A 62,521-nucleotide genomic window follows, 5' to 3' on the forward strand; every position below is an offset into this window, starting at 1 on the left:
CCTCCCAAGCAAGCCACAGGAGCCTGGAGAGCAGAGTAGGGGCCTCAGCTCTCCCAGGTGATGTGAGAGAGGGCATAGGGCCGCATCCTTACCTCCTTCTCATGCATTTTAATCAACCAGAACTCAAACAATCTTATTGAGGACTGGGGTAATTTTCATTTCCTGTGTTGGAGGGTGGAGGCCTGCCTGTATTTTCCCGTTCGTTAGGAGGTGTGAAGACAGCAGATACAACACAAGAGATCCCAAATGGATCATGCTGTAAAAAGAAAGGTAAGTTGTCTTACCTTAAGACTGCACCTTAGAAACATAGCAAACTCATAATCCAAAAAGGTGTTTTTGGGCAAAATTCTTCTATGTAAGCAATAAACCTGTTTCATTCATAAATCAAATATTTGCCCAGGCTGCATGTTTGTGCAAACTGAGCTTATACACCAGTCACTAAAATTAGTCTCCAGTTCTTTTGCATCTCAGGAGACCTTGTTTCTATTCTGCATAAATGGAAGCACTAAAAATTATGCCTGCAATGTGGATGTACACTTACATTTGTTAGTCTAAGCTGAGATTTAGATATAAGAATACCTAGCTGGTGCCAGACAGTACCTAATCTTCTACTAAGTCCTCCAAGGTACCATAGGCATGGAGTGTTAATTCTCAGGCTATGAAAGATGAAATTAATTTCCTTTTCTTGTATTAATCAGAGGAGACCAGGTCAAGCAGTTAATTCTCCACACCACTCTTGGCCCACAAGAGGCTGACTGTGCATCAACAATGAGCAAGTCCAGCTCATTTTGGAGCTCAGGAGAGACAGCAGTTTGCTTCCCACTGATGGGATGATGAATGCAATGGAAAATCCTGCTTGTTTCAGCCAGAGCTCCTGGAGGCAAAGGGACCTTGCTGCAGGAGGACCTCCATGAGGATTTCTTGGTTTTGGCCATGGCCCATCCTACCCCTCCTCTTTTCAGAAGGTAAGTTTGGCACGAGCCAGTTTTCCGGTGTGCCAGGCCTCCCTCAGGATATGCTGGCTGGCAGGGTTGTGAGAGGAGGGGAAAGGCACAGCGGCTCTCTGTTGAGGCAGCACCACTTGAATGAAGCATGCCTGAAAAATTCCTGACTACAGACCTTTTATTAGCTGCAGCAAGATAAAAGACGTGTTTTGTGAAAGTAATACATTCCAGTGTTTCGTGTGCGAGTCAGGAGATGGACAACATGCATATGAGCACGTGATCTGTTTGTCTGAGTCCATCTTTAAGTCTATAGGATCAAATGTTTGTTATTTACACAATGCTTAATAAGAGACCTTGAGACCATCCTACCTGGCTATGAGCCACGAAGTGGGGGTGCGATATGCTTGGTTATTTTGCTGTGGTCTTCTCTTTTGTTGAAAGACATTTTTTGGAGCGTGCTGTTTTCCGAGGTGAGATGCAAGATGCAGGACTAAAACTGTGGTAGCTGGGATGATTTAAGGATAAAAGAGAAACAAGGTTTGTTAAAAGACTAACAGTCTTTTGTCAGGTCAAGTAATGAGGCTGGAAAGATAGACAAGATTTCCACCTCAATATCTCTTTATCATGTCTCTTTTTTTCCCCACCTAAGCTTTCCCAGCTGGTCCCATACAAGGTGCAACTTCTCCCATAGCAAGGCAGGACTGCTTGCTAATCCAGGGATAGGGTTAAACTGTCAGCTTCATAGACCATGATACTTTAAGGATGGTCTTTCCCTCTTGAAGCTCTTAACCACCCTTGTCATACAGTCATTTGAAGTAAAATTGGGATTGCCTATCTTTCCAAGAGTTATACTGTAACTCAGCCACATAATATAGGTTTGATTCAAGATTAGATTTACAAGGGGAGATTACATAGTTTGTCCTGTGCCAGGGATTAATTATATTATTGAACCAGTTACTTCTGGCTTTAAAATGTTCATCTCTGTGAAAAGAAGCAATCTGTTTTCAGCTATGGCTGTATGCAGGGTAGGGCATCACTTAATAAATTATCTCTGTTAGCTCTCTTTCAGCCTCTTTCATGCTGTCGTACCCATCTGTTTATTGTGTTTGCTGCTTTTCTGCAAGGTGGTGGTTTGCTGATCTCCTGACAGTGTCTGAGGGCTTTCACAGTTAAGAAGAAGGCGTGGAAAAAAAAAAATATCCTTTACCTGAAGCAAACTGAGATTCCTGCAGTTGCAGGGCTGGCAGTCCACTGCTCTCTTTTGCTGGAGGCACGAGCTGCATGTTTGCAAGCTGTGGAAGCTGTGGGATCCTGGGTCTCTGTAAACTTGCTGCGTTTCATGCAGCAGTCAAGTCTGCTTTAAGGTCTGTGCCCACCCATTGCTTCTGAATCTCCAAGTTGCATTCCAAGGTTTTGTGTTGCTTGCTTAACTGTGCTAAGGCTCAAGCTGTACCACAGTTCTAACGAAGTAAATCCTTAGTATAGGGTCAAGCTGCCCTCTGCTAAAAATATATTACATTCATAGAAAACGTGTAGATTGCAAGCAGAAATATGCTGTGTTGCTCCTTTCTGCAAGAAGGGTCCTCTTCTTGCGGGTATTAAAGAGAGAGAGAATGTCAAAAGGTCTGGGGAGGTACAGTCTGTAACTCATGCATGGAAATTTTTTCTTGAATCCTTTAAAAAAAGGACAAAATTTGTTCTTTTAACAGAAACCATCTTTATTTAAAACTTGTAGGAAAAATCAAAATCGTATTTTCTCAAGCCATTACTTCTTGTCATGGATTATCCTGAGTGCATCTATTGCTGAAGTCACCCTTCCTTCATACCCCGATGCCCCTCACAATCCCGCTCTCCAGGTTTTCCTGTCTCTCTGCACTGAGTTGGGAGCCTCTTGCTTTAACAAGCAATGCCCTTCCTGACCCTCTGTCTCTGTATCTCCTCATGCATTCCTTCCTTATCTTGCTCTCACGCTGCTCCAGATTCCCTCCTGACCATAGACCATACCATGTGTGTTTAACAGAGCCCAGCTTGGTGCCTTCTAACAAAACTGGCTTTCATCCTGACACTGCGTCATATGACCTTCCTCTCTTTTCTCCAAAACCTTCTGTATATTTGTGAACCCTTTAAACATCGGCATCTGAAATGTTTCTCCATCCATCTCCATATTTGTAAGTCTGTTTATATGATCAATGTTTACATTAGGTAGCTGTTATGCTCTTCTGAATCTGTTCTACCTCTGTTTTGCCTAGACTGTGGTGAACTTTGGGCAAAGGCTCTTCTGTGCACGTTTATAAATCATTAAATATACTGTTAATTCTAAATATTTCAATATATTATATTATTTCAATATACTAAAATACATTTCAATATATTATATTCAATATATGTTCAAATAAGAACATGATTCATCTTTGAGAGGACTTAGAAATTAATTTTATATATGGAAGCAGCTTAAGAAAAATCTGTGGGGTGAGAGTTTAGTCAATAAAGTCAATGGGAATTCTGCCACGGGCTGTTTTTGAGTACAGTCTCACAATTATTGTTGTCCCATTGCAGGTTTAGGTTATTAGTTTGCTTTGTCTTTATTTCTATATAAATAAATATTGTCTGTATAAAGTTCCCTTGCTTTCTTAAGTGTTGCACATTCAAATGTCTCCTGGGTTTGTAAATTTGTAAATATGACTACATTTTGCTTGTTAAAATGATGTGACCTCACTGAAGCCTAATTTTTTCCCAAATGGATCAGATGGGGCGTCACCACCTCTTTCAGGGTGATACTCAGCTCCAAGGACAGAAGACTCTGAAATACACTGAATGTGTGTTGCTTTAATGCCTCTGCCTAAATAAGTGGTGCTGTTGCAAATTTCAGCCCTGTAGAAACCCTATTGTTTATCAACGTGAGAGGCTCCACCCCAAACAGTAATTAGAGCAAAGCTCATGTCATAAATCTGCTGGCATCCCAAGTGAAGACGGTGTTCTCTGGATATGAAGGTTATCTCTTCCTTTTGCTGCTGGTCCTTTGAACTTCTTGTGGTCAGGGAATCCTTCTGGTTTCAGCTAGAATAACAATTATGAAACTATGCCTGCTCTCCTGGCCGGAGTTCATGTCTAATTAACTTTAACAGGAGTCATAATTTTAAGAGTGATTTCTCAAAAGCGTTATAACTCAAGACAATTAAGGCTTGAGAGAGAGCGCGCGAGACAGGGAGGGGAGGAAAACAGAGGCACTCCTTGGGGCAGGGCACTTCATGCGTATTAAACAGATGTGACTCATTCCTGCCTCTAGTCCCAGCAGAAGTAATACCTTTTGAATAAGTTCTGCGTGCTAGATAAAAATTTGTTTGCTGGTGCAAAAATTGTATCACGCATGTTAGAACAAGCACCCTGATGGGCTACTCCCATCAAAACCAAGGGCACACAGCAGTGGATTTTTCAGTACGTTGGTGTAAATTTGACACAGGATTTTTAGCTACGGAAACTTGTCAAAATCTGCAGGAAAAGGGGATAAAGGGGAAGGAAATGCAGACCAACGAACAAATGAATGAATTAATTCAGTTGCCCTTCTGGAGCAGGATGTTTTTATTCTTACTGTTCATGAAATATGTAGTAGTGTATATAGAATACACCCATCAGCCAATTTGATAGGCAAAACCTGATCTTCTGGAGGACATGTGAAACTAGAAAGGAGATTATAGCAATGCAGAACAGGAAAATGCTTGGGACCTCTAGGTCTGACTTTTTGTGTGTTTATTTAAAAGTAGCTCTGCGTGCATTAATGTATATATGACAGGTATTATCTTAAGCCAGGACATCCCACAGACCTCTCACAGACATGATGCTAAGGAGGGCAGCATCTCTATGTATGAAGGATCCAGCCTTCAGTGAACATACAGAAAAACAGAAATCAGGTTTTATGACAGAAATCTGAAATGTTTGTTGTTTGTTTGAAAACTGAAATGGTTGTAGGGAAATCTCCTGCTGCTACTACAGGGGTGGTCCCTTTCTTTCCTAGTGGTTTGAGGATTCCAGAGGAAACAGTGGTTTTTTTACCACAAAATCAGAGCAAGGTTAGTTGAAGGGGCAGTTAAAACAGAGGCAGCCGGCGCACACAAAATCCTAACTGGTGTTCCTGTGGAGGTACTGTTGCTAAAACAACAGCGGACCATTTCAGTTAAGGACTATATCCACAGAGGGGATGCAAGATCCTTAGGGAGGGTGAGGAGGCGGTGACAGGAGGGACAGCTGATGTCATGCATCACTGCACTGATTATCATCTGCCACTCAGTGCATGTCCACACAACAGCTGAAGGTGCAGCATGGGTGGACTCTGCTGGGCTTTGTTTAGTGGCGCCAGCTCAGGTGGTAATGGCAGTGTCAAGACAACAATACAATATCAGCATGTAGCTGACTGAGACCTTGGAGGCACTTTCTGGTCATCAGCCACGCTAAATCCCTGCTGCTGGAGTGACATGGCTGCTGGCATCTGGTTGAAACTACTCCCCAGGCTTCTTGCCTGCTTTTGGGCAACCCCATAGGTGGATAGTGAGCCCAAAGGGTGAGTTGCAGGCTGCCTCTGGTACAGTGCAATCACATGTGGGCCCTGCATGCAGTATTCCTCTAGCCAGGAAACAGAAAGACATTCTCCCTTAAAAATACTCAGCAGTCACAGTACAACCGCAGGTTTCTTCCATCAACTCTTTGTGGTAATATTTTCCTTCCTTCCTGAGAAATCTTTGATTTTAGCCATTCAGTGCTGCACCTCCTTCAGCTGTTCCCACAGCTTCCCCTGGAGCAACCTTCCAGTAGCCCTGCATAAAACTGCTCATCTGCTCCAGATGAAGCAACACAGCAAAACGAATATCTCAGTATGACAAGAGACTACAAGTGAGCCTACACAGTCCGTGGTCTGTTTGGGAATAAAAGTCTGACCTACCAAGCAGTGGAGCACCTTGTGTTCTCGGAGCTGGGACTTGGGAATTTTGTGCCCTCTGGGAGGGAGCGAGTTGATTTTCTCAATGTAGGAGCCTGGGGACAAACCAGCATGTAAGTGGTATGGACAATCAGGGGCCCAGGAGTGAAACAGGGAGCAAACCACAATGATAGTGTAGATGTGTCCTAAGGATGATGCTTGATGGTTTTTAAACATATTGTTGTGAGCAATGAACATTAATCTTAAGCCGTAAATCAGATTGTTTGCTATTTACTCATAAGATTTTTGCATTGTTTTCTGCTTGTTACATTTCTGATGTTAGCATATCCATTATGTTGTCTCATCTCATTTGTTTGGCTCATTTGGGATCTCTCAGGGATGCCAAAATACAGGGGAGATTTTTGGAAAGAATTTCATCACTATTGTTACTGGGAAAATTATGACCAACTTGTGTTTTGGCATGCTTGAATGTGAATATCACCAACACTTAGACACATCTGTATCTCTTATTCTTTCATTATAAAAACAACGCTGACAGCTCTACCTTCTCTTAATAGTTATCATCCAGCAACAAGAATTAAATTTTAAAAAATCCCTTAGGGAAAGTCTTGTCTTTTTCCACCCAAAAGGCAGAAGCATCAGGGTCTCTATGAGTCTGCTACAATTTGTTTGTAATCCTATGAATAATGACGCAGGCAATTTACGCCCTTTGCAATAAGGAAATTCCAGGGCAGGTATGGTGTGTTCATGCAGTTACCAAACCTTTCTGAGGGATTGTGGTGAACATGAACGCTTTGTTACATGAATGAGAAGAAGGTGATTGGGAGTAGTCGACATGGATTTACCAAAGTTAAATCATCACATGACAAAGGCTTTGCAGGATCTCTAGAGGTCTCTCATCCCAGGTCCAGGTAGAGCAGGTTGCTCAGGGCCTTGCCCAGCTGGGTTTTGAGTATCTCCACGGTGGAGACTCCACAGCCCTTCTGGGCACGTGCTTCAGTGTTTACCCTCATGGGAAACTTATTTTCCCTAATATTGACAGGGAATTTCCCCTGCTTGACCAAACTGATTGCTTTGTGCGATAAGGGAAGAGCAGTGGTTGTGATCCGCTTTATCTGCTTTGACTTTAACTTAATGTTGGGCATGATCTCCTACAGCACCTTTGTATCCAAGCTGGAACATTCTGGTCTGGACAGATGGATTAGTAGATGGGTGAAAAATTGCCTTCTTTGTTGAGCTTAAAGAGTTCATATTCTACCTGGAGGCCTTTACAAGCAGAGTTCTTGAGGGATCTATTCTGGCAATTTATCATCTTTGTCAGTGATGTGAAAGTGAAGACAGTATGCACTCTCATCATCATTTGGCTGACACTAAACTGAGGAGAACAATTGAAACACACCAGGGCAGAACTTCCACTCAGAGAGACCTGGACAGCTGGAGGAAGGGACCAACAGGAACCTCATGAAATTTGACAAGATGGTAAGGGAGACTTTATTGCTTAAGTCATTCAGTACCTAGAATCCCTGGTGCTGTCCTAGTGATATCAGGAACTTTCCAGTTCTAGTCAGTGCTCACACACAGAAGGCCTGATGAGATGATGCAGGCAAAACTTCACAGCAAAATATATCTGATATACATAAGAATCCCTTCTTCCCCCAGCACTGCTGCACAGGAGCTCTCCTTGAGTGCAGTGTCTCATGCCACTCCCAATGTGCCCTTTGCCCAGCTCAGAGGCAGGTGAAGCAAGCCCTGGGTGCTCCTGCCTCTTCCAGAAGAGCCAGCTTGTGGTTCCTCTTCTTCTTGTCTGCATCAACAAAGTGCACTAGCTATAAAGGCACAAGAAAGTGCAGTGCTGTAAACAGTAGTCCAGTTCATAATTATTATTTTATTGCTTTCTTGCAGACAAAACTTTTTTTCAAGGATGTGGCTAGAGTCTGTCCTGGAGGTGAGGCCATACCTGTCATGCAACTGGCATGACTGGACTTATTCTTAATTTAAACTCATAGTACATTTAACAGAGTAGCAAGAACAAGTGAAATTTCTGCTTATATTGAAGGAAATCACATATACAGTGTGTTATGTACTGTTCCACATTGAGCGGTCTTACAATATCTGTTCACAGGTGTTTTAAACTCTACTTGAGCACATTCAGTTCACTGAGACCTATGCACAAGGAGGCATTTGTACAGGGAGTTGATCTGGTTTCTTAGAGTGCCATTTGGAGGTGATTTCCCAGGAATCCACTCAGGAAAAAAATAAGGAGAACTATCACAGAAAAAAATAGGGAGAGCTGTCAATCCCTCAGTGCCAGCATAAGAGCTCAGAGCTATGCCAAAAAGGTTAACATGAAGTAATCCTTTTTCTTCCTTGTTTCCCATTAGAGTAATTTTTTTTGTAGTGGATTGACTCTGGCTAGATGCCAGCCACCCACCTTAAGCTGCTCCATCACTCCCCTCCACAAGTGGACAGGGGAGAGAAAATATATCACAGTGTTCATAAACGGAGATGAAGACCAGGAGAGATCACCCACCAAATACTGTCATGGGCCAATCAGACTGAAATTGGGGATATTAATTGAATTTATTATCACAGCAGGATAATGAGAAGTAAAATAAATCTTAAAAACACCTTCCTCCCACCCTGTTCTCCTTCACAGGCTCTACCTCCTCGTCCCCCGCAGTGCAGGGATAGGGGCAATGGAGGTTAAGGTCAGTTCATGGCACGTTGTTTCTGCCACTGCTCAGGGAGAAGAGTCCTTCCCCTGCTCCAGCATGGGGTCCCTCACATGGGAGACAGTCCTCCATGGACTTCTGTAACATGACTCCATCCCACAGGCAACAGTTCTGCGCAAACTGCTCCAGCATGGGTCACCTTTTCAAGGGGTGCAGTCCTTCTGGCACAGCCTTCTCCAGAATGGGTCTCCCGAGGGATCACAAGTCCTACCAGGAAACCTGCTCCACCGTGGGCTCCTCCCTCCTGGAAGTGTGGGCTTCCTGCCTGCTCCAGGGTGGGCTTCCCACAGGTGCCTTTGTTTCAGGCATCCACCTGCTTTGGCGTGGGGGTCTTCTCCACGGGCTGCAGGTGGATCTCTGCACTTCCATTGACCTGCATGGGCTGCAGGGGAACAACCTGCTCCACCATGGTCTTCATCATGGGCTGTAGGGGAACTTCATCTCCAGTGCCTGTAGCAACAACTCCCCCTCCTTCTCCACTGACCTTGGTGTTGTCAGAGTTGTTCCTCTCACATATTCTAACTCCACTCTTCTCTGGCTGCAATTGCTCCTGCACAATAACTTCTTCCCTTCTTAAATATTTTATCCCAGAGATGTTACTATCACTCCTGATTGGCTTGGCCTTGGCCAGCAGCAAGTCTGTCCTGGAGCTGGCTGGTACTGGCTCTGCCGGACATGGGGGAAGCTTCCAGCAATTTCTCACAGAAGCCACCCCTGCAGCCTCCCAAGCTCCAAAAAACCTGGCCATGCAAACCCACTACAGATGTTAGCCTTGCTAGTTCTTATGCTGCTAGTCAGGCAAAAGGTGAGCATTTTTATGGAAACAGTTGGCTGTGTCCTAAAGGGAGCTAAATCACTCTAACAGAAAAGTGGATCTGAACAGAAAAAGAGGAAATAAAACAGTAATTTTATTTCCTACGTCTTTCTCAGAACTACTTACATAGGGAAGATATCATAGATAACCACAAACACATCCAAATCAGATGGAGAGCTGGGAAGAAAACATTAATGCAAAGTAGCTACTTTAGCATCTCATCATATTAGGGGTCTAATTCTTTGGTCTCTTTATCAGACTTTTATAATTACATGGAGCAGGGAATGAGAAGGCAGAAAACTAAATGCAATTGATTCTGCTATTTGAATTACAAGGTTCCTGTACGTGTTTGAGGAAAGGGAGCAAAGCACACCAGATCCTGAATGCTGAGCAGCAACACTGTAGCAATAATTGTGGGCCAAGGAGGAGGAGCATACTCTGTTGGAGTCTGAGTGAAACTTAGGCAGCACTGGAATTTGGTCTAGACTGGAGCACAGTTCCACATTTACATTGTCACATCTTGAAAGCTGCGGTAATCACAGATGTTTCACTGGGGATGTTTCACATGATCCCCAGTGGCTGCCTTGTAGTATTCCGGTCCCTCTGATGACAACTACTTGAGATTTAAATGAGTTATAGCAATGGTTGTGCTTTTATAATGGATGAGAATATAGCTGGAATAAGAGAGCTCCCATTTCTGATCAACATGACTCAGGTGGAGGGAGGAGAGAATCTAACTTCATCTTCTCACTTCTGAATTTGTCTTTAGAGAGTTAAGGGATGTGCGTATGATGAAGGCTACCTCCTTTTTTTTCTCACTCGTACTACAAACTTTATACTAACATAATACCCTGTTAAATGAATAAAAAGGGAATAAAAAGGACTCTTAGGAAACTTTCTTAAGTCAAGTTTTATACATTTGAAAAGCTTTTTTCAGCACAAATCAATTCTTAATGCTGCCTTTACCAAGTAGTGCAAGGTCCCTTTGGTGTGGTGAGCTCTTGCTGACTGGGTGTACAAGCAAGCACAGCTGGAGCAATTAACGATGTGATAACATCTGGAATTTGTACATCGGGTATCCTGGTGAGGAGGTTTCCAATTCTACCAGAAGATAAATTGCCCTCCATAGCCTCGGGGTTTTGGAGAACAAAATATTCCTATAAGGATGACACCTCCACTCCTCAGCTGTGAGAAGCAGAGCTTCTGGCACAGTAGAGAACTGAATCTTTATTTTCCCTGGTTGTTATCAAAGTAGTTGTGGTATGACCCAGAAACTGAACATAAAATGACAAGTCTGCTTGCAAAACTTAATGCAAAGCGAGTTATTTGGCATTCTTTTTTATATATTAGATCTAATTCTCCATTTTCCTCCACAGCCTATTAAACATCATAAAAGTTCAGCACAGGGGAGATGTGCATGAAAATCTGTTTTTAAAGTCCCACCCTTCTCCATTAAGTTGGTAAAGATACTTGGAACCTTTATAACTGCTCTGATCTGGTATTCCCTCTTACAAGTTACAAGGTATTTTTAATTATGGTGGCAACATTTTAATAAGGCTATCAGTGCCCCAGGCCAGTGCCATAACCCAGTTATTTGACATGTTGGGATGACAAACATCTGTTACGGTGTACAACCTTGCTGATGGAATATTCACTCTAATGAGAGGGGGGACCCTGGGTGTCTACAGGGCTACTGTAGCAGTTCCCATTTGACCCTTCACTCCCATTTCCAAGAAGGAGTCAATGAAATCATGGTGGTCCTTATCCCCTTGGGTTTGAAGACACCTGGGTGTAAATTAGAGCAGCCCCAGCGTGAAGCAAATGTCAAGATCCCTTGAGTGCTTTCACTATCCCACTTCTCACCTTGCACTGCGTGTGGCTGAGCAGCTCTGTGGTATCTAACATGAATTATCGTGTTTTATTAAAATAATTCATCCTCACAAATGAATGCATTTTGCATACATTTCATGTGGCTGAAAAGATTTTTGTCCCACTACTAAAGAATTGCCCTGTATTGCTCTCAGCACTATAAAGTATCTTGCTATATGTTAACTTGGCAAGCTCCAGCAAGTGTCACCATGTGTTGATGAAACAGAATGGTGAAGGAAGCCTTTGAAGGAACCAAAATAATGTGACATTAAATATTTAGATCTTGTACTGTCACTGTTGGGGGTGCTCTACTTGCAGCCATATGAAATCAAGAGCTGTGTAGAAATACTGTGTGCATGCTCTGTGGGCCATGGTGGGACCATGCTGGGAAAAGAATGTCACGTGCTGGTCTCCTCCACCTGAAGCACAACAGTGAGGCATCCTGAAACTTTTTGTCTGAGTAGTCAGTCAGGTTTGACAAGGCTGACACATCCCTTACCACACCCTCTACTTTTGCATGGTGTAGAAGGAATTGTGCAGTCTTAAGATGCATTCCCTCCTGATGAATTCAAAGCCTTCTTTTTTTTAACCTTACCAGAGACTGAGATCATAATATTCCAGGGATTGTCTGAAATGAGCACAGTAAGTGTCCGGGGACCTGGAAACGGCAGTTCTTGGCAGGCAATTCTGGGCTTGACTAGGACTTGACAGAGGCTCAGAGTGAGCACCTTGTCATTCCCTACCCTCTCCAAACGCTCCCTGTGGCATATCTACATTTTAAAGTGGGCTTTGCTGCAGGACACTCTAAATCTGCCCATAATTAGGCCCCATTTGAGATATATCTTTCCCGTGTCAGAGATGTAGCCGAATAAGATGTCTGAGCCCTCTCAGTTTGTTATTAATGACATTTCAGACCATGTCTGCAGTCGCTATAGAGGTGATCCCACTGGCACCAGCCTCTCCTCACATGCATGGAAGAGCTCAGACTGTGGATTCAGGGGTGTTAACTGTCAGTTTTCTGTGGAGAGTTCCATCTGAGTGAAGTGAGGAAGTGGAAATTCCCAGGACTGGCATTCACATCTTCACAAACATGGACTTTGTGAACACTGCCACTCAGCCTACGCTGTTGCTTCCAGGCAGCCCTTGCACAGGAGCGCTGGTGCATAGCAAGCACCTTGCAAAGATGCACAGCCAGATTAGTGACTTGCACGTGCAAACTTGTCCTTACTGCCCAAAAGTGTAGGAGTTAGGAACACAGGACTCACATGCTGGTTTACCTGGATGATTCGATCTGTTTGGAAGGCCAGACCTGTTTTTTTCACAAGCTACAATAATGGAAATCAATTATCAAGTCATACTCAGATTTGTACTTTGAATGCCAGATGTCACTGATTATCAATATGTTTCAGCTATTTCAAATTTATTTGGTTCCTATCCAGGAAAGGAGGGCATTAAATAGAAGATGCCATTAAATAAGCTCAGAAGAGGGCATGTGAAATAGGAGGGGCTGGCAACTACTGTCAAAAGCTATGAATTAACAATCCGTTGAGGGGAATTTCAGTGTGCCCTTGGGAATTCAATTCTTAAGATAAAATATAGATGTTTCCCTAATATAGGCAGGGACCAACACAGGTTGTTAAGTTCAGCTCCAGTAGTGTCCTGAATAGTTAAAGACCCACTATCCAGCACCCTAAGCCTAAAATAGAGCTTCTGGGTACTCTGTGGTTGGAAAGGAGCCTTTTACGAAAACTAAAGAGCTGTGCCAAGTATTAGTATTAGGTATAAAGAAGCTTATCTCTGTTTACTAAAGCAGTCGTCAGGTGCAGACACTTTACCTCTTTGGAACTGCTTTCTCCTAATATCTTCATGGTCTCTGCAATTCTAAGGGAGGCAAGTTAAGGGATACAGCACAGACCTTGACTTTAGCTTGGGTTAAGGCTCCTGGAGGGCATATTACATGTCCTCTAGACTAACTTGTTGAAAGAGAGTCTCCTAAGACCCACACAATTTTAATAGACCCTTACCTTAGGAGACAGAATTCTGCTAAGGGAGATGAACTATAAACTCAAAATTACTACATATCATTCTCTCCTTCTTTGGGAGGAAAATCGTACAACCATGGTCTGGTTTGGGTCGGAAGGGACCTTAAAGATCCGCTAGTTCCAATCCCATTACCATGGGGAGGGATATGTTATGCTAAGAAACTGCAGCTTGTAGTTTCCTGGACATTTGCACTCAAAAGCTCTTTGATGTCAAAGAGATCTTCCAGTTGTGACACTGGTATTTTCATGCATTTGGATGAATTTTAAACAATATCTATGTGACTTGACCCTGCTTCAAGATAACTGAGTCCACCTAGGGTAAGTACCAAGGAAATAGCGACTCTTTCAGCATTTAATTGTTTACATTTATTTCTTTAATTTCTGTATCTATGAAAACACTTAAGATAGGAGCACTGTGCTGGTTTCAGTTTCAGTTCATTCTTATCTTCTCCTCTACATTTCAGTGGGGCTAATTGTGAAAGTAGGACCACCAGAATCCACTTAGTATTTAAGTACACTTTTCTGTGTCCAGGTAACAGTGACTCATCCAGGCCTCTGGGTGTATCACACACATGCTGTCTCTATCACAGATAATGGCATGTCTCACTGAGCTGGCACACCAGTCCAAGCTGAAAGGTGGGGCTGACTGGAGGTGGTGCCAAAACTCAGCAAGAACCTCAGATCAGTGTAGTATCTTTGGATTTCCAAATACACATAAATATAAATGCGCAGCTTTCTAAGGGACTTGCTGAAAAAAACCCCAACAAAACAACAAATAACTTTGTGTTTATATGTCTAACTGTAAATGCCCTATATAAATATAAATACCACTGGTGGTACTAATTCAGAGATTCGTATTTACGTTTCAAAAATGTAAGTGGAGTGGAGTACCAAGGCATAGAGTTCAAGTTTCCTTCATTCTGAATTTCTTTCCTATTCCACATCTGTTTTCTACCTTTCTTCTTCCCTCTTTATAGCATTAAGCCTCTGTATTTGTTTTTCTTACTCATCCTGACTGTTTCTGTATTCTGCTCCCTGATGACTTTGAAATGTAATGTCAAATCATCAAATTGTGCAGATGTAATCTGTATTCAAAACAGCATCCCAAATCCACATATATACACAATATATATGCATGCATGTGTGTATATATATATATATGCACTCATATATAATGATTCACGTTATATATAATACTGCACATATATTACAATATAGAAGTCACTGCATGACTTCACATGTAATAACCAACTTGCATTCTGCCTCTCTGTAGCACTCCATACAGCTCCGGGCGGTGCCATCAGGATGCCTTTCAGGGCCAAGCAATCCCACGTTTGCCTGGAGTAGCTCTTATGCCTCCACTCCGCTACACTTTGCCCATCACCTCGAGGAGCAGGTCAGGTTCTCACGTAACCTGTACGGTGGTGCTCCCACAGAGTCCCAGCAGTTTCAGTGGCACTGGGGAGAACTGCTCTCATTCAGTTTTTCTCTTGAACAATTTAGAAAGTCTTGTCCTTTGATATGTTTATGTAGTTGTTACCTACTGTCTCGTGGCCTATCACTTGGATTTAAAATACCAGGAAAATAATCAGTGCAGAAAAGACAGAAACGGGCCCAAGAATTTATGCATGGTGTGGGCTGCTGGTGATCTCACACAAGTTTAAAAAACTTGCAGCACACATGTTGTCGGAGAGCATCAGGTGACTGATATGGCTGGCTCCTGTACTGCACATTGGGATGAAAGCCTCAGGATTATTTCAGAGAAGCTTGACAGGGTTATTCATGAGTGACTGCTACTTCCTAAAACCTGTCCATCTTTGTTTTCTAACACCATGGACAAGTGGCCAGACCAGCTCAGGCAGTGCCACTAAGAGTAGTTAAGAAATAGTTCCCAGTCAATCCTTGAGAGTAATCCAGTGGTCAACGGCTGGTAACAAAGGCACTGCTGGGCATCCTACAGCAAACTGCCTTTGCCAACACCCTGTACACGCACAAATGTGTTAAAATGACTTTGTCTCCTAGGATCTGCCTTATTTTATACTTTTTAAAGAGTAAACCGTAACTTTCAGAGCACCAGAAGACGGGAATAATGGAAAACGGAGGAGAAAAGTCAGTTTGAATGCCCGTTTCTGAATATCCTCTTTCTCATGCACAAACGCAATCAGCACATGCAATCAGCACTACTCCAACATTTCATGCGCTGGTGCACAAGTTTCAGTGCCATTTCAGAAATGCACTGGGCTTGGAGTGCCCAAAACCCTTGTGAATGTGGGACCCTGTGTATTTGGGAATTGATGAAACATGCACGTTGTTTTCCCGACGAGCATCAACACCCTGTGATGCGATGGGGAGAGGGCAGCTGCCAGACCCCTCCTGGACGTAATGGTGCCGATTTAACCTGCACTGCCTTGTCCAGGTGCCGGTTGCTTTCCGGGGTGGCACAAGGATGTTTGGTGCCGAGGGCATCCCGGCCCCGTCCATCCGCCCCGCTGCGCCCACGGTCCTCGTGTGAGCCGCCCCACGCCCCGGGGCCTCGGCCACAGCCACAGGGCAAGGGCAACCCAGTAGGTACGCGACAGGTCGGGACGGAGTTCCCAATGGGCTCCAGCCTCCACTGGCAACTCACGAGGGCAGCAGGCGCACCGAGGAAGGTGGACACACCGGTGCGATGGTGAGAGAGGACTTGCGGTGCCCGGGCGGCCACCGGGGAGCGACACCACCGCCGGGCGCGGCGGGGCGGGGGCCGAGGCCGCGGAGAATCCCGTGGCAGCCGCCGAGGAGGCGCGGAGGACGCAGGCGAGGCGGCGGCCCCACGCCCAGGGGCGCCGCTTAAAACCTCCACGAAAGGTGTGGCCTCGCCTTTCCTCTGCCGGCGGGGAGGGGACGAGACGGGACCTCCGCTCTTGCCGCCGCCGCCAGCAGCGTCCGCCGCCCGCCCGTCCGCCCGGCACCCACAGCGCTTCGCGACGCCCCTGCCCAGCTCTCACCTGCGGGCTGCCCCGACCCTCGGCCCTTCTCGGCCCTTCCCCGGCCCTCGGTGGACTGCGAGGGAGCGGCGGCACCGCGGCGGGCGCTCCCGGCGGTGAATGCCTTTCCCCCCGTCGGGTCTGGGTCAGTCTGTCCGCGGCTTTGCCCCTCGCCCCCTCTCGCCCCCGGCGGCTCCCCCGCTGCCATGAGCATCAACGGCGGGTCCCACCCGCGCATCAACACCCTGGGCCGGATGGCGCGGGCAGAGTCGGGCACCGACCTGCGCTACGAGATGAGCTCCCATGTGGTGGGGGGCGGCGGTGGCGGCGGCGGCGGCACCCATACCCACAAGACCTACTACTACCAGAAGACCTACGGGGGGGACTACGCCTCCGACGGATACGGGTAGGTGCGGGTCCAGCCGCCCCCTCAGCCCCGCCGGCTCGGGGCCGCCTTCGGAGAGATGCCGTGAGCCTGCTCGCGGTTTGATTTCCTAGGTGTGCAAGCTTGCAAGTCTCTTTTTTTTCTCCTCTTCCTCCCTGAGGAGTGTTTTTATTTTACTTCTAAAAGGCATTTAAACGCAAGCGAAGAACTTATTAAAAACACAAACAGAACACTTTTGGTGGTGACTCTCCTTGAAGAGAGTAACAGGATTAAAAAGCAATGTGTCTTCCCTTTCCACTCAGAGCTGTAAGCGGGTCCGTGCTGGCTGTAGTGACCGAACAGTTCTCTGCTGATAAACCTCGTCTTTGCTCGGTGACGTAAAACAAAGCTGTACTGAGGTGAATTGCTTTATACCCCATACACCCAGGCTCTGTGTTAATTGTCCTCCCCAGTAGTTGCAATAACTAGGACTACAAAACCATTTTAACTAGTGGGAGTTGTTCTCTTGTTAATTTTTGAGTTTGTTTCTAGCTTGTTTAAGGCTTGGGAGTTTTAAGTCATTATATTTTACAGGGTGATCACATACATTTAGTGCCAGCGAGATCTGCTTTCCTCCCCTCCACCTTTGTAACTTGCTACTTGCCCTGTTGCTGGAGACACAGTCAAGCTCTTGTAGGTAGGGTGCCGGCTGTGAGAATGCCTACACTTGTGTATGCAGCTGTACCAGCAATCTGTGCACGTCACGTCTGGCAAGGACTTTTTGGAGCAGAGTGGTCCTGTGAATGTATGAAAAATAAGTGCAGTGGTCATGAAGACTTCTCCTTTGATCTCCTCAGCTGGGGGTTCACAGGACTGAAAAGCAGGCAGTAGTTACAGTCACCAAAGGAAAGAGCAGTTGTTTGATTCAGTACCTGCACAAAACACTGCTCGTAATTACAGGTTTTTATGCATGGAATGGCTGTATTAAACCTGTTGGTCTAATTACTGATGCCACTGATTTAGGAATTGATGCAGAAGCACTGACTTGGTTTTTGTGTTAGAATTTAAGCCCTGATTTTATGAATAGTACATAATGAGATTGCAGAAGGACCAGAATTAAATATGCGTAGTAAATAATAAACAGCAGATGAGAACAAGCAGGCTTTTTTATATGCAGTAAAATCTATAAGTGGCTGTAGAGAATTAGGATTATCCTAGAGAGCACAGAGTGCTCCTCTTAGCTATGTCAGACCTGTTGCTAGAGGACCACAGAATGAATGACAAAACTTGTATTCTACGTATTTTTTATTTATTACTTTGCTTGGTTCTTAGTTTTTGTCTGACTTTCGGTTTGGTGTATGTTCAGGTAAGTTAGTTACAATGAATTGCAGCTAGAGCACATCTAGTTACCAGTACAGTAGTATGAGAATACCTATTTATTTCTAAATAATTAGAACAATTCAACACTTTATCATTAGAGAATACATACACTAGGACTCCAAAACGCTGTTGCTGCCATGCCTTTGTGAGGATTTGTTTTGCTAGTGGTGCTTTACTGTTTACAAGACACATGCAAGGCATGAAAAATGAATGGCAGTGCATGTTACTTGCTGATTGTTCTCTTTTTGCACACTTTAGTCCTCTAATCTATCTAGAGGAGGAATACCTTCCTTTAATTTATTATTCTTTGGGGTTTGTTACATATTTTTAACCATCTGTAGTTTTTTAGGCTTTTCTTTCTGTAGTGTTCAATGGTGGTGTAGCAAGAGTGGAAAGGATAGACCTGATCAAAAGGTTAACAACCTTATATCAATATCCTTTCGTTTACTCTTTATAACATAATATTTATATCTCCTTTTTGCGAAGGCATTTCTGGCAAGGAGGTTGCATAGGTTTGTTTTTAGTTAGTGTTGATTTGAGTTAAAATGTGTCCCAAAATACAAAATGAGGGGTTGTTGCCGGTTAATGAAAAAAGGCAGTTGTGCCTGATTTTGCACACATGTTGTGTGCTGAAAATCCACTAAATCCTGTATATGTTGTGCTATCAGCATCAGGGACATCATCTGTGGAATTGGTTTTAATGATTGCGTTTAGCCTGACATCCACAGTGCCAAAGTTTAGTGGTATCTACTGAACTCAGAAAACTGAGGCTTCTTTTTCCAACAGGGCAGACCACTCTACCCTAATGTTTAAATGCAGAAGGATTCAAGTTAGGGTCTAGTCTTGTAAGTTTTGGGGCGTATTCTGCCAAACAAGTCTGTGCTGAGTATTACATTACTCACAGAGCAATATGAGACTCTCCCTACCCTTAGGGCTCAGCAAGGTGCTTTTACAACATTCCCGGTTTCTTCTGGCTTGGGAACTCAGGATGAGCTTGGCCCTTAGTACAGCTAGTCAGCTTGACAGTGAGTCACATGCTGCTAAATTGCCAATTCATCAGTCAAATATTTATCAGTGTCTTTGCTATGGAGATAGAAAATCTGATAAACTATGAGAGAAAGGAAAAAAAAATGCAAAGTTGTGCAGTTTTATTTGTCATTGCTAAGGTTATGGAAAAAAATAGCCTAGGATTCATGGTCACTGAATGATATGAACATAATTTAATTTACACAGTTCTGCTTCAGGATTAAGGTAACTTCTGTGCTTCAGGTTAAAAAAGGAGTTGGAAATTCACATCCCGTGCCCTGACATTACTTTCAGGAACTGAGAGACAAAGTAAACTTGGAGGAAACGGACTCAAAGCCACATTTTTGGCATTCTCATCAATCTCACAGGGATCTGAAGAGTCCTGACCAAGCTGAGTGGTGGTAGAGCTGGCAGGGTAACTTCCCCTTTGAGCTCCTCAGACAGAGAGGGAGGAATGTGTCTGAATTGCTGCCGAATACCTGCCATGCTGGCAGAGCCTGCAGCTGTGCTCTGGCTGGCAGAGAAATGGGTTTCTGTGACAGCTGGTGACAGTGCCACGCCATGAGGAGAAAGTCAGGTTGTACCTTTCCCAACTCACAGTTCTGTAGGTACATGTGTGAGATTTGAAGCTCGGTACCTTTGCAGGTGTGAAAACCTCTGTCTCTCAAGGGGGATTTGCTGCGTTTTGAGCGTCTGCTCTCCAGCAGAGGTGTATTTCCGTGGTCAAAGCTAGACCCAGCATTTGGCACCTTTCTCTCCCAGAGCCGGAGGTGGGAGAGGCAGCACGTCTGCAGCCTGCTGCACTGGGCAGGTGTGGCCTGTAGAACGGTTCTGTTGCTGCTGGTGATTCATACCAGTGGGAAAAAGCGTGAGGATTTTCTGTGAATAGGTGTGGCAGGATCCCTTGTGAAACCCTGCGTGCCATGAAGGCACCAAGCCTCAGGGATCTTAATAATTCAGTAATTCACTAGTGATTCTTAAACTTTTGCACGTTTCTAATGGTATTTAGAGCCTGACTGCCAGATGCAGATGTCTTTTAAGGTTTCCTGCCATCATGACTTAGTCTATGTGCATGCTTGGCAGATGGGACTGGTTTGGTGAGGCCACGGTGTGCCAAAACTGGTCCTAGTTAGACCAGAAGCATGTGGGGAGAACCAAGTTAGGAAATTCTTGATGATTTGACACTTGCATTCAACTTCTACTAGGTGGGAGGGGGTAAGATGGGTTGTAATATTTTAATTTTGGTTTGTATTCTTATGGATATTGTGATTCACCACCTTTAGCCAGCATATGCCAGTGTGCTTTCTGGGGCACCCACACCCAAGTGGCAGGTGGTGGCGCGTGGGTGGTGGTTTAGTCCAGTGGTATGTTCAGGCTGTGTGCTGGGAATGGAGATTCCAGGTCAGGTTTTTCTTCTGACTTGCCTACCCTGGCCATACCAGGTAATCCCTTGATGAATCTATTGCTTGTTCAAACAAGTTTGTGTGGAGGGGGGGAAGTGTGAAGAAAAAGAAGTGCTGGTTTTTTACTTTCATTCAGTTTATGGGAATCACTCCATGCTCCGATTCTGCTTAAAGACTTTCTTTTTAAAGCTTCCTTTACTTTTTGAATGAATTAAAAAAAACACAAACTTTGAATTTTCAAAAGGCTAAAGGTTTTGTGGAGGATTTGGAAAATGAAACAAGGATTATTCTAATTTGTTTCAAGTAGTATCTTCAAGAGTATCTTTGAGCATTCTCTTTGTTGTTTCCAAAGCTTTAAGGAATTGTGAAACTGCTGGAAGGCCCCTCGGAACAGCTGGTTATGCTTCTGTGTCTCCTCCACCCTGCTTCTCTAGATACTAATTGTACCCCCCTGCCCTCCCCGGATAACCCAGTGGCCTCTTCATGTGTACTTACAAAGGCAGAAACCAGAGCAGCCTCCACATTTTATGCTGGGGGTGTGCAGGTAGGTCTTCAGCAGCAGGAGAAACCAAATGAGAAAGCAGAAGGTAGCCGACTTTCTTCCTTGTCCCTCGGGTTCTGCAGTGGTGACATCAGCTCCTGTACTGGGCCTGTGAGGGTGCAAGCTGAGTGTTTAGAGAAGATATGTGATTTATTCAAAATATATCACTAAGGAATTTTTTTCACTGCTTGCATAAGTCAGTGGCAGCAGGACTCAGCTCTGCTGTGTTCCGGCGATGTGGGCACCACTGGATTCGCTGTGTCTGTCTCAACTCTCATAACTCATCATATGGCCTTGAGCATGTTTCTCAGTCTCATTTATGAGAAGCAGGAAGAGTTGTTTCTTGTTTCAGTACAGCTTGGCGTCTTGAGAGGATCACTGGTACTGCTGAACAGTTAAACACAATCCGAGCTCAGAAATAGAGGATTCAATTAAATTCAAGAAAAGTTACGGCTGAGTTTACATCCAATGGGGTATATTCCATCAATGAGGTGTTGCTGAGCTACTATCCTGCCCAAATCCCGGTGTCAGCAGAGGTTGGGCTCTGCTCTCATTTCCCTGTGAGAGCAAGACTCTAGTATAACAAGCGAGCAACATGTTCTGCCTTGACATGCTCGGAACAAGGTTGCTCCTGTACAGAATGACAACATGAAGATACTATGCCTTTCCTAGGGTAGAGAGAGACAGGGCTACATTTTAAGATCCCAAATAAAAGCAATAATCTGTGTTTTGAAGTGTTTTCATAATTTTAAAACAAAGAAGCTATCCTGTTTTGTTTTCCTTTGTTCCTTTAATAGTTAGTGACTATTAAGACTAAGTTATTTTCATGAAGAACTCTGCTTAATAGTATCTTTTTGAAATTCATGAGTTACCTTCCAAATAAGTGTCGTAGTCTAAAATGTTGAGTTGAAGGGAAAAAAAGGTAGCTGAGGTGGGAAGCAGTCAGGGCTGTTTCACTCAGCACTGTTCTGTAGCGTTTACAGAACCAAAAGAGCACAGCAAATAGATTATTGCAAATGTATATATTTATTAGTGGAGAGACATTGCACTCTTTTTTAATGAATCCTGCTAAAAGACCAACCTCCAATTCTTTCTCATTCTGCTGGAATGGTTGATAATGCTGTATTTACTGGGGTGCAGTAAACCAAATGAAAAACCTATCCATATTTTCACTGCATGGTGTGCCTACAGTGTCTGACACAGCAGGATCCTATTCATAGGTTCAAGCTTTAAGTGCTGCCAGAGTTGGATCAAATTGCTATAGCAGCAATAGTATGTCATAGCATAGTTGTTGCAATGACCAAACATTCCTTTAAACTCATTCACTTTCATGTAAACAGAATCAGACAAAGCAAGAAAGACACTGACAAAATACTGTGTAAAGTAATTCACTTAACTGTGTTCTGTGAGGATTGTTGGGATCCTCCTGAGGGACATAAATATATTTTTATATAGCATATAGGTTACGTGGTTCCACTTTAAAAATCCAGCTTTGTACTTTGTACCATGTTATGATGCCATCCAGCATGTTCAGGGTTTACCTCAGCTTCTTTGGTCCAGTATTTTTTGTGTTGGATATGGTTTCCCTTTGGCTGTCTGTTTACTACTGCCTAAAGATTGGATGTCGTATTGCTCTGCATTGGTGTTTCTGCTTTGATCTACTCATCCACCTTAGAGGCCTGTTGGCTTCATTAAGAGGTATATTATATTGAAAGGCCTTTGAAACTAATCATGAAATACTTTCTTGTTGCAGGGTGATAGGTACTGAATATGAGTCTATATGAGGTTGTGCTGGTGCCATTTGATCTGTCAACCTGTATATGTTCGGGTATTGTCTTGCTAAGTATTTTTGAAATTCAGATATTGATTTATGCCCCTGAGTATAGTTGAACAGCTAAATCTTCTTCAGATTTGTAGTCTTTGAGTCCTGTTGACTTGGTGGAGCTATGCTTTCAAACATCATCTCCTATAGTGGCATCTGGTGTCTCTGGGTGTGCCCAGTAAAGCCATTTAGCTCCATTTGGTCCTTTGACAGATTTGAAAGCCGGTGCCCCCAAGAGGCCACTATCTTTTTGTTCATTGTCATAGGGTTGATTTCTGTATTTTAACTAGCAAAAGCTAGTTAGTTTTTTAACAACAGAACTAACATCCAGGGTATTGAAAGCAGCACTGATAAAATAGTGTACTCTTTCCTGGTTTCAATTTGTATAACTCCAACTTTTGCCATTATTTATTTATTTGTCTACTGGTTTGGAAAACCTTAAATACTTGCTGCTTTCTTCTTGTGAAGGTCTCTGTGAACTGTAAACAAGCAACTTGTAGATCTTTTTTTGAAGCTCTAATTGGGGTGTGCTTAAGCCTCCCACTTCAAGGCATCTTGATTAAACCATCTTCAGTTTTCCAACATTTTATTATTTGGACAATAATTCTGCATGTGGTCTTCAAGGATCACTGGGATGAACACAAAATACTTATAATTCTACTCTTTCTATATTTTAATTTGTTTTACTAGTTTATTTGAAAATAGCTTTTCTTCACATTTTTTTTCCATGTTAACTATGATAGTCATTGTTTAGACCTCCTCTCAATGTAAAGCAAAGTAATGCCTTTGAGATTAGTGAAGATAACCAAAACGAGTGGAGATATACTGATTTATTAGAGTGTAAGTCTGGTCATCATCTATAGTTCTTTTGGCTTTAATGGATACCTGGCATTTGTAGATGCCAGGACAAGATTGAAAAATGTATTAAGAAAAAATACTCTTCTGATACTCTAAAAAGAGAAAATTGCTTAGAAGGTTCCTCTCTCTTATTATGTTTCATTCATGAGAATAATTGAGGGTGTAATTAAATGCAAATTTCAGATGCAGTCACATACTTCTAGATCTAAACACAACAGTGATGCCTAAGGAGAAGGAATGATTTAGAAAAGGAAGCTGATGGAAAACCTGGCACAAAAGCAGACCCATATGTTGTTTTTCATAATTGTTTTCTTTAAGCTGTTTCCAAGGTACACAGTGGTGCATAGCACAGTGGGGCGCAGCGTTTATGTGGCCAAAGGGTCTCAGTACAGGCTGGGGGCTGCATGTGTACGGCTTGTTTTATGTCTTTCAGTGATTCTCCAGTCTTGTCTCTACATTTTTGAGGGTCTCTTTACTGGTATTGGGGGAAGCTGCTGAAAAGTGGGGCAAATCTTTTCCATTTGTTCAAGACGAGCTGATAGAACAGCAGGCTGCTGATGGACCAGCTGCACATGCTGCAGAAGAGCTCTTAAAATTACACTGTTGAATGTTTCTCACCACTGCAGTGACTTTCCCAAGGAAAGTTCTGCTGAGTTTTTTAAATTGTCACAATTCCTTTTGACAAGGATGGTCAGAGTCTGTTGAAGTCAGTGGAAAGATCTCTATTGGATCCAGATTTCTTGGTGGCTCTGAATTGGACAGGTTCCCACCGATGGTCTTTTTGACATTAGTGTTGTATGGAATGTTGGGCTCTTCAGTGATTTGTAATGGAAAAGGTTATCTAATGTGAGCACATGAGCTGGAAAACTAGGCAGGGCTTGGAAGCACCTTAGTTCCTTACCGTCTGTTAGTAGTGGGTTTGGGTTTGGGAGCCGCCTGGGCTTGCTTGAGAGGTCTGATCCCATCAGCAAGGAATGGTTCCTCACTTGAAGCACCTCACCCCTGTTCAGCTAGCAGTGGCTCATTTTGGTGGCTGAATCCCAGCAACCTTCTGGCAGTACGTAGGCAGTAGATTATGTGCAAGACAACAATAATGACCCCATTACCTGCCTTGGCTTTTTCCCTCATTAGTGTTTTCAGTGCTGGAGTTTTACTTGGAACCTCCAAACTCACACTTTATTTTTCTATAAGAAGGCATTTACTCTGACTCCAGGCCCCTTGGCTATTTTTGTAACAGCTTGAGCATCTTGCAATTCCTTCTTCCCACACTACACTAGCTTTGTGCATTTCTGCTGGTAAAGAGGTCCTTCATATGCTTGAATGGACTTGCTTGTGCAGCCAAGGATCCTGCTTTCCTTTTATGCCCTGAATTTGATGGCTGGTGTGATAACATTTACAATTACATCACACAGCTCTATGCTCTAGGTATTGACTTTAACAGAGATTGTGAATAATCCATTCTCACTGTAATGCTGCCAAAGTTTTGTCTATCAAAGCTACAAATACCTGTGCTGGAAGAAAACTTTCTCCTTTCTGGCATGCCAGTTTCCATGTTCGACTCTATCCTGTAGCAAAGTCAGTCCATGCCAGCTGTTGCAGAATTATAAAGTGGCTCTGCCATCGTGGAATTGTCATTCAAACTTCACAGTGCAATTAGGCAGGAGGGCTAGATAATGTATGTGTGTCTCTGTGAACCTAAATGAGGTGGAGCACGTGTAACTTCCCTTAACTGTTCCAAATTTGCGTTTCTTGTATTTCTTCAAAATATATGATTCCTCTGTATTTACTTAATCTTCTTCTTGTCCCCCACAACAGTCAGAATGGGACCTGTACAGTGTCCAGACGCCAGAACACCATCCAGGAGCTTTTGCAAAACTGTTCGGATTGCCTGATGCGAGCTGAGCTCATAGTACAACCCGTGAGTGCTTCTTGTTGTTCTTATCAAACGTCATCATGAATATTACAGGGAGTGAATGCTGTGTTGTTACCTGGACTCACAGGCTCTGCTTCTTCATCTCCTTTTTCCCCTTTCAGCTGTTTGTGTGAGGCAACTAGGAGTGTAATGGCATACCTCTTTCTTCCCTCTGTACTCTGTTCGGTAAAACTGATTGAAATGCACCTGATTAAGAAAAGAGGGACTTCTCGATTTTTTTAAAAAACAAACCCCTCCTCAAACAGATTGTACTGCATCTTGTTTTTCAGTTTTAAGTTAGGACCGCTGTCAGTGTAAACAGCTCTTGCTAATATTATGACTACATATGCTCTTTCAGTGTGTCCTGTAAAATATTGTCACCATTTTCTGGGCCATAATGAACCTTAATCACCATAGGAAATACCTTCATTATCTTTATTTTACTTTTCCAGATGATTCCTAAAGAAGTGTGTGAAACTAGATTATAATCTTCTTGACTGTTTTAACTCAAATGCATACAGGTGATCTTTGCAGTACAGCACCCTGGTACAAACTCATAGTACCTGGGGGTGGGTTACTCACTGATGTTGGGTTCAGTCCTGGCAAACATGGGATGTCCTCTATTCCTGCTGAAGTCAGAGGAGGTGCAGGGTGGTGAGTGCACCCTGCTGCTCAGGCCACTGAGATGTGAAAACCCTTCACAGTTCTGGCAGTAAATGAGATTTAATGCACACTTTTGGACCCTCTTCGGACAGAAAATTCTTTCAGGAATGAACTCTGTGGTTAGCAGTTCATTTCCTTTTCAGAGATACAGGACGTGAGACCACGTTTATATAAAAATCAATGCCAGAGTAAATACTGCCTTTTGTTAAGGATTAATATTATTCCAGTGCAGTTAAAAGAAAGACATGTTTAGTTCCAGCTTGGTGCCACAACATGCATTGCTTACTTTGTTTCTTTCTCTTCTTGCTAAGGACAAAGTAATGAGGTCCAAAACATTTTGTTTGCAAAATCAGGTCAAAGCTGGATTATGTTTTGTTTAGCATGTCAGCTGTGTCAGCGTGGGGTGAGGTCAAAAAACAGTGTCTTCCTGCTTGAAACACGACAACCATGCTGGTCCACTGGACTGAGAGGGTGCATGGAGAATTTGCCTAGATTTTGGGGGATAAGGTGGGATGCAAATCTGATGAGGCATGGAGCTGAAGACGGTAGACAGGGTGCAACCTGCTTTTTTGTAGGAGGGGGAAGTTTTAGAACCTCAGGGAAACTTGTGAAAGATCAGGAGCAATATGCCAACTCCCACAAAGACAGTGTTTGCTTCTCATATTCTAAACACAAGAGCATATTTTCTTAAAAACTTACCACAGTGTGTGAAGCCTTGGCTCCGTTGAAATAAATATCAGACAAGATGTGCTGTTCTTTATGGAATGTTTTGGTTGATACTACATCTTACTAACTTTAGTATTTTATTTTAATAAAGACTTTCCAGCAACTGCGGCTCCTTTGTTAGTTGGCCTTCTGTCAGTCAAAATTGGCAGAGACCTGGCAGTTGAAACTTATCGTGCTTCAAAAATCATCAGTCCTCATCTCATCTTTTTTAAGACAACCAAGATGAATATTTAATTTAATATCCTTTTTTGTTTGTTTTATTTGTTTGCTTGTTTGTTTTTGTTTTAGGAATTGAAATATGGGGATGGCGTCCAGATTAGAGGGAACAGAGATCTGGAAGAGTGTTTTGCACAGGCAAATGACCAAATGGATATCCTGGATGGGCTGATCAGAGAGATGAGGCAGATGGGCCAGCCGTGTGACATGTATCAGAAGAGGTATTGTCAGGGAAAGGTTGGGGGCGGGAATGTGACTGATAGAAGTTTGTGATATCTCAAGTGCTCATGTTGCAGGATGTGATAGAAGTCAATAAAGTGGAACTATATCTGTTTGGGGCATGCTAACATGAAAAAGGGCCTTGCAGTATTGTATTTCTGATGGAAGTTCATACCTCAGTTGTCTTCACGAAATTTTAGTTAGTACGTTTTTTCTCCAGCTTTTGCTTTCAGCACTTTGTTTTGAATACCTGGTGGTCCAGTAAGAAAGATAAATTACTTTGTTTCTATGCTTTCCTCACAGACACTAAGTGGTTCCTTCCCTTTCAGGCTGCTTCAGCTTCAAGAGCAAATGCGTGCCCTGTACAAAGCCATCAGCGTTCCCCGTGCCAGGAGGGCCAGCTCCAAAGGCGGTGGTTGTTTCTCCTCTCAGAGTGGCTCAGGCTGGGATGAATACACAAAACGTGTCACAAGTGAATGTCTAAACTGGATGAGGCAGCAGAAGGTAAATCTGTGCAAAACCCAGAGACGGCTAAAACTTGGTGCTGTTAATGAATGTCACCTCACATGTAGTAATGTTTTGGTTGCCAGTAGAAAAGTAAATACTCATGAATGCCTGCATATTATTCCAAGTTCATCTTTCCGCCCCGCTACCCATCTCCCCAGTATTTTATGTATAGTGAATTTCCACTGAAATACAAACATGAATTTGGGGGCTTCTTTTGCAGAGGAAAAAGTGTGGAAGTTAGATTTGAAAGCTAAATGAGACACAGCTGTTAACATAACAAAAGGCATTGGAATACTTGTGTTAGAAATTATTGTGCTCAATATTTCCTTTCTTTCTTCCTTCCACAGATTTCCTTTGATTCATATTTATTTTAACCCTTTACACAGATAGGACCATCTTCACAGATTTAACCACTGTCCAGTGTTTTATGATTTTTCTCCCCCTCATGCCTGTTCTTTCCACCATGCCTTGCTGTATCCCAGTACATGCTCCCACTGAGACTAGGATAACGTTTCCCCTAGTAATGTGGTGAGATGTGGGGAAAAGTTCTGAGCAGCTGAGGTTTTCTGCTGATGTTTTTCTGTTTTTTCTGTCTGGATGTTTTGCTGATAGGAGAATCAGGTAGGCAGAGAGTTGGTGAAATTTTCCAGTGCCGAATTAGGGAAAGTGCAGTGAAATCAAGCCTTTGTTCGCATACTGGCAGCCAGCCATGGCTGCCACTGTTGCTACAGTCTCTTTAGATTGTTCAAATATAACTAGAAGGGTCAAAGTCCTGTAACTTGTAAATGGCTGAATGAAAAATGGTTTTGTTTCTTGGATCGTTTTCAACACTGCCTTTGAACTCCCATGCTTGAGAGTGGTTTATTGTTATCTATTGACTCACAGAGATTTGACTCCAGACTGGTAATTTCTAAATTCAGTCCCAACCTAGGATGAAGGTATCTGTTTCTTTACTGTGCACATGCACAGACAGGCATTCAGAGAGAGTCGTAGTGTGTCTTTACAGCAGAAAGGAGGATCTGGAGTTTGAGGAGCTGAACTGTGAATTCAGTGGCTTTTAATATTTGGAAAAACGAAAGAAAGAACTGCAGTCAGTTCTTGGGTCAGTAATTATGAATAGTATTACTATTTTCCAAGGCAGTTTCTAGAGATTTTCACTTGGCGTCCTACAATAAATGTTGTCAAGATGCAAGACAAACAAAATGTTTTATAAAATGTTCAGTTTATCTTTTTTCTTTTGCTTTCTTTAATTTAGTTTGACTGGATTTAAATCAAGTTATTGAAGTTTACATGAGCAAATTTAAAATGGAAATATAATGTATTGGGCTACAGAACTTAACTGGGTATTTTCGCATGAATTGCATGAATAGCATTTTTTGATAAAGTCATAGTTTGTTTTCAGAGTGATAAGAACATAACTATACTGTAGAACATAAAAGAACAGTTTGATCCAAAGAAAACAGATGAAAGCAAAATACTGAGAGTGCTTCATCTAGTCTAATTATAAACAAATATTTTTCCTACTTTGTTTCTTCTGCTTTGGGAGCTTAAGTGACGACAATTTAAAGAAACTGTAACCTCCTATTCTGAACTTTCCTTTGTTCATTTTTACTCTCTAATGCATAGTCATATTTTCTTCAATTCCATTCCTTTATGCTCCAGTTTAGGTAGTAATGTTGGAAATGAAAGTACAAATACTGTTTCTTTCTCCTAGGCTGAAATGGAGCTAGTGAAGTGGGGGTTTGATGCAGCATCCATTGAGCAACAAATAGGCGACCATAGAAGAACTCACAATGCCATTGGAGACTATCGTTGGCACTTGGACAAAGTCAAAACAGATCTGGTAATTACTGGCTTCCCTTACAAGTTACTTAGTCCAGATTTATATCCTTGGTTTACTGTTGTTCCACTACAAAAAAGGAAGATTGAGTAGTTCGTCCTCTCTTCAGAAAGCACTGGTGTCATGACAGCAACCACTTTAAACCCTAATTTCATGATAAATTTGTGTTTCACTTCTTTTCCCAGATTTTGAAATGAAAATTTAGTAGCTATTTAACTTTTTGTTGTACGTACCAAGGCTGACAAATAAATATTGTAACAATTTTTTTGTGTGAGAAGAATGACTAAGAATGATTATTTTCACTTGCTGTGAAGGTATTTTAAACTAAAAAATTAAAGAATAGGGTGGGTGCTTAGATCCAGGCTTGAGTCATCAGGGTTTTTTTTATGTGAAACATACACAAATTCTGGGCTAAGCTTAAAGCTTTTCTTAAGCGTTTTTTTACTTTTTTTTCCCCTTCTGAGACTTCTGTTCCCTCTGAATTTTGTGATTGGAATAAAGAAGTCACTAAAAATGCAGTTAGCTTCCTCTGCTAACAGCCCAGCAGTTAGGAAGATGAGAAGGGAGGCTTATTTCATTTCTATTCATCTTTTCTCTAAATTGGGAGGAGACAGTGCAGTCAAAAGAAAAGGCACTCTGTTCTGGAGCTCTGATCTTTCAGCCAAGCTGAAGAGTGAAAGGGATGTTATTCCTTTTTCCCTTCTGCTTCAAATAGGAAAAGTGATAGTCTGGTCCTGTGGAATACCAGTTCCAAGGCTGGGCAGGTTATCAGCCATAAAAGTGGGAATAAAAATCGTGGCCTTCAGTTCCCATTGTAATTTATACTACTTCATAATCTCAAAAGCTAGCTCCAGGACTAGCTGGCATAGGAATTTGGTACAAAAAGAAGTCCAGTTTCAAGAGTTGCATTGGTATTACAGGTGTTATGTGCAGACTTGTTTATATGCTAAGCATCCCTAAGAGCCTTTGTTTTATGCTTCCTGTGGTCCTCCAGTGGTGCATCCATCTATGCCTATTGTAGGAATTTGCAGGTTACCACTTGCAGTTATTATGATATTAACACTGTAAAGGAAATATTAGCAAATAGGCAACTTGTGAAAGGCTCATTAAGTATTTCCTGTCTCTGTTTCAGCGGGAGAAGGCTGCGGTTCATCAGCTGGAGGAAGAATATGAAGGACTGCTGGTGAGCATGAGATGTGTTCATTTCTGTTACCCTGTATGATAAAGGTGCTTTTTGCTTTATTAACACTGGCATGGTAGTGAAGAGACACTTCAGGTTTTGACAGTGACAGAGTGACAGAATTATTGAAATAATTCTGTTCAGCAGTAAACTGACAGTGCTTTTTAGTTTCTTGATTCATTTTGAGTCATGAACTTGAGATTAATTTATTGCCTGGTATATAATTGACTTACAAGGAAGTTTCTAGTTTGCACTAGGTGAAGGGAGTTGGTCACTAAACAGGTGGAGAGTGGAACTCTACCTTCCTAATGGGAGTAGTGTGGCGAAGAAATTAGACTGTATATGATGCTTAAAAAATTACTCAAAGGTGGGATTAGAACCAGGTTCTGTGTAGGGCTGTGCATCTTTCCTGCTTTGGATATTTGTATAAAATACAGTGACAATCTTGTGCAAATGGTTTATTTAACCCTTGGGATCAGAAGCTGATTCCTGTGCACATTTCAAGCAATAGGGTCTGTATTACGATGCGAAGACAGAGAAGGTATTTTTTCATGAAGTGTCATCTGTGCAAAAGGTTCTACAACGCCAGAGATGTTCTCTGAGCAGCAAATGCAAGTAAAAGTGATGTTAAGTGTTCGGACATTTCTTGGACATTTCTTTTATGTGCCTTTTCTTGCCTGCATGTCTGCTACATGTGCGTTTGAAATGACTTTCAGAAGCTGCTGACATCATGTTACTATTGTTCTATAAACATGTTGTCCGGTGCCCATTGCCATTAGGTTTCATCAATAAGCCCAGGCACATTATTTGCTGTCCATTGCCAACAGCTTTTATAGATGTGTGGGTTTTACTGTTATTTTAGTTAAAAAAAAAAAAAAAAAAAAAAGGACATGGTGTGCTGTGTTCTTGGCTTCCCTTTCTCCTCCCAGCACAGGCATTCCTGTGTTTATGGCTTCTCATTTCTGGAATTCCTTGCAGAAATACTCCTTTGAGAGAATGGATCAGCTTCGTCAATTCCAGAACCTCATTCAGGCCACCAGCAGAGAGATCATGTGGATCAATGACTGTGAGGAGGAGGAGCTTCTCTATGACTGGAGTGACAGGAACACTGATATTGCCAGGAAGCAGGAGTCCTTCTCTGTAAGACAGCTCAACATTCCCCCATTTTCCATGGGCCCTCTTTTGGAATAGTGAGGGAGGAACAGCCTGTCTTGGGAAAGACTCATCACTGGGATGGGCATTTCTACATGTTTCAAAGTTCCTGGGGATTTTATCAACCCTTTTCAATTAAGTACAGTGTGACAACCTTTTGAGTCAAGATAGGACATCTATTAAGAAGATTGTGCTCTCATTCAGTGAGTTGTCATGGTTTCTTTTGACCTTGGAAGCTGGCCTTCCTGGCATAGTCCACTGTAGACTAGTGATCCCATATAGCTTGTGCACATAGTCATTATGCTGGGGGCCCTGTGTTTGGCCGTGATTATCTGTCATCAGGAAGTAGAGCTATACCAGAGGGAATGGCTCTTTTCCTCTGATGGTTTTGCCAGCAGCACATTAAGTGCATGGTCTGATGTAGTTTGCACTGCTCCGTCTCATCTGTGGGTATGTAGGGAAATTGAGCATGTGTTTGTTTAACCAGTGTTGGTGCTGATCACCAAATTGAAAAAGGAATGAAGGTTCACATTACTAAGGAGGTACTTTTTTAGTTCAGTTGTTTTGGCTGTTGCAAGATACAGTCATTTTTACTTCCATTACTCCTAGGAAAGGCAGAACTTTTTGTGCTTTGCTCTGTGCAGCAGCAAGCCTAGAGACTAGAACTGAGATAATTGTACCTTCCTTGATTCTACTGTCTTCATAATTAACTTCAGTACACCAAATAGAATTACTACATAGTGTTAGCAGGGATAATTTTACATTATCACAACTATCTGGAAAATTTGGAACAAAGAATCCTGTGCACTGTACCTTTGGGAGCTTGTTTAATGCTGTGTTTTGTTTGTTTAGAAACGCATGAGTGAACTGGAGCTTAAAGAAAAAGAACTCAACAAGCTAAAGCAAGAAAGTGACCAGCTAGTGCTCAACCAGCATCCTGCTTCAGACAAAATCGAGGTGAGTGAGACACACTTGTGCGATTTCACTTGCTCCTTTAATTGCTATGTGGGAGAAGTTCTCAGTGAAAGTCCACAAATGAAGTGCTGCCTCTGGACCTGAGAAGGGTTTGCCTGCCAAAAAGCATGTCTATTTTACTCAGCTCTATTTAATAAATGTTACTACCTTCCCCTACAAAGCTGGCCATAACAACTGCGCAATGATAGATGCATGCAAAAATTAATTCTAAGCTTGGGGAGTTATCTGAGGGTATGAAATTGCTGTATCTTGTTAGTTAACTACAGTGCAGTGGAATTTATGGTAGGAAGGCACGTCATTGTTGCTGTTCTGCTATCTTAGTAGGCATGTTTTGAAAAAAGTCACACCCTTTGTTGAGGGTTTATATTTAATCCGGGTGCAAATACTTTCTCCAACTGATATTGATGGTGCCTTTAAACAGCTTAGCCAAGGCAGTTTTGCTCTCACAGCTTGGCATACATGTACCTTTCAATTATGAAGGCTGCAACTATTTGGAAGACCTCATTTTATTAGGAAAAGTTCTAGTTCTTATAGTTTTAAGAGTGCATAAGAACCCTGAAATCAAAAGAAGCTAAAAAGGAAAAAACAAATTAATCCTTTCTGCTTTTTAGTGTGTTCACTTTTTTAACTGTTACTGTGTTGTGTAAAATCATTATTCCTATTTATCCTGTGGTCAGTTTGTCTCTTAAAAGAAAAATCCTTGTAGACTCTAGTGATGAAGTAAAAGTTTTATGTAGTTTTCTAAAGAATATACATTATGACTGTGTGAAGATTTTGAATTTAAAAACAGCCAGCATAAAAAGTCATGTTGGGCAGTATTCCTTGGAAGGAGGAGAACACAGCAATTTGCAGTTGAAATATTTTATTTGCAGCACTGTTTGTGCATTTCACTCTTTTTTGTTAATGCGCCTCAGGCTTTATGCCTCTTCATGGAAGACATGAACAGACTTCTCTTGATGTGTCACAAGCAGGTATTTAGCTCATTTCAGTGAGGTAGATGCTTAGAAGTTGCAGAACTATTTGCATGAGTTACGTTGTTCTGGTGTGCGTGAATTTGTTTAAGCAGATTTTTCATTTGCATTTATGTGGAGCCCAGACAATTTTGCTCGAGTCTAGGTATGGGAGAGAGATCAGTATGTTGGTTTGAGCTGTGTATATTACTGTTTTTGTTAGGCCTACATGGATACATTGCAAACTCAGTGGAGCTGGATTCTTCAAATCACCAAATGTATTGATGTTCATCTGAAAGAGAATGCGGCTTACTTTCAGGTGAGTAGTGATGTGGAGAATTCAATTACTTTTGTTAAAAGTGTGAATCCAATCACGGATACATTTATTGTGCATAAGACATTGTTGCCATGTTATAAATGCCACCAATCTGCCAGAGATGAACTGAGATTTCTCATTAAACGAGTCCATCAATTTTTAGCAGATATTTTTAAGAGCCATGTGCAAACAAATTCACAACTATTCTTCTGTAGTTCTTTGAAGAGGCCCAAGCCACAGAGTGCTACCTGAAAAACTTACAAGACTCCATCAGAAAGAAGTTCATCTGTGATAAGAGCATGTCACTGCAGTCTTTGCTGGAGCAGATCAAGGAGCTGGAGGTACTGTCACACTTGCCTGACAGGTTATGTTCTGTTTTTCTTGGAAATCAGCTACCCTTTTCAGATACCAAATGTAAACCCAGGTGCACTGCAATGTTTATATACAGTACTCTATGAACTTGAAACCATTATGGTATATTCCTGCCCACTTCACAGAACCACAGGGTATGCCGAGTTGGAAGGGACCCACAGGGATCATCCAGTCAGGAAGCCTAAAAATGGACCAGTGTTGTTTTAACTTGTGTAATACTGTTTGGGAATTCTGATTTCTTTTTAAACCTGTAATGAGTCCACCAAATTTCCAAGTTTCTGACACGCTAACAAATTTTAAAAAAATGAAACTTTTTTCTTACGTGATAGAATAGATTTTACTTCAAAGGATAAGTACATTCAATAAATGATTCTTCACGTCACTGTATCACTCTTGTCTCTTTGAAAGGACATAGCTCAGCTTTTTTAGCTGTTTGCTTATCATGAATTAAGTACTCTGATCCCAAACTGGAGAAGAATGGTCAGTGATGTAAAAGGCCAATTGATGAAGTCAGGTTTAAGAGTGTAGTTACTATCTTTTTTTTTTTGTTGACATTGATTTTGTCAGATTCTTTCAGTTTAGGCCTGTGTTCCTTAAACTTCACTGTAACCACATTGCAGATCTGCATGGAAAACCTGCTATGAAAATTTTGCAAACTTTGCACCTTGCCAGAGCTGCAAAGTTACTTAATCTGATGTTTCTCTTTTTTTTAAAAAAACCTGCAGTTTTACATTATAGGCCAAAGACTCATCCCACTAGAGCTAATGTAAGTTTTGCCTACTGTAAGCTCCAGATGAATCCCTCTCTTAATAAAACAATGGAAAATAGACAACATTTCTTTTTAGAATGATTTTGTAATCTACAATTAATTTTTGCAGAATGAACGAGAGAGAATTCTTGAATATAAGAGGCAAGTGCAGAGTTTGGTGAACAAATCCAAGAAGATTGTGCAGCTGAAGCCACGTAACCCAGACTACCGGAGTAACAAGCCCATTATCCTCAAGGCTCTGTGTGACTACAAACAGGATCTGGTACTGTATCCCTTTTTGGCTGAGAATGAACATCACATAAACTAGAACATGGCAAGTTAGTTAGTAAATAAGCTGTTAACATGATAGGTATAATCCCTTTGTCTGCTTTTGGTCCGCTTGAATTTCTTCAACAGAAAAAGCTCTTACTTCTCTTGCAATTATGAATAAACAGGCTAGGTTCTGATTAGTTAATAAGTTTTAATTACTAATATTAGTCTGTTAAATATCATTAATACACATGTTTCAAATTTGCAAATCAAAGTCTTGTTGATAATAGGATTAGAATTTTTGACACAGGTCTTCCCACCATCTACACTTTTTTTGGTGATTGCTCACCTTTCCAGTGTCTCTCTGGATCCTTAGGTGAACGTTTCATGTAACAAAAGGTGAGGAATGTACCTTGGTACGTTGGTATCCCCATTTTTTTTGATGGATAGAGTATGAAATGAGCGATGTTTTTGATTCCTCCTCTATACTGAGGCTGCTTGGGTTTTTTTATGGTTTTTTTTTTTTCCTAACAGTAGGCTTAGATGCATTTTCTGCATCCATGATTTTTCCTGCTCCATGACCACACCCATGGCTGCACTGTGTCAGGATTTCTGGCAGTTGGGGCTGGTGAATCTAGCTCTGCCACACTCACTCCCAGTCTGTTTGCAAATATGGATGCAGCACTATGCATCCTTAGGCCTTGGGCTCACTGGCTTACAGCCATGCACAGTTGCATAGCTTACCATGGCCATGTGTCCACATTCAGCCTTTGATGTTTGTCAGGGCAAGCTCCAAGTCTGATGATGAACCAGACTGGCAACTGCTCAGTGTTCTGTGGTTCCTGCTTGCTTTTTTTTTTTTTTTTTTTTTTTTTTTTTTTTTTTTTTTTTTTTTTTTTTTTTTTTTTTTTTTTTTTTTTTTTTTTTTTTTCTCTCTCTCTTTTCTTCATATGGCAACCAGATTCAGGGTGAAATGGTTGATCTGTGCTGATCTCTTACCTCAGTATGAAGCCAACATACACACGCAGACCTGGCAGCTGGGAAACACTCCTGTTTCTGTGATTCGCATGCATCTTCCTTGTCTGTCTCTCCTAGAAACCCCATTTCCCTTAATTAAAGAAAACAATTGTTGTGCGTTTCCTTACAGAAAACAGTGCGCAAAGGAGATGAATGTATCCTGAAGGACAATAATGAGCGCAGCAAGTGGCTGGTGACTGGCCCTGGAGGAGTGGATATGCTGGTGCCATCTGTCAGTCTTATCATCCCACCCCCCAATCCATTAGCAGTCGATCTTGCTACAAAGTGAGTTGCTGCCTGCATTTGAGCACCTGCCACTGGGATTAGATAGAGGAGTTCACTCAAAATAGCAACCAGTTACAAAATATGATCTGTGCCTTGATCAGAGTTCACTCTCCATGCCCCTAAGGGTGGGAGATTAAGGACTAGACCATTGACTTGAAGGTCACACTTCAGTGAAACTTGCTGGAATCTAAGTTGGGGTCCAAAAATATTGAAACATTAGCTTCTACGGGGCTTTTCTCATGTCTAATAATGAAACCCATGGAGAAATTAATTTCCAAGATTTTTTCAAGTAGGAAACAAGCCTTAATGCACTCCACATCTGGTAGATGTGTCTTGGGATTTTTTTGTAGCTATGCTACTGGGACAGATGCATTTTGATCATGCATTTGCTTTTCTCATGTCAGAATTGAGCAATACTACGAAGCTATTTTAGCTTTGTGGAACCAGCTGTATATCAACATGAAGAGCCTGGTGTCTTGGCACTATTGCATGATCGACATTGAGAAGATCAGAGCGATGACTATTGCCAAGGTAAGACCCCAGCTGTCCTACCGGCAGACTAGAGGCATCCATGACCTGATGTCTACTGTCTCAAACAAAGCTTGCAGTATCCTGTGCAGATATATGTTCTGCGAAACCATGGGCCTTCCTTTTGCTGGGTTGCATGAACAATTACATATGGAAGTTGTAATTTTATTAAACAAGAAGCAAAATGATATCCTACTCAAACGTGATATGGATAAACAGGAAGATAAGCTAAGGGAGTTTATTATATGCTTGCTGTACTTGTCCCCACTGTGCAAGTGCATGCATAGACAAAGTAAGAGGTAGATTTTCAAACTATTCTTAAGTTATGAAATGATTGTAACAAGAATAGATTAGCTCAGCAGGTACTCTTAACACCACACTTTTAGAGTCAGCCTGGGTAGGTTTTATTCTAGCAAGTACTTTGTGTTTTTTCTAGATGTATTAGTTTATACCTTATTGACTAACTAGTCATAAACCTTCCCCGGTTGCTTTTCTTTTTTAATTTTATTTTTTAAATTCCCTTCTTCCTTATTTCAGCTGAAAACAATGCGTAAGGAAGATTACCAGAAAATAATAACTGACCTGGAGATCCATTATCAAGAGTTCCTCAGGAATAGCCAAGGCTCAGAGATGTTTGGTGATGAAGACAAACGAAAGATCCAGACCCAGTTCACTGATGCTCAGAAGCACTACCAAACCTTGATTATACAACTGCCTAATCAACCACGACAGTCACAAACAGGTTTGCCATCCTCCTGGTTTTTGGAGAGTTTAGACAACCTGGGTTTTGTTGTTCTAGGAATTGTGCATGGTACATTCTTTTAGTGTGAAAATGTTCTTTTGAACAAATTAATTGAAACCTGTTCAAGAACTGTTCTGCTGTCTCTCAACGTAATAAAATCGGCCATATGCAGGGAAGATTTTGTTCTTTCCTACTTTGGTGGGAATCTGGGAATGGTCCTCCAAAGTTCATGGAACTTGCTGGGAAAATGAGAGGAATTTAGTCCATTTGATATGTTTTTAGTTATTATGAAGCTGAGTTTGGGGAAGCAAGTTTGTCCTTTTGTGAAAAAACTGCATAAGGGCCCAGAACTTCTGCCTGTTCTCGGTTCTACAGATCAACTCAGTGCTGAGATCACTTGGGCACAACATTGGCTTCCTCTATGTGGATGCTCAGTCCTCTGGCAGTTAACATTTACCCAATTCCCTTTGCAGTGGTCCCAACTGAGTCCTGTCCTGTGGGTTCCTCAAACACCGTTATCGTTAATGAGAGAAACAGAGAGCATGAGAAGCAGGAGGCCTGGCTGCTGATGGAGCTTCAGAAACTTCGGCGTCAGATTGAAGCTTCTGAGATTCAGATGGTTCAAAGAGCTCCTCTGGGAGTGGATCAAGGGGCTATGCATGACTTTTCAGTCAGAATAAAGGATTTAGAGGTAATTTTGGATATTTTTCTTGGAGCATCTCAAGCTCAGTATGATTCTGTGTGGCAGAGCATACTGCAGTTCTGCTTCTGATCAGTTGGGAAAGACACACATCTTGTGCAGAAAAGTCTCAACTGGAAAATAACCATGATGATTTGGATTGGAGTTTAGCTTCTAAGTAGAAAAAGTTGATTCTTGAATTTTAGAAGTCACATTCTGCCTGGCAAAGAATACAGGAAGACTGATCTCAAGTGGCATGAGCTTGTGCTAAGCCTCATCCAGGGTAAAGCACTGTTTAAAATCCTTTTCCAAGGACCCCATTTTACTACCTACCTATGAAGTGCTGTCTGTGGATGCAGACTGGATACATGAGTCCTACAGATTCTCTCCCTCTCCTAGTTCTTAAGATTTATAGGAGACTGGAGAGAGAATATTAGTAAGGGGGGGGAACAGGTTTAGTATGTGAGAAATTCCCCTGAATCAATGAGGTTGCAAAGGTACTAAGAGCAGAAGGACCTTGGCATGTCTGCCAAGTGCAGTAGGCATCTGGCAGTAAAGCACTTTGCTTTCAACAGAGATGAGTTTTAGAGCAGAGGGACTCAAAAAGAGGTATTACCTATTGCAGAGTGTCAAAAAAGAAACTGCTCAGTATTACTTGCCTTGAAGAAAGCAAGCTCAGTCACTGCTTCAGTCCTCAGTCAAGCTGGTTATATAACAGTAGACTATTCGTATAAGGAGACCAATTCCATATGAGCTATGGAATGATCAGCCAAACAAAAATGTGTAAACCAGGCATTTTCTTTCCTTAGGGTGTGCAGAATGACTCTCAAATAATGGCTGAAACACTCAATAAGCATAAGGACTTGCTGCCTAACTTCAGAGGCTGTGAAAAATATGTGTACTTGCAATCGGAGATAAATGCCCTATTTCAAAAGCTGGAAAATATTAATGGTGTTTCTGCTGGCTACTTAGACAGGTAAGAAAATTGATGTTGTAGCCATAAATATTCACTTTCTCCTATAATTCTTAGTCCAGATACCTGCCTTCTGTTGACAGTAGTGTAAAATTGCACCTTCTTTTCTATAAATTCTGTATATGTGGGTAGAAACAGACACGTGAATTTCTTCTCTTTTCTGGAATACTTTACAAAAAGAAAGCGTGAATCATGGGTATCACAGAAAATTCTTGTGCTACCTGTTCTTTTTAACTAATCATCTGCAATTAGAAATATCACCCTTCCTTTCCCAGTACACAATGGATTTGTCTTGTATTTTTTATTTTAGCTTGAATGCACTGAGGTGTCTGCTCCAGGTTATTCTACAAACAGAAGACGTGATCAGAGTTTTTGAAGTCAGGCTGTCTGAAGAGGAGACTATTCCTTTGGATCTTGATAAAGTAGAGGCTTATCGGGCTTGTCTGAAGGTGAGGGGCCAAGACCCAAGGCCATGGAAAGACAAAATTCGTAGCTGCTAGCACTGGCCTGTTAAGCTTGGTGAAACCCTTGAAAACCACGGGAGATAGAATTGCTGATCTTGTTGTATTTTACACATAGGCGTACAATGCTTTTGTAAATCAGGCGCAGTGCCACTGGATGGTCGAGGGAGGTGATTGTCCCGCTCTAATTTGTGCTGGTGCGACCTCACCTTGAGCACTGTTTTGAGTGCAGTTTTGGGGACCACAATATAAGAAATATACAAAGCTATTAGACAGCAACCAGAGGAGGGCTGTGAAGGTGATGAAGGGTCTAGATTGAATGCCATACAAGAAGCAACTGAGGTCACTTGGTTTGTTCAGCCTGGAAAAGAGGAGACTGAGGGGAGATCTTGCAGTTTACAGCTTCTTCAGAAGAGGAAGTGGAGGGTCAGGGACTGATCTCTTCTCTCTGGTGACCAGAACCCAAGGGAACAGCATGAAAGTGCCAGGGAAGGTTTAGATTAGTTATTAGGAAACAGTTCTTCATTCAGAAGTTGGCTGGGCATAGGAACAGGCTCCCCAGGGAAGTGGTCATAGCACCAAGCCTGACAGAGTTCAAGAAGTATTTGTACAGCCCTCTTAGGCTCATGGTGTGATTCCTGGGGCTGTCCTGTGCAGGGCCAGGAGCTGGACTTCAATGATTCTTGTAGGTTCCTTCCAACTCAGGATAGTTTAGAATTCTATGAAATTATTGAAAGGAATATATGTGTTATTACTTCTTCCATCCTCTGGTTGTTGCTGCCCCTGCAGCAAAGGCAATTGTATGGAAGATTTCCATAATCCGTTTCCGTACAACATTATCTGTGTTTATTTGTATCACTCATGAAGGTAGATTTGAAGACAGTATCTCCTTTCTTGCAAACAGGCTTGTTAATTGCCCTTGTTGTCCTCTAGTTGTAACACGTAAATTTGAATATTGTTGTGTTTCCTAGTTTTGGTGTAGGGTCTGTGTCAAACCTTACAGTGAAAACTATCTGTCCTGTATAAGGGGAGGAGGCAAATAACTGTGCTGAACAAAAAGCTGGCTTGCAGATCCAGTCTTTTTCTGCCATTGAGCTGGACCTTTTGTGCACTGAGTGTGTTTGTGAAAACAAGGACTCTTTCATTGTTTCCTATTCTTAGGTGTAGTAGGGAAAAAGTGTGTAGGTGTCACAAATGCAGTACAAGCAAGTCACCTTTTTATCATTTTAAATGAGAGGTGCAGTTCAGTTGCTGGGAGTTGTTCTTAACTAGAGTAAATTTGAACTACACACACAAAACATAAATAAAATAATGCTTGAGCATATTATCAAAGGCTGTAGCCATTCCTGTGGCTGGGGGATGCAAGACAGACCACTGCCTACACTGTGTATTCCATTTGGTGATACCCTGCAGTACGTGAGTATGTGTATACAAACAAGTGTGTGTGTAAAGAAACATCTCCATGTAAGATGTTTATAAAAAATGTAAACAGGAAAAAAAAATCTGTGGTGATTTTTATATGTTTAAAAACTGGGTATGCCAGTCCTGAGGCTTGATTCCACAGCTGTTGCAAGTGCAGGGATCTTTTGTATTTCAGTGATATTTTCTATTTAGTTGTTTCTAGGAACAAGCAAGGATCTTGTTCTGTTCTGGTCACTGCTCTGCATAGTTCTGAGAAACTGAAATGTTCTCTTCAGAATATGACCACAGAGGGCTTTGGTTTAGCAAATTATTTAAAGTCTAACATTAATCAGATTTTTAAACCAAAGTGTTCATCAGAGTAGGTGTTTCACTTTAAATATATTAAGTCCAGCTGACATCACTATACATACCTTACTGATTTAGAAACAATATCTTTAGATCCCAGCACATTGTGCATGCTCTGAAATTGGTTAAATTTCAGTATCTTCTCAAGAATAAAATATATGATAGCATTTTGTTTTTTCTCCAGAAAATGAAAGCAGACCTAAATATGAAGAAGTCACTACTGAATACCTTGGAAAATGAGCTGCAGAGAACACTTCAGATTCACTCACAGTCTTGCCAGGCATATACTCTGTATGACATGGACATTGGAAAGTACTGTGACAAAGTTACCCAGCTAATAGACCGCTGGCAGAGAGCTGATAAGCAGATAGATAACAGGTTTGTTCATATTTCCACAGCTTTTTTCTTATTGCTATTGCTACTAAGATCATCTTAACACTGAGTCTAAAAGAACTGATGTGCAGTAATCTTCACTTCCAAAGGACAAATGGTGACTTCAGATCAATAAGACTTAAGCAACTGTGAATAGGTTGAACATACTTTAAAAAGGATTGTGTAAGCCCAAGCAGAAAAATGTAGGTAGCCATGTAAATGTCTAACCTATGTGCTAAGGAGCTGTTGTCATTTTCTTTTTTGTTTTAATTCTTGATAATGTCCTTGGATTAAGTACTTCTGGTCAGCAGTTTCCCTCTCAAACAAAGCAAGCATGCTTATTCCTGCATACTATGTACTCGAGGATTAAAAAACTAACAGTAGGAATTAAGTAAAAAAATCTGAATCTGTAAAAAATTAAGTAAATTAAATTAAGTAAAAAAATCTGAATGAAGGCATACTCTGATTATTTGTGGCTGCAGGTAAGGTATGGTTAGGTTCGGTTTATTTTGTTTTTACTTGAGGACAAAATGTAGTCCTAATAATAAAAATGGACTGGTTGCTGGTTGTTCAGTGAAAATTTAGAACAAGAATACCAAAGTCAGTGAACTTGATTCTTGTCACTGCAAGGTTTTATCCATCCCTCACTTAACTGACAGGAAGGCCCAACCTCTGTATTATAGAGTTACTCAAAAGTAAGGCACTAAAAACCCATATTGGGTGACTGATAATCAGTACAATTCTCAGGTTTAGTATGTGAGAAATTTATTTGAAATTTTTGTTAAGAATCTCCTATTCAGGGCTTCCCATAGTTTTATGTGGTTTACTACTGTGTCTCATTTCTGAAAATTGTGTGAAGAGAGAGAAAGAGAATGCACTTTGACATTCCTTCTGACAGGTTTTTTCCCTTTTTTTTTCTAGATCGTGGGATTTAGAAAGGCAGATCAAACAGCTGAAGACTTACCGAGATCTCTACCAGGCTTTGTGCAAATGGATCTGTGATGCCAAGCGCCGGCAGGATTCCATTGAGTCCATGAAGCTGTGCGATTCCAACACTATCATGAGATATCTACATGATCAGAAGGTATGCAGCACCTGAACGAGCTGTCTTTGGTTATCTGTTTTGCTGTACAGTATCAATGCAGTCTGCAATACAATGGTCTGTTATGAATTATAAAATACATAAGCTACCAAAACCCACCATGTGTAGAAGACAGGGGAGAGGAAATATTATTATCCTCATTACTTTCTGTCAGCACTGCTACAGATTATGAACAAGGCTGTTTTTGGCTCCTACATGTTCACTGACACTTCTGCACATCAGCTTTGAATTAATTCAAGGGACTGTAAGATGATGCAATTTATGGGACAAATTACAGCACAAAAATGAAAAGTGAGGAAATAATCTGAACTTAAGTCAAGGAACTCTCCCTCCCCAGCTCTGGGGCGTGTTCAGTTTTTGGGTGTTCTTTCTGAGAACGACCTTCTCATGCACAGAGAGCTTGCTATTGTAAAAACTGCCCACCCACAGGTCATTTCAGGTCTCAGCCCCAGGAGTTGCAGTAGTCTCCTGCTACAGGTGCTTTCTGATGGAGGCAGCATGTACAGGAGGAAATACTGGTAAATCTTGAGGGAGTGTTTCATGGCTCACTTTTCTCTTGACAGAACTTGCACAGTGAAATCTGTGGGAAGCGAGACAAAGTTGAGGAGCTTCTCAAGCATGCAGATCAGTGCTCAGCTGCAATTAAGGTACTTGGATCTCAGCATTTTTATGGGGTGTGGTTTTTCACAGTCAGGCACATTTCATTGTCTCTGCTCTGCTGACGGGTGAAAAGTTGGCTGCCTGACGTGTGTGTACAGAAATTGCTGGGGTAAAGCACTTCTGTGTATAAAATAAAATGAAAGCAATTTTGTACTTGCCACCTGAAGACTATGGGATCAGTGTGGCAGCAGGTACCAGTGAGAGCTTCTCTTTAGGTGAAGCAAAGCCTCCTTCTTGCCAGACCAAACTTTCCAGTTTACATGGTAAAAAATATAAGGGAGTGAAGAACAGATTGGTATCTTATGAATTCGGTCTGACTAGGATCTGATCTAGGAGGAAAGACAAATGCAGGTTAGCAGGAGGAATGGTGTGCAGTAGCCACGCAAACCAATAACATAAGGAGGGAGTGGTTTTGTGGTCCTTGCATTTTTATGTCACCTTTATATCCGTGCTTTCTGCAGCTCAGTCTTACTCTCTGTGACAAAGATCTTGCTATTTATGTGATGTGGCATATGTGATACAAAAGAGATGGAGAGACAGTTATTTCTGATGAAGTTTTGGCTGATAACAGTGCTTAGAGTAGTTGCTCCCATGAATCTTTCTCACTTACACGTAGCCCTCAAATAACAGAAACACTTGTCTTTTTTGCAAAACATTTTTTCTCTTTTCCCTTGTCATTCTCCCCTATGAATCTCCACAGTGGCACTTGACCTGATGAGCTTCTGTTTATGACAGAGGATCATCTGTACATGGCTAGAAATATAAAAAAAGGGGAAAATGTAGCTTTTATTAAGAAAACTAAACCAGAACAATCCAAAACTTTGTATTTTCCGAAATACAGACTCCCACAGTATTCCTTGGCAGTTACTAAAGAGGGCTTACTTTTCTTCATCTTGTTTTTCAGGACTATGAACTACAGGTTGCTTCCTATAGTTCGGGATTAGAAACGTTGCTCAACATACCTATCAAGAAGAGTGTGGTTCAGTCTCCTGCAGTGCTGATTCTACAAGAGGTATCTTTCCTTCCTCCCCACCAATCTTTTGAATACATTTGTTTGTCCATGCAAGCCATTCTGAGTCATATCCAGCTGTATTCTAATAATTAGCACTGTCATTGGCAATGTGCGCTAAGGACGTAAGCACAAGGAATTAGTGCAGAATAGTCTCTGTGCTGTAAAATCAGACTTGGGCTTGTTTAGACAAGTAGATTAGCCCTCAGGAATTTACCTCATTCCTATTCAATGTCCATTGCATGCATATTGTGAGAAAAGAAGATCTGTGCCCCAAGTGGATTAGTCACTTTCAACCTGGGAACTAACTACTATTAAAAATTTAACTGAGGTTACTCGTGACTGTCAGACAGGAAGAGCATGATGAACCAGGGGATGAAGGCTTGGATTTAATATCACATCAGCCATGGGGGAAAACAATCTTGAAAAAGAAAAGTGTGGGTTTTTCAGAAGGAAAAATTTATCCATTTGGGGTCCTCAGAAAGTCATGTAATTTGTGAGGAGAATTTGCTTTTTACTTTGTCAAGTGATATGTTTCCTCAAGTGGATTGGAATCCTGTAAATGATCTGGGCATAAGTATATTCATATCTAACTCTGTGGTACAAGCTGCTAACAATTCTCTTTCTTTTCAAGGCTAACGAGGCTCAGTCTCGTTATATAGAGCTTCTTACAAGATCAGGAGATTATTACAGATTCTTGAGTGAAATGTTAAAGAGTATGGAGGACTTAAAGGTATTGTAAACATTTTATTTTTTTACCTTTTATTTCTGTTATAAATGAGCAAACCATCACTGATCAGAGACAGAACACACAGTGTAAAGCAGTGCACAAAACTATATCCTGAACTCAGAGGTGTCCTATGAAGGGAACATGCATCTTCTGTGAAAGAGTACAGTGTTTACAAAATTACCTCCAAGGTCATATAGGAGGTGAGGTGGAGAACACTGCCCTTCTTGGTAAATAGGAGGTGCTTATCAAAGTATGCAAGACATCCTTCTCTGCCCATCCCAGCCTTGACCTCAGTGAGAGTACAATTACCTCAGTGCTGAAAACTTGCTTCTCACAGTTAAAGGCACCTCATTTCAAGCCATGTTCTAAAGTGTTTTAAAAGGAGCAACTCCTGCTTTGATACAGCTCAGTGAAACAGAGAGGCCCATTTAAGGAGTTGCATATACAGAATGTCATGTCCCTGTTTGAAAATCGTGGAGATTCTAAAGGCGACTGTTTCACACTTTGCCAGTGAACTTTTGGTACACTGATTTTACTGTCTGTATTGCATCTCCCTCCCCTCATCAAGTATTATTTCCCCTCTGAAAGTCATTGTGCTGATTTCTGAAAAAGGTTTGACTCTGAGTAAATAAGGATTCCAGAATTTGTCTTGATGACATTAAATAAAAAAGGATTTTTAGCTGTCTTTGAAGCAGTGAAAAAAACCCCCACTTTCAAGTTGTCAGTGTTACAAATACATATTGTATATTGTATTGCATGTGATGATTTTGCAACAGTTGTCACAAGCATTTATGTGATTTTTTCTGTTTGCCTTTCTGCTATCATGTTGCAGATGAAAAACACCAAAATTGAACTCTTGGAAGAAGAACTCAGGCTTGCTAGGGATTCAAATTCAGAGACAAGCAACAAACATAAATTCCTGGAGCAAAATCTGCAGAAGTACCAGATGGATATTTCTCAGCTCAAGGCAAAGCTGATGAGTTTGGAGGAGATGAAAAGACAAGCTGAAATGGATGGAAATTCTGCTAAGCAAAACCTAGACAAATGCTATGCCCAAATAAAGGATCTAAATGACAGAATAACCAGGTTGACTTATGAGACTGAAGATGAGAAAAGGAAAAGGAAGTTGCTGGAGGATAGATACGAGCAGCAGAAGAATGACTATGACCAGCTGCAAAAAACAAGACAAAATGAGAAAGACAGCCTTGGTTGGCAAAAGTTAGAGTCTGAGAAGATCATCAAGGAGAAGGAGTACGAGATAGAAAGATTAAGGGTTCTTCTTCAGGACGAAGGCACACGGAAGAGGGAATATGAAAATGAGCTGGCTAAGGTAAGAAACCAGTTTAGCGAGGAGATGAGTAATTTAAAGAACAAGTATGAAACAGAAATTAATATTAAGAAGACCACAATCCAGCAGATAGCTGCACAGAAAGATGATGATGCCAAAGGCCTCAGAGCCCAGGTTGACAGACTGACAAGAGAAAACAGAGACCTTAAGGATGAGATTGTGAGGCTGAACGATGCCATTCTTCAAACGACAGATCAACGGCGGAGGGCAGAAGAAGATGCTCTTCAGCAGAAGGCTTGCAGTTCTGAGGTGTCACAGCAAAAGCATCAGTTGGAGCTGGAGCTGAAACAGATCATTCAGCTTCGTGGCGAAGACAACTCAAGATACAAGCAGGCTCTTGAGGAGGCTGCCTCAACTATTCAGGATAAAACTAAGGAGCTGGAAAGGCTAAAGCTTCAGCTTCAGGATGAGGCTAAAAGCCGATGGGAACTTGAAAATGAATTGGCTAAGGTAAGAAACAGTTATGATGAGGAAATTATTAGTTTAAAGAACAAATATGAAACTGAGATTAATATCACAAAGAACACAATTCACCAGGTCACCATGCAAAAGGAAGAGGAGACAAATAATTATAGAACACAGCTTGATAATGCCATGAGAGAAAATAGGAATTTGTGTGAGGAAATTAGGAGACTGAAGAATACAATAAGTCAGACAACAGATAATCTGCGGAAAATAGAAGAGAACGCTCAGCAGCAGAAGGCAGCAGGCTCAGAGCTTTCTCAGAAGAAACAGCAGCTGGAGATTGAGCTAAAACAAGTTATTCAGAGGCACTCTGATGAAAGCATGCGGTACAAGCAGTCACTTGATGATGCTTCTAAGACCATTAAGGAAAGAAACAAGGAGATTGAAAGGCTGAGAAAGTTGTTGGATGTAGAAACAAGTCAGAGGAAAGAAGCGGAGGATGAGAACAGTCAGTTAAAAAGAGTCCAGTTTGACCTGCAGAAAGCAAACACGAGTGCTACTGAGACAATTAACAAGCTGAGGATCCAAGAGCAGGAACTGGCCAGACTGAAAATTGACTATGAAAGAATTTCACAGGAGAAAAAAGGCAGGGATCAAGAAAGTGCAAAGTTCCAGAGCACTGTGAAAGACTTGCAGATCCAGAAACATAAGCTGGAGGAGGAACTTTGCAGACAGAATAAAAATTTAATGGAGGAGACGTCCAGGAGGAAGAAACTAGAGGAGGAAATAGAAGGCATGAGGAGATCTCTCAGAGACCAATCAGTTAAAATAACTAATCTCACACAGCAGATAGAGGAAGTATCTATTGTAAAGAAGAGAAATGAAGATGACCTTAGACACCAAAGAGAAGTATTAGATGGTCATGTGAGAGAGAAGCAAAGATACATGGAGGAGATAAGAAAATACACATCCGATATCGAGACTTTACGTCGTCAGTTGGTCCAAGAACAGGAGCAATTGAAACAGGCTCACCTACGATATGAGCACTTACAGAAAAGCTCTGAGGAAAAAAGCAAAGCCTTGAATGAGTGCAAAATAGAAATTGAAAGGCTTCAGTCTCTCACCGAGAACCTAACGAAGGAACACTTGTTACTGGAGGAAGAGCTGCGAAATGTTAGATTGGAGTACGATGATCTCAGAATGGTCAGAAGTGAAGTTGATGAGAAAAATACCACCATTGCTGAACTAAAGAATCAGCTTCAAATGAGCAGCAAGCAAACCCTGGAACTTCAGGGGTTGATTAATGATTTACAGAAAGAAAGGGAAAAATTGAGACAGGAAATTGAAAAATTCCAAAAGCAAGCTCTAGAGGTATTCAAATATATTTTGATCCCAGCTTTACTGTCTGTCAGATATATAATTAATTACAGTGTCCATTTGAACAAATTAATTCACCCTTTGCTGTTTAAAGTCACTGCACTTGTGACTAACATTCCCTTTATGACTTTCTCTTATTAATTTTTAAATAAAAATGGCAGGATTTGGCCCCTTCCTTAGCCTCTTTACTCCCTGGAAGTTCTAGGGATCCATAAGCTGTCTTATCATCTAGCCAAGCCTTGCCTTCAGCCGTTGCCCCAGGAGAAACATGGGCTCCGTGCCAGTCTCCACCTAACCATCCTAGGGGAAGATGAGAGTACATGGACTACCACTGTGCTTTAATGGTCCCCTGCTGGCTGTGTGCCTCCCCGGGCTGTTTCAGCCAGGATGGCTTAAAGCGGTCCTTTGAGGCTGACCTGAGTGCTGTCACAAACTAAACTGGCTAAAAACCCCAGAACCAACAAGCTTTCAAAGTGCTGCTTAGCTGGGTAAGGTGGTGACTACAAGTAAGGATTAAAGATCACGTTGTCAGCTGTACCTAAAGTACTTAAAGCCTACATTTCATTGACTGTTTTGGGGATTTATGTTCCTAAGTCACCAAGGGCATTTGCAAATTTTACTGTTGGCCCTTATTTCTTAAACTCCAGGTGACAACATAAACAAGTAAAAGAAAACATTTTTTCATATTTTATTCTGCATGGTTTCTTGTTCGAAGAGGTACTCTTTAAATATATACAAGTGAGCACTTGTGAAAATGTTTCTTTGTTTTTTTCTGTATTTTCCCCTTTTCTCATTCCCATTCTCAGTCATTCTTTCCTTTATTCAGTTTTTCTTTCCTTTATTTTAAAAATCTTAATAATGGTTTCAAAAAAATACTAACATTTAGGATTATATAACATCTGTGCATAATATATATATATATAATATGTATATTTGTAATATATATAAAATATATATTACAAATAGATAAACTTGTATTCAGTTTAATGTGGACTGCGTACAAATATGCATGGTTGTGGGTGTTTGTGTGTGGGTGTACAGATATGAAGACGTTATGCGAATTAAAACGTAAAGCAACACAGGTAAAGTTGTTCGAAGTAACAGGAAAGCAAAAAGCAAGTAATATATTTCCTTTTTATCCATGTATGACCTGTCCTTAGATGACAGAAATTCACCCAGGTTCGTAGGACTGCCAGGGGATGTCTCCTGAGCATCAGACTGTTAGTTAGTCTTGAATGCAGTATATTTGTTGGGGTACTGTGAGTAGTATCAAAAGGTTTGAAAGAGAGAACTAAATCAGCAGAAAATCAAGGCTATGGATAACAGAATGGAGTCTCCAAGTCTCAGGTGGTACTAGAGACATTGTCAGTGAAGGGGTAATGTACCTTCTCTGATTTAAGTGTATCTATGGTCATGGGTAAGGCACTGCTGGGACTAGAATGTTTTCCAGTGGCAGCTTGCTGCAGGTTAAATGACAGGCTGAAGAGCATTGTAAATGGAGGGCATAACTCTAACCAGCGTAAACTCTAACCATCCTTTCTTGGTTTATTTCTTCTTCACAATTGTAGGCATCCAATAGGATTCAAGAATCCAAAAATCAGTATAGTCACGTTATGCAAGAAAGAGAAACCCTGCTGATAAAAATGAGTGCTTTGGAGCAAGACAAAGCCAGGCTGCAGAGATTAGAAGAGGAGCTGAACCGTTTGAAAGTTACCCTGGAATCAGAGTCACGTTTGAAGCAACGCCTGGAAAGTGAGAAGCAACAAATACTGAATGACCTCAATCAGTGGAAGAGCCAACACTCCCGAACAGAGGAATCGATAAGGAAGATCCAGTGTGAAAGAGAGAAGAGTGAGAGGGAGAAGAATAGCCTGAGGAGTGAGATTGAAAGGCTGCAGATGGAAATCAAACGGATTGAGGAGAGATATCGGTGCAGACTGGAAGAGACTGCTGTCAAAAACCAGTCAGAGCTGGAGTCCGAGCGTCTCAGGATGCAAAGAGAGATTGAGAAACTGAAGCAACGCCCATATGGGTCTCACAGATCTACACAGACAGAGGAAGACTTTTGTATTGATGCCTCCAAGCTGCTGTTCAGTGGGCTGCGGAAGAAGATTACAGCCATGCAGCTGTATGAGTGTCAACTGATAGACAAACTCACGCTGGATAAACTGCTGAAGGGGCAGAGGTCAGTGGAAGAAGTCGCGGCTGACATTGAGCCCTACCTCAAAGGGGCAGGTGCCATTGCAGGGGTGTCGCTTTCACCCAGACAGAAGTACTCTTTCGTGGAGGCCAAACGGAACCAGCTGCTTACAGCAGAAAATGCAGTCCTGCTCTTAGAAGCCCAGGCAGCAACAGGAGGTGTGATAGACCCGCACCGGAATGAGATGTTAACTGTGGACAGTGCTATTGCCAGAGATCTGATCGACTTTGATGACAGAGAACAAATCTATACAGCAGAAAAGGCTATTACAGGATTTAAAGATCCTTTCTCAGGCAAAACCGTGCCAGTATCTGAAGCCATTAAGAAAAATCTGGTTGACAGAGAAACTGGGATTCGTCTGCTGGAAGCCCAGCTGGCTGTAGGAGGGATTGTTGATCCTGTCAACAGTGTTTTCCTACCCAAAGATATAGCTTTATCTCGTGGGTTGATTGACAAAGACCTGTACAGGTTGCTAAGCAACTGCCAAGGCAATGCAAAGAACTTCATTGATCCCACCACCAAAAAGGCAGTCACTTACATGCAGCTGAAGGAAAAATGCAGGATTGAACCACACACTGGTCTGCTTCTCCTTCCAGTGCAGAAGAGGAGTATGTCCTTCCAAGGGATCAGGCAGCCTGTCTCCGCAGATGCACTGCTTGAGGCTGGAATTATTAAGGAATCAACAAGGAATGACTTGGAAAGAGGTGCAATTACAGTGGAAGAAGTGAGCGAGAGAATTATTGATTTCCTTCAGGGCTCTAGCTGTATTGCTGGTATCTATAACGAGGCTACTAAAGAGAAACTTGGCATTTACCAGGCTATGAAAATAGGTTTGGTTAGGCCAGGCACAGCCCTTGAACTCCTAGAAGCCCAGGCGGCCACAGGGTTCATAGTGGATCCTGTCAGCAACGTGAGGCTGCCAGTTGAGGAAGCTTACAAAAGAGGCCTTGTTGGCATTGAATTTAAAGAGAAACTTCTCTCTGCTGAAAGAGCTGTCACTGGGTACAAAGACCCAGAAACTGGAAACATCATTTCTCTGTTCCAAGCAATGAACAAAGAGCTTATAGAGAGAGGCCATGGCATTCGTCTGCTGGAGGCCCAGATTGCTACTGGAGGAATCATTGACCCCAAAGAGAGCTACCGCTTGCCAGTAGAGACGGCCTACAAACGCGGCTACTTCAACGAAGAGCTCAACCAGATCCTTAGCGATCCGAGTGATGACACCAAAGGGTTCTTTGATCCCAACACAGAGGAAAACTTGACCTACTTGCAACTGAAAGAAAGATGCATAAAGGATGATGCAACAGGGCTCTGCCTTCTACCCCTGAGAGAGAAGAAGAAGGTGGTGCACACCTCACAGAAGAACACCCTTAGGAAGCGCAGGGTTGTCATTGTAGATCCAGAAACAAACAGGGAAATGTCCGTGCAGGAGGCATACAGCAAAGGCCTCATAGATTATGACACCTATACAGAACTAGCTGAACAGGAGTGTGAGTGGGAAGAAATAACTATTACGGGATCAGATGGCAGCAGCAGAGTAGTCCTTGTTGACAGAAAAACAGGTAGCCAGTATGACATCCAAGATGCTATTGATAAAGGTCTGGTGGAGAGGAAGTTTTTTGACCAGTACCGTTCTGGCAGTTTAAGCCTGACGCAGTTTGCAGACATGATTTCCTGCCGTAATGGCACTGATGAGGTGTTCCGGCATGAGTCCGTGACTCGGTCTCCCACAGTGCTGAGCGTCAGGAGTTCTTCTTCCCTGATCAGGAGCGGTTCTTTCTCAGAGACCCCGGATGAGTGCAGCCCTATTGCAGCCATATTTGACACGGAAAACCTGGAGAAAATCTCCATTTCAGAAGCTATCCAGCGGGGCATTGTGGATAGCATCACCGGGCAGCGCTTACTCGAAGCCCAGGCCTGCACAGGGGGCATAATATGCCCTACAACTGGCCAGAGGCTTTCGCTTCAGGAAGCCACTGGTCAAGGCATCATCGATCAGGATATGGCCACACGTCTCAAACCAGCCCAGAAGGCCTTCATAGGGTTTGAAGGCATAAAGGGCGGACGGAAGAGGATGTCTGCAGCTGAAGCAGTGAAGGAAAAATGGCTGCCTTACGAGGCTGGGCAGCGGTTCCTTGAATTCCAGTACCTCACTGGAGGTCTTGTGGACCCAGAAGTGCGTGGAAGAATAAGTACTGAAGAAGCCATTAGAAACGGATTGATTGACGGTCGTGCTGCCCAGAAATTACAAGACACCAACAGCTATCCCAAAATTCTGACCTGCCCCAAGACCAAGCTGAAAATATCCTACAAAGATGCAATGAATCGGTCAATGGTGGAAGACATCACAGGGCTTAAACTCTTGGAAGCAGCCTCTGTTTCCTCTAAAGGCATATCCAGTCCCTACAACGTCTCCTCTGCACCTGGCTCTCGCTCTGGCTCTCGCTCTGGCTCACGTTCAGGCTCACGCAGTGGGTCTAGGAGGGGAAGCTTCGATGCATCATCAAGCTCGTCATATTCTTATTCATACTCAGCCTTCAGCAGTGGGTCTATTGGGCGCTAATAACAAGTAGGGGATGTGTCTGCATTTTATTGTCATTTAGATTATTCTCTTAACTCCTTTCCTAAAAGAAAAAAAAAAAACCAAACATCAACAAAGTAACTCAAAGCAAAGCCTTGAACTTTTTTCTGGGTGTGTTACACTTTTCTTCTGAAAAAGCTGTAAAATGCTTGAATGCAAACTTGCAGATTAGGGAATGCAAAAGTAATATTTGTGAATTTTGAGTTTCAGTTCCCATTTCCTTGTAGTGTTTGGATTTTAATAGGTCTCTGTATATTTTAAATACTGTGTAGTGCCTTCTCCTATTATCTATAACTGTCAACCCATAAGGTGATAACTGAGGTTTGAAAGTCTTGCAGTAGATAATTTTTTTCCCATATAGACCTTTTTCAATTTGCTATTATGAAGAAAAAAATATTAACAACATGGACTGAAAATGCCCTTAATATTGGTTTAGAATCTATACCATAAACATGAAGCTGTCTTTCAGATGCTCTAGTTCTTTATGTTTGGCTAGCCATTTTCTGAAGTATAGCTTGGTGGATATAAAGGGCTACTATTGGGCTGGGCTTTTGTTTTACTGTTACCCATATACCTTTTCTACTGTTTTGCTTGATTTCCCTGTAACGAAAAAACCAATAAAAACTAAATGCACCATGTGACCTATTCTGAGCAATAAACTTCTTAAGTTTTAAAGTATTTGGTGTGTACTTATTAAGTTTATCTGTGGACATTCTTGAAAGTGCAGGTTAAAGAAAGAACTATTTTTAAAAGCAGCTAACACTTATCTTTGTTGTAAAGAATGTACAGGCACATTATTTTTCATGATGCTCAGCCATCACTTTTATGAATGTGGACTTCTGATTCTGAATTTTCTGTAGGAAAATGAAGATAGCACCAATAATGGAAACTATGCCCCAGAATCAGAAAGCCTGTTTCCACAGTTGTTTACAGACTTGATGATGATGATCAGAAGCATATTTCTTCTGCTTGTGATCCAGCTCATTATCTCTGCAGCTAGAAGGGATTGAGTCAGTTTCTCTTTTACACATTGATGTAACTCGAGCAGAACAAAGAACTGGCTGGCTTAGCTGGCCAGTATGGTGGCACAGAAGCATCTTTCAAAACCTGAACAATCACCTCCTGTAATGTCTTTCCACCTCTTCTACTGGTTGCCAAAAGCCTAGGCTGAGAAAATAGCGATAGTATATCAGTGACATAGACATCATGCAATGTCTTGTTGTCCTCACTTCTATGTAGGCTGTGGACAGCCTGCTCCTTTCTTTTATCAGAGCTGAGAAAGTTCTTCATATGACAAACCAGAGCAGGACAAAATGACCACAGTGTTAGAGGACACAAAGATGATTTGAACCCGCTTCAGCTCTAATTAATGTTCCTTAGCCACTGTGGAAAATTACTTGTATATGTTGTTCTCTCCCCTTTAACACACAGTGCAGATACCTCCGGGTAAGCACTATGTTCTCAGCAGAGGGACCGATCACTTACAAGAATTTAGTATGGTTTTATACAACCATTAGTACAGTGGTTTAATGACAAAACTATTAGTATAATTTGCCGGTAGTTAAATAAATTTCTCCCTTAAGTAGTTTAAAGCACATACTTGCTTTTAGTCATGTGCCATGTACATGCTCTGTGAATTTTATCGGTTGCTATAGATAGAAAGAAGCTGATGAGCATAAATGCTAGTCACTGTTAATGATGCTGCCTAATTTTTTTTGTAGCACATTCCTTTCCTGCAGTAAGGAATAGCACATGTTCTGATCCTGCTCTCTCTGGATAAAGTTTACCCTTTAGCCTGAGAAGCATTTTCAGTGTTTTCTGAAGATAAGAGCAGTGAATAAAATCTCTGCCATATATAAAGTATCCTCAGTCACTGGACTAAGAAATTAAATGGACTGGTACAAGTCAGTGTTGGAGATCTCTATGGAAAGTAGGAGAGAAAGTGCCTCTGGTCTCCTAGGAAACTCCACAGCTTCAGAGAGCTCTCTCTACAGCTGGGTTCATTAGCTGTATCATAAAGGAAGAATCAATGTCTAAATAGCTTTCTGACTGCTAGGGAGTCAGACCTGTTAAAAAAAACAAACAAACACTGTTTAATTTAATCCCAGTCTGTCTCTGCAGTTTTAAATTACTATGAGGTTCCTGCGGTCTACAGAAAAAGTAAAACTAGTCATTACTGACTAGAAGTCCACTATTGGGTGCATGCACTCCTGCAGTCTGCATGAGTTAAGAAATCCTGCACACTCCACAGCAGACTGGGCTTACGTTTTTTTGCTCAAGTCACTCCTGGCATCTCTTTTAGGTTGTTTAAAGCTCCATCCTTACATAATACCCACATTTCTTACTGCTCAATCAACCTTTTGTTCTGTCATGGTGACTGAGATATGAATTAATCTCACAGAAATTATGATGACAGTGTTTTCCCCTTGTATATGCTCCAGCAGCAGCTGCCTGTGTGGCATTAGTGGTGACTTAACACAGCCAGAGAAGAAGGAGCCTCAGGTGCCCAGGGCCTGAGTAGCAGCTGAGCCAGAATAGGCTGCAGGTGGGGCAGGACACTGCTGGCATGGGATACTAAAGAGATAAGCTGAGTTTTCCTCCACCATCAAGTGTTGCTGAGGAAGGAGTTTTGGAAGAATCTCTCATTGACAGAGGTGAGGTTTGGCACTTGCAACTCTGTGGATAGGTCTGGCAGACAGAAGCAGGACAGGTGAGCACACCAAGGGGACCAGTGTTGCAGGGCTGGGAAAACTCTGTTTGTCTCCTCAGTGTTCAGCATTTCTGAGATAGGAGAGCCTTGCCTAGGGTTTGAAGAGCAAGCAGGCTGTGGTTTGTTATGGTGTGATGTAGCTGGAGCACAGAGATGAGTTTGGGGCTGCTGTTGTGGATTTGGAGGTGGGTGTTCTTAGAATCTGTTGTTCTTTTGCACTGAAGGTGGAATGAACTCTATTCATGGCTTTTAAAAAGAAGGACTGGCAACTTTGCATGATGTCTGCTGCTGAGACAGTAATTCCTCGGTATTGAAAAGCCTGAATGAACTTGTTGGTCCAGCCTGTAGCAGTGAGCGTTTCCCTGTGCTGAGAGGAGTGCTGGGCTGAGTGTACTCATCAGCAGCCTTGTAGTTTCCAGTCACTCCTCTGAATTTTCTGGCTCCTACGTCCTCCCTGTGCCTCAGGGTAGGTGATGCTTGCTCTGTTCAAGGGCGATTGGTTGCCCAGTGTGCTGACTTGGCTGCCTTGGCTGGGGATGGTTCAGTCATTAGCAGGCTCAAATCCTAAGAGGATTGGACATTGTTCTGAGCAGGACTGAGTCTTTTTCTTTTTTGCTATTGTTTGTATATCTAAGTGAATTTAATGCTCTCCAGTAACCTGCTTTGATACCACTAGATATTTCCAACATAGACCAGGAAGTTTACCCATTGTGTTCCACTTGTATGCTTTAAGTTAGACATCTTTGTGCACAAGAGTATAACTTTGACTTTTAGGCCACCTGAACAATGTATGGAACAGTTTGCTCCTTCTCCAGCTCATGCTCCCCCAAGAGAAGATCCTGTTAGTCTTTCAGGGAAGTGTCATTTTCTGCATGCCATATTGCAGTGAAGCCCAAGTATTGCAGTTAAGTCCTCCCAGGAGTAAGCATAAGGTGCAGTTTCACAGCAAGGATGCTGGCAATTTTTAAAAAAAAGGAAAAAGTAGGGTAAAATGTTTTCATTGTGAATTCCTAAAAATCACTTAAAAAATTACATTTGGTTTTACAGAAATTTCCAATATCATTGCCAGAATCAATGAGGTAGGCTCAAACTCAAAATGACCTTGTTTTATATAGCATATGCTCACCTTCTCCAGCCTCTCCTGTACCTCCTGTGTAACCTTAACTCGAGCAAAATTAAAGGGATGATGCTGTAATTGAGTTGCCTGAAATTTTGCGGAGTACACAGTATACAACATCAAAAAGATTGTGATCCTATGAATAACAAGCATAAGAAAATGTTTTGCAAAAACCACAGTCAGGAATAATCACCTTGTAGAGTAGTAATTTCCTTAATTTTTACAGTAATGAAAAAATAATCTCAAGGCTACAGTGTTTCTGTCTACCATGGAGCTGTATATTTGAATCGTGTCCTTTAGCTAACCAAGTGAGATTGCTCAAGTGCTCTGTGTCCCTCCCAAGTAATTTGTGCAGAAATAACAACCTTAAAGGGTAGACAGCTTTTAGTAGTTGTAGTCTTTCAGCTAAGCCTGCTGAAAATCACAGAATACTTCCTTAAGCCTGATTTTTGCAATCTTCCAGGTGATTGAGAGTCAGTCCTGCTGGAGTTGGGAGGACTCATTCTTGGAAAAGGTATTTCAATGACTGAGCAGAAATAGTAACTTGTAAAAGCATTTTTGTTACAGTGGTGCTGTCTAGAACATATTGGGCCTGTCTATGCCTCTTGGGAGTACCAGCACTGGGACAAATCCTTAATTCAACTTGCTTTTGCTGACTTTTGCTGATTGTCCTTATATAGCCTGAGCAGAGAACAGATGTAGCTGGAAGAAAATGCTTTTAAAAAATAAAAAAAGGTATAGCTGCTCAGGAATGGTGTGTATTTAGGATTGTAAGCCACACCTGAGGAGAATCTGTAGGAGCTGTGGTGGTTCCCAGTGGCTATGACGGTTAGTTAATGAGCAGTGATGTGTCTCAATGCATTAAACTAATGGAAGGTGGTAAACATGAAGATTGCCACTTGCATAGAGAAGATATACTGGTGTTTGAACAGAAATTTATCTTAAGGATAATATTTTCAGAAGTTATAATGAATAAATGTCTATCTGTAGTGAAATGTTAGTATTGAGAATATTCACTTTTTGGACCTCTATTTCCTCCATACACAGCGACAAGATCAAATCTCATAAATGCAAATTGCAATTAGGCTGATAATTCATACCTTCTTTCTAGCACAAGAGCAACCATCTCCCTCACTCTTATCAATACCATTCTAGAATGCAAAACTAGTTATTACTGTTGGGTTTTGAATGAGCAGTATGATTATACTGATCCTTACCTAGCTGCTTCCAGCAAACAATGTAAAAATGCAGGGTAATAATTGTCATTTTGGTTTAGACCTGGCAAGCTGGGATCTCCTTTTGTTGGAAAATTGGAAAATTCAGACATTTAAAAATAGACACATTGAATCAATTCAATCATTTCTCAGCATCACAATACACTCAGCCAGGTATTACTGTTCCTTGCTGAGCATGAATGCATCAAAACTAACTTTGGGAAAGGTCAATGAACAACTAGAGTGCTGTGCTGCTTGGATTCATCAAAACAACTAACAAAAGATAGTGTTGGACTGGGGAATGCTGAAATCTAAGTATGGGAGAGGAAATTGCAAGTGAGCAAGACAAGTAAACAACGGTGAGATTTTTATCTACTAATAATAAATGACGCTTTGTATAAAAGGTGAGATATGAGGCAGCGCAGAATATTTGCTTTCCCACCTTTAGAATCAACTTTACCTTTTTCTTCAGAAAACCCGACTGTTATTCATGTGGCTCTTTTTAATACAAGCAAGAAGTTTTTAAGCCTATGTAATGTGTAAAACATCCCTCTCTCTTTTGGAACCACACAAATCCAAACCTACTGAAGTTCTGCTAACTGCTGTGCCTAATCCCTGGTACCTGGTATCTGATAGTGAAAAAAGGTAATATTTAAGGAAGGGAACAAAAGAACACAGCAACTGGTATATGCTTTATTGTGTGTTGTTCAAGGATCCTGATACAGTTCCTCAGTAGCCAGAGGATCTTTCAGAGCCTATTGGCTCTGAGATAACTTGTCAACTAAAAAGCTAGTACTAACCGGTAATTCTGGAGCAGGCATACCACAGATAAGGTGAAATAACTTTCAAGCCGGTATTCTGGTACCACGAGTAGTCCTGAAAGATGGCAAAAGGATGAAAGTGTTGAATGAAAGTGATAAAAGGTAGTTCTACAACACTTGGTGATATGCTTTGCAATAACTCATACGTACCATACGCCTTACGATTTTATGTATATGTATGTATTAGACTGGTCTAAAAACATGTTGTTGGGGAGGGAAATAAACAGGAAAAGAAAGCATCTATCTTAATACATAATTATCCTGTAGTATTTCAAAGTGAAGCTGTGTAAGAATCATATCTGATATGTTGGTTGTGGATGTTCCTGTTCGTCCAAGCCACCACTTTCCTTTCTAGTATAACCTGTCAGAAGATAAGGATTACAGTCTGATAAAGAAAGCATTTGATACCTAAACAGACGAAGAATTTTGGATTAAAAGCTGTCCAGATAAAATTCAGTGAAGGTGTTACAGGCACCTGAGGGTTGTGGGGTGGAGAAGTGGGCAGCAGTGTCAAAAACGAAATTTTTACTGCAATCACTGATTTTTTGTGATTTCTGTTTTCTTACAGCCATTCTTAGCATTTCATACATTTCACATTATAAACAGACCCTATCATTTTGTGTTAAATGCATTTCCAGTGCAAGGTACTGGCTTATATTTGGAATAAAGTTAGAGTATGAAAAGAAAATTTATGTTATTTCTGAACATCCAACAGATAATCATTATTTGCTATTCCTAGGTGTGATGACATGGTTGTCCTTCCTATTTTATTAGAATTACAGAATAATATATATTAATATTTTGCTGTCTTTGATGTTTATGACTCATTCTCCCAATCCAGTGTGCATCACTATGAGTAAAATTAATGTGCCTGTCAAGAGTTAAGAAAGAAAAATATTCAGAGACTAGAAAAAGCATCTCTTCTCCAAAATTTAAATTTGCAGTGGCCTTAGAGCTGAAATTTACACTTGGATATAAATACAGATCCCAATCATGGTAACCACACCTCTTTATAATCTTAGGTAAATTGAGAGGAATTAGAAGCACTTTGATTTGCAGCTGTAAGAAGAGAGACTTTGCCTCCTGGAGATCTAGGATGAAGTCCTGACTCTACAAAAAGAACAGGGAACTGACTATGGATTCCAGTGGGACCAGTTTTCTGTCTTAGTCCTTTAATATTTTCAACCAAATTCAATTTTTTAAGCAAATGAGTAATACAGTCTTGCAAGCCCCTAATGTTTCATGCATTGTTAGAGGTTTGTTCTACTTTATACCATAAATATCTGTCCTCCTTACTAGGAGGACTGGCATGACCTGGTTCTCTTAAAAATACTGTTCCAGTCTTTTGGGAGTTTCCATAGATCCCAAACAAACATCCTTGTGGGAAAGGAAGAAATATGCAACAAGAAAAGCAGGTAAGTAGAGAATAGCTAGGCTAAACTTGGCTCATTTAAGTAGTACTTGACATACACTTCCCTTGTGTGTACCAAGTGGTAAAAAATATGTCTAATTTCCCTATTCACAAATCCATAAAGCAAGAAAGTTGCCTGCTCATATTCTTGTAAGGAAGAGGTGAAACTAAAAACAACAGTGAAAACTAGGCAAATAAATTTATTTAAAACCTCGGGGAAAAGAATCCCCAAAGATGTCTTATTTACAGTCAGTCAGCTTACCACCCCAGGAACTTCACAGCAGGTTTCCTCTGCCACCATGTTATGATCTATGTGAAGTTCAAGCAGTGGCACATTAAGCTACTGGATAAGCCAATAAGAAGAGAGGTTTTAAACTTTCTGAACAGCTTCAGTCTAGCTCCAGTCTGTCTGCTTATCCATAATGATGCCTTCACTAGCAGAGTAAGCATTTCCCAAACATAGGATGAAGTATAATAATTAATTCCCAGTTTGTAGGAGAAAGAGCTTGGTAGGTTAATGGATTTGCCTGCATGGGATGGAGAGGATTTCTGATGCTGTGGTGCTCTCATCTTAGAAACTAATCATGGAAATATTAAACATCAAGGAAGTCCATTGCGCGTTTAGTTTGGTGGGTGGTAAGGTCTGAAGTGATCTCAGCTGGAAGTGAGTTTCTAGAATTTTTTTGTGTATGAAATCCTGTGTTGCTTTTCCAATGCTGGATGGTCTTGCGTTATTTCAGTGGTGACATTTTGCAGCAAGTCAGGGCCCCCTAGGGAAGGCAAATGCTATGACTGCCAATTTCAGTCTTCAGGGTTATTTTGACTAGGGAACAGAGATTTGTTCTGTATTTTGGAGGAATCAAAGCAAAGGGCAGAGAACACTCATCAGTGCTTTTTGTTAAACAGAAGGCTTAAAGAATTTTGAGCCAGTCAATTCTAGAAACTATGATGCACATCCTTTGCACCTGAAATAAAGCAAACACTCTTCTCAGACCACAAACTGCAGCTCTGCTTCTAGCGCTCAGTAATCCCAAGGTTGATGAAATAAAAATTTCTGCTATTGCAACACACAACCAAAGTTGTGCACAGGGTTAACTCTTGGCAGCCGAGGTCAAGTGGAGATCTCCATACACAATAAGGCCCTGATGATCACCCAGGGAGGAACACTGTGCCAGGCTCACCTTGCCAGGGCACTATCTCCATCTGCCCTCCTTGCTGTTGGTGACTGATGGGGGCTGTGCCTGCAGTCTGGCCATCTACACATATATTAAGCTG

General features: G+C 41.6%; 1 protein-coding gene across 3 annotated transcripts; it reads left to right on the forward strand.

Moving 5' to 3' along the window:
* The first annotated feature begins 16,231 nt into the window (after positions 1-16,231).
* Positions 16,232-54,648, forward strand: DSP (desmoplakin). 3 transcript variants are annotated; one of them, XM_027897366.1, is made up of 24 exons: positions 16,232-16,703; positions 25,507-25,609; positions 27,281-27,429; positions 27,757-27,931; positions 29,649-29,777; positions 30,907-30,957; positions 31,933-32,094; positions 32,959-33,063; positions 34,255-34,350; positions 34,563-34,688; positions 35,598-35,750; positions 36,885-37,039; positions 37,444-37,570; positions 38,105-38,309; positions 38,783-39,000; positions 39,798-39,964; positions 40,272-40,410; positions 42,374-42,567; positions 43,483-43,645; positions 44,227-44,310; positions 45,228-45,335; positions 45,967-46,065; positions 46,895-49,186; positions 50,761-54,648. In XM_027897366.1, exons 1-24 carry the CDS (start codon positions 16,504-16,506, stop codon positions 53,953-53,955), a joined length of 8,595 nt encoding a protein of 2,864 aa, XP_027753167.1. In that variant the 5' UTR covers positions 16,232-16,503; the 3' UTR covers positions 53,956-54,648. The 3 variants fall into 3 exon arrangements, with proteins under 3 accessions (XP_027753167.1, XP_027753169.1, XP_027753168.1); XM_027897368.1 differs by having other exon boundaries at positions 46,895-47,392; XM_027897367.1 differs by having other exon boundaries at positions 16,438-16,703; positions 46,895-47,860.
* The last annotated feature ends 7,873 nt before the right edge of the window (positions 54,649-62,521 follow it).

Source organism: Empidonax traillii, unplaced genomic scaffold (assembly GCF_003031625.1).
Source record: "Empidonax traillii isolate 1590-97213 ecotype Southwest subspecies unplaced genomic scaffold, ASM303162v1 scaffold537:size946161, whole genome shotgun sequence".
In the NCBI taxonomy this organism is placed as follows: Eukaryota; Metazoa; Chordata; class Aves; order Passeriformes; family Tyrannidae; genus Empidonax; species Empidonax traillii.

Excerpts from the sequence above, each read along its gene's own strand:
- DSP (XM_027897366.1), top strand. The coding sequence starts at position 16,504 with ATGAGCATCAACGGCGGGTCCCACCCGCGCATCAACACCCTGGGCCGG. Across the intron at positions 39,965-40,271 it reads TCTGCTGGCTACTTAGACAG|CTTGAATGCACTGAGGTGTC; the intron begins GTAAGAAAATTG and ends TTTTTATTTTAG. Across the intron at positions 44,311-45,227 it reads AGTGCTCAGCTGCAATTAAG|GACTATGAACTACAGGTTGC; the intron begins GTACTTGGATCT and ends CTTGTTTTTCAG.